This window comes from Bos javanicus, chromosome 22, assembly GCF_032452875.1.
Source record: "Bos javanicus breed banteng chromosome 22, ARS-OSU_banteng_1.0, whole genome shotgun sequence".
NCBI lineage: Eukaryota > Metazoa > Chordata > Mammalia > Artiodactyla > Bovidae > Bos > Bos javanicus.
Genome location: NC_083889.1, coordinates 14984314 through 15044337, shown reverse-complemented (window position 1 = coordinate 15044337; position 60024 = coordinate 14984314). Strand labels below are relative to the sequence as shown.

Below are 60024 nucleotides of genomic sequence, written 5' to 3'. Positions count from 1 at the left end.
AGGTTCTCTCACCAAAGTGAAATTAAATTGGAAACCAATGACGGAAACATACTGGGAAAATTCCCCAATTTTTGAAAACTAAATAACACATTTATAATTAATTCATGGATCAAAAAGTAAATTAGAAAATGTGAATGAATGAAAACAATAACCCAACATTCTAAATTTCTGAGATGCCACTAACAGTAAAGAGCAATTTATAGCACTAAAGGCCTAGGCGTTTTAAAAAAAGTTTTCAGATTGATGACTTCAGTGTCTACCTTGAAAAACTTAAAGAAAAAAAAAAGTACAAATTAAACCAAGAGTAAGCAGATTAGAAGGAAATTATAGATCAGAAGAGCAGCAGAAATAGGAATAGAAAACAGAAAAACAAGAGAGAAAAACCAGTGAAAATATGAATAAAATTGATAAGCCTTCAGCAAAACTGAGCAGTATAAAAACAAAAATGAAAAGATTACCAATACTATGAGAGAGGTGACATCATACAGATTTCACAAATATTAAAAGACTGTTAAGCAAAAGTTGGGACTTCCTGGCAGTGCAGCGGCTAAGACTCCACACCCCCAGCACAGGAGGCCTGGGTGCAATCTCCGGTCAGGGAATTAGACCCCACATGCCACAACTAACGATCCCACGTGGCACAGCTGAAAATTTCTCGCTGGCCACAGTGAGCTAAGACCAGGCACAACCAAATAAATATAGTCTTAAAATAAGGGAGAGTTATGAATAACTTAATGTCAATAAGTTAAAAACCATAAAAACTTGAAAGATAAAAAAGTATCAAAATTCTAGAAGAACAACTTGGAAAACCCTATAAAATATGAGAGAAATATTAATAATTGGACCTAATCAAAACAAAAAAACTTTTACTCTTCAAAAGTCACTGTTAAGAACATGAAAAAGCAAGCCACAGATTGAGAGAAAATATTTGAAAACATACATTTGACAATGGACTTGTATTTAGAATATATGTATGCATGCTCAGTTGCTTAGTCATGTCCAACTCTTTGTGACCCCATGGACTGAAGTTCCTCAGGCTTCTCTGTCCATGGGATTCTCCAGGCAAGAATACTGGAGTAGATGGGCATTTCCTCCTCCAGGGGATGTTCCCGACCCAGGGATTGAACGCACATCTCCATCTCCTGCATTGGCAAGAGGATTCTTTACCGCTGTGCTACCTGGGAAGCCTTTTTAAACATAAAACATGATACCATAAAACTCCTAAAGAGACCATTGGCAAAATATTCTCTGACATAAACCATACCAATGTTTTCTTAAGTCAGTCTCCCAGGCCAATAGAAATAAAAATAAACAAATGCAACCTAATCAAACTTATAAGTTTTTGTACACCAAAGAAAACCATAAAAAAAATGAAAAACCTATGAACCGGGAGAAAATATTTGCAAATGATGCAACTGACAATGGCTTAGTTTCCAAATATATACCAATAGCTAATATACCTCAACAATAACAAAAATAACCCAATCAAGAAATGGCAGAAGACCTTAAAGAACTTTTCTCCAAAGAAAACATATAGATGGCCAAGAGGCAAATTAAAAGATGCTCAACATTACTAATTATTAAAGAAAGAAATGCAAATCAAATAAATCTACAGTGATATATCACCCACACCAGTCAGAACAGCCATCATTAAAAAGTCTACAAATAACATGCTGGAGAGGGTGGGGAGAAACGGTAAACCTCCTACACTTGTTGGTGGGAATGTAAATTGGAACAGCCACTATGGAAAACAGCACGGGGCTTCAAAAACTAAAAAGAGTTGCCATATGATCCAGCAATCCCACTCCAGGGATTCAGATAAAACTATAATCTCAAAAGATACATGCACCCTAGTGTTCATAGAAGCATGATTACAATAGGCAAGAGATGGAAAAAATCTAAGTGCCTATCATTAGGTGATTGGTTTAAGAAGATGTGATAAATAAATGCAATGGAATATTATTCAGACATAAAAAAAGAATGAAATATTTCCATTTGCAGCTACAAATGGACCTAGACAATATTATACTTAGTGAAGTAAGCCAGAGAAGGAAAGATAAATATTATTTCCCTTATATGTGGAATCTAAAAAATAATACACAAAAGAATCTACATACAAAACAGAAACAGATATCGTAAACATAGCAGACACAGTAAATAAACTTACAGATATAGTAAACAAACTTACGGTTACCAAAGGGGAAAGGAGATGGGGAGGGATAAACTTGGGATTAACAGATACAAACCTTTATACATAAAACATGTAAACAACAAGGATTTACTGTATAACACAGGGAATAATATTCAGTATCTTATAATAACCTATAATGGGAAAGAAGCTGAAGAAAAAAATACATATAACTGAATGACTTTGTTGTATACCTGAAATCAACACAATATTGAAGGGTAGTAAATCAACTACCCTTCAGTAAAAAATAAAAATTAAAAATAGCTTTCCCTATCAGATGAATAAAAACAATAATTCTGAGAATATCAAGTGATGATGAGGTGTAATGAAACAATTAGTCCCCTACCCTCTAGTTAGGAATGTAGACTGTCACCACCATTTTGAAAGGAATTTGGCAGTTGCTCTGAAAATAAAGAATGCCCATTAGCCCATTTCTGCTAACCACTCATGGAAATATAGACGGCAGAAATACCTGCACATCATGCAAAGATGTTCGTGGCAGCATTGTCCAGAATTGGTGAAAAGTTAGAGCCATCTAAATGTTCGCCATGATGAGAACAGCTAAATGAAATATAACATGCCCCTGCATGGGAGTTCCTTGAGGTCATAAGAACGAACCGGGTCAACTAGACCACAAGTGCAGAACATAGGGTTCGGCTGCAAGTTCGTTAAGGAAGTGCCAAAGTAACGTCCCTCCGGACGCTCTCACTTTTTATCTTGTACGCTTCTATTATTTATGAATTTATTTTTAGTGAGCATGTATTACTTTTGCAATTCTTAAAACATAAATGAACAAAAATTGAACAGCTATAAGGCTATAGAGACAAAAGGCTCAGGGTTCCATTTCTAGGAGCTGAGTTCACCTTCAGCCAGAGCGGTTCTGGGCAGGTCCACATACCAGGCATACATACCCACACACCTACCCACACACACACACACACACACACACACACACAGAGTTGTCCAGCTCTGCGTGTGCACGTGCAGTGCATGACTTTACAGTATCTGGAGCAGTTCAATAGAACATTCTTGTGTATTTATTGGTGCAAGAGAATAAGCAGCCAGCTGAGCTGGCAGCAAGGAACGTGATGAGATTGAAAACCCAACACCCACGACCTCCTCCACCAGCCCAAGCATGCGACACATCCCACGGCGTCCATGGTGCCTTCCTGGTTTCTGACTTTTCCCTTTTGTCTTCGAGACATTTTCAACACAAGAAATTGTGGCCATGAGGATGGGCGCTTATCCCCTCAGGTCGTGTAGTGAGTGACTCGCCTGCAGTGAGGCGAGAGTCCCGCTAGGACGGGGAGGGGGGGTGGGCGGGGCTTACGAGTCCCTCCAGGGCGTGGGGTGGGGCCCGAAAGGCCGCGGGTTGGATGGGCGGGGCTTAGGGGCCTTCATCCGGGAAGACTGTCAGGTTGTGCGTCCGGATGTGGTGCAGCAGGACCTGTGCTCGCTGCTCCAGGGTCTGGAGGACTTGCTGCAGGCCCTGTCGCCCACCTTGGCTCTCCCAGAATACTGGGTCCATCTGTAGCGACTTGAGCAGCATATTCTGTAGACACCCTGATTCCAGAACCTTCATGACTGGCTCAGGAAACCTGGAGGAAGGTCCCCCAGCCCCGGAAAGAAAAGAAGGGCAAAAGCCAGCTTAGAGAGTTTCCATGAACTTGCACAGCTGAGGACCCACAAAGTCCCGGGGACCACCTGCTGACTAGTTGTCCGGGGACCCTTCCACCCACTCTGCTGTAACAGCAGACACGGGATGAAGCTTTCGATGGGTCCCAGCCCCCCAAGAGGGCGAATCCACTCTGCTGGCCTGAGTAAAGTGAGGAGGAGCCCTGGGAAGGCCGAGGTGCGGCAGGACTGAGCAGGGAAGGTGGCTACCCGGCCAGCTCCCTGCCAGGCAAGGGAGCCTACCCACTCCCCAGCAGGGCAACTTGTGCTGTGCTCTGGATACCGGGGAGCGGGCAGCCCATCCGGGACTTCAGGGGCCCACTGACTGTTAGCTTTCCCAGGAGTCCCCACATCCTCCTGAGGCTCATCAAACAGCTTCCATCTGTTGGACAGTGGACTTCTTGGGAGCCATGGTTCAAGGCCGCCGGGTCTATGACAGGGCCCCTCAGCTCATCCCTGAACCTCTGCCCAGGCCCTTCGATGCTCACCCATTGATGCCCTCGAGGAGCCGGAAGTTCAGCTTGTGCTCCGGATGCTGAAGGTGGCCAGCATTATCGATGTAGACCAGACGAGTGGGGTCACTGCTCCGGACCTCGGGGAAGAAGATGGACAGGGACAGAAGATGGACGTGGTGCCCCAGGGCTCTGTCAGGGTGCAGCGGCTCAGGGGCCCCTAAGCTGTCAGTCACACAATGCACCCTGCTCCTCACCCAGTCTGTTCCCCCACCACACAGAGCAGTGAACTCTTTCCACTTGGTGCTGTTTGAGGGCGGCCGGGCACCATCTCTGGTGAACCCGCCCAGCAACCCTGGGGCAAACAGCCACCGATACCAGCCCCATTTTACAGAAACAGAGGCAAAAAAAGTTAGGTAATTTGCACAAGGTCACACAGCTGGTAAATAGCTGGTTGACTCAAACCTGGACGCGTAGCCCTAGGTGGCAGCACCATCGGTGAAACCACAAAGTGGAGGCATTGATTCCTGTTCTGGCGACTGAAGGGGTGAGGAGCCTGAGGCCGGGCGGCCTGATGCTCGGTCCCGGGCACCATCTCCTGGGATGGCTATGCTCCATGGCCAAGGGGAGGCGGCGAGGACACCAGCCTCACTGGGGGAGACAGAGCAGCCCTTCCCCAAAGGGGAAGTACCAAAGGGTGGTACTTTGCCCCTCCTGCAGTAGCAGTGGCTCTTCTGCCCCACCAGCCCCTCGCTGATGGTCTCAGCACACGGCTTCCCACCCTGGGTTCTAGTTTTCACTGGAAGCATTGTTTCCCAACAGCCCCAGCCTGTGAGCCGATAGGGTCCACGACAGATCCCTGTGACTGCTACTAACCAGACATGCAGCCTTGGAAGGCTCCTCCCCCGCTCCAGGTCACAATTTCCACGTTTATTGGCACAATGAGGATGCCCTACTAGATACACACATACCACACTCAGCTGCCAGGACCCGAGGGTGTCCCTGGAGTCTTTAGGAGACAGAGGGGTTGGTGACACTGGCTCTAGCCCATCCCCTCCTCAACTACATACGCCAAGCTTCATTTTTGTCCCTTCTATATATTAAGGCTTCCTGGAAACATTCAAAGGGTTCTGCTGCCGAAAAGAACGGGATTGTGACACCCAGAGTCACGTGACCTCTGACCCTCGCCACCAGCGTCTGCTGATGGACAGACAGGAAGACCCGAGTCTGGGGTGACCCAGGGACTTACCAGAATGTGGACCAGCCGCAGCTCCCCGGGGTTCCGGCATTTCTCTCGGAGTCTCTCTTCCACACAGGGGTCCGAGGGCTCGGGCTCGAAGCCGCAGCAGTAGCGATCCAGGCGGTCATGCACCTGTGGGGGCACCATCCTCTGAGGGGGAGTCTACCATGTCCAGCACTCGGGCCTCTTGAGCCCTGGGGCCACCCTCAGGGATCTCGGCCCTGGTTAACTCAGCTGCTGGCCCCCAGCTGTGATGGGCTTCTGCTTGCTCCTCTGGCCAGCTCACCCTGCACCGGGATGGCTTACTCACACTGCATGGATTTCCACCCAACATGTGGCAGGTGGGATCTTAGTTCCCTGACTAGGGATCGAACCCAGGCCCCCTGGAGTGGAAGTCCTGCTGCTGTTTAACCTATACTACTGGCCCTGAGTTCCAGCCTGGGGCCTCCCAGTGCAGACTATCTGTCTACCTGGGGAGACTCACACATGACCACTTTTTCTTGAAGCAGCAAATGCTACCGTAGGGATTCCTCCTTTTTAGGGGATAAAAAGATTTTAATGACCGTCCAGGCAGCTCCTGACTCTCAAACAGCACTTCCACCCTGCAGGAGGCCTGGATCAGAGTCAGGAAGAAGAGCATTCCTTTTCCTGACTCATCTTACACTGGATGCCTAAAGTGGGAACAATGACACAGAGCCTTTCCCTCAGAGATGGTCGTGAGAGATGGTCTCTGTCCCTGGTTCTTGGCACAGAGCTCATAAAACCCCTGCCGTTGGCTCTGTGATATGAGTACGTTTTGATATTCATAATAAACCCTCCAACCACATCAGAGTTTAATAAGATGATTCATGGGGCCCTGAGATAACTTCAGGCTGATTGTTAGATGGACAAAGAATATAGAGAGTGGGAGCTTTCCACCTGACCCTCCAACCTCAGGGAAGAGGAGGGGAGCTGGAAACTGGGTTATAGAAACTTTTGAACTATATTCTAGGGAGAACACATCCACACATCAGGAGGGTGATGCACCCCAATTCCACATACAGGGTCATGGACTTGGGACCTTTTCAGACTTCACCGCACATACCTCTTCTCCTGGCTATTCACTGACATCCTTTATAATAAACCAGGCCACTGAAGCAGTGTTTTCCTGAGTCCTGTGAGCCATTGTAGCAAATTATTGAACCCGGGGGATGGGACAGTCATGAGAACCCCAGATTTTTAGCCAGTCGGCCAGAAGTATGGGGGGCTCAGGACTCGTGACTGGCATCTGAATCAGGAGTCCTGTGGAGCTGAGCCCTTAGCTTGTGGAATCTGACATTGACTCCAGGGGGATAGAGTCACCCAGTTGGGGTTGGAGAGTTGGTGGGCTCAGAAGGCATCACTCAGAGGACCAGCAACATCACTGCATCTCTGTCTCATCCAATTCTCACTGCAGCCTTGCAAGGGAGACATTATTGCCCCAATAACACATGGGGACATGGACCCCAGACCTCCCCAAGGTCATACACGAGGAAGTAGTCCAGCTGGGGTTTGAACCCAGGTCTGCCTGGCTGGAGCCCAGCGCTCTCTGATGTCCTCCACTGCCTCCCTGAAGGTCAGGGAGAGGGAGCCACTTAGAGGTCAAGTGAGGTCCCCATCATTACACTCATTGAGGCTGGAGAGGAGTTTTCAAAACAGTGAAGGAAATAAAAAAGGAACCGGAAGTCTCAGAGCCCACAGTCCTCCTGAGGGGGCAGCAGGCAGGCACCGGAGCTGTTTGGATGGTCCTTATTCATCTGCGGTTGCCTCTCAGCCAACCCAAGCTGCAGCCCTGGTCCAGCTTCAGCCGGTACCACCGTCCTGTCTCCCTCTGCCAACCTCTCTCCACACGTGGCAGAGGGGCGGGGGCAGGGAACACACAGACGACAGCCCCCAGGATGCGGCATGCATCAAAGCCAGGCCAGCCACCTCGCAGTCCACTTAGCTCAGCGCCAGCCAATGAAAGGTCTCACTCCATTTCCATATCCCTGTGGAGGTAACTCTTGTGTGTTCTGAAGAAATACAAAATTGATTTCCTTCTATACAAGCCAGAAAATAACTATAGCTCTATTCACCAATCAACCTCATGAAACCAGACGTCCAGAAATGAGACAGTGTTGAACAGTCCCAGCTACTGTCCCCAAACATTATTTTCCCTGTTTCACAACAATTCAGTGTGGAGAAGACCCACCACGGGCCTAGACCATTGCCCCGACAGGCTGAGGGCCTTTCTGTAAGGCCGCATTATGGAGTGTTCCCAGGGGCAGTGTACCAAGCACATCACTGACACCGCTGAAAAGGCATGTTTAGCCTGGAGGACCGGCCTGGCCTGGCCATGATACAAACAGCCAGAGCCCTGTCCGTGCAACGAGCCCGTTAAACAAGCCCCTGAGGTGGACAGTCACTGCTTTAGCCTCCTGGACTTTGAATAACAACAGCCACAAGTAACATAAAATTCTGGTTGGAAGTGACTTTAACTACAGGGGAAATTAAGATCTGCAGCAGGAAACCTCAAGAGCCTTGCAATAGGACAGGCTTGGGGGGCACCTTTAAGCAGCTCCTATTGTCATGATAAGGACTCAGGTTTCTTTCTGCTCTTCAGTTTACCCCACAATGTTAAGGACATCCCTGTGTTGTCTCAGAAAACCTGTGGGTATGTTTTTCCTTGTGAATGTGATAAGTCGCTTCAGTTGTGTCCGACTCTTTGCAGCCCCATGGACTGTAGTAGTCCGCCAGGCTTCTCTGTCCATGGGATTCTCCAGGCGAGAATACTGGAGTGGGTTGCCATGCCCCCTCCGGGGGATCGTCCCGGCCCAGGGATTGAACCCGTGTCTCTTATGCCTCCTGCACTGGCAGGCAGGTACTTTACCACTAGCGCCACCCGGGAAGTCCCCATGTTTTTCCCTGTTCATGTCCATAATGAAGGAGACAGAGAGAGAAAGAGAGACAGGAATGAGGGGAGGGGGGAGAGAGAAGCCCTCCCCCAACAACCATGGAATAGCAGTCCTTCCTTTCAGTCTGATTGGACCAAATCTGGACACAGGCTCATCCCTTGTCCAGAGGCCACCACGGGAAGATGCTGATGTCTTGACCTCTGAGCCCAGGAATGGGGAGAAAGGGAATCACACCAGGGCCCTGTGCAGAAGAAACAAGAGCGCTCCACTGGGTCCACCAGAGCCCCCGCGTCTTCACTGGCTCCTACAAGCGTTGGCAGGACGGGGCTGAGGACAGAACCCTGTGGCACGCCCCCAGAGACCTCCCGACCTTCCCCCAGTTTTTACGTCCACCCGAAGATAGTAACACGCCCCTATATTTCTCCATGTTGTCCTCGCACTTGGCAAGGGTGGGGTCCTCACACGTTCCTATGCAGGCCTGTCCTCGGCAGGAGCCCTCCAAGGCTGCCCGCACAGAGGTTTAGAGCAGAGATCAGCAAGCTATTCCCACAAAGGGCCAGATAGTAACTACTTTAGGCTTTGCAGCCCATACAGTCTCTGTCACAACTACCCGACTCTGCCTGTGTTGTGCATATTGTACGTATTCTAGATAATATGAAAACAAATGGCCATGGCCATGTTCCCCCCCCCAAAAAACTGTATTAACATACACTGAAATCTGAATTTCATAGAATTTTTAGATGTAATGAAATATCTTTTGATCTTTTCAACCATTTGAAAATGCTAAAACCATTCTTAGCTCATGGACTGTACAGAAAAAAAAAGAGAGAGGGGAATTTGGCCTGCAATCTGGGCCATGTCTATGACCCTGGTTTGGAGCCCAAAGGATCTAGGGGTGAATCGTGGCTCCACTATGTCCTAACTCTATGACCCGAGGAAGTTATTTAACCTGATAGTCCCTCAGGGCCTCTCTGGGGACCACACGAGGTGAGGGGGGTGGTTGTCATGGAGAGACCTGGAAGGCACAGGCCTAAAGGCCTGGAGGAATCTCAGGGATTCCTCCCTCTGAAAGCCCTGGCCATAGCCCTGTGAAGCAGTCTAAAATAAAGCCGTGTCATGACGGTCTAGCCCCTCTCCTCTACGTGTGTGCAAGGCCTGGTTTCTGGAGCCCAGACAGATCTGTGAGACGGATACCACCTGCCGAGTCATCTCTGGTTGGGAGAGTAAATGCCAGGATGGTTCTAGCAGGACTGAAATCCAGCGACTGCTCCAATCTCATGTCATGTCTGATGGCACAGCCAGCCAAACCCCCTTCCTCAGGCCAAACGCTCCCTGACCCTGTTGGCAGGCCATTCTATGCGGATTTTAACCGGATGCGGTGCTTGTTTCCAGAAGAAGCTACAAGGACTGTCGGGCCATGTGACAGGGGCGGCGCTGGTGCCCCCAGAGGTACACCCATTTGAATGTTGAACAGGGAGGGGCTGGCCGGGCCCAGGTGCCAGTGTGAGTAATCTGCCATGCTGTCTGGGAACTTTTTTCCACTGAAGAGCAATTCAGTTCAAAGAGTTGAAACAGCAGCAGCCAAACAGGACCAGGCTTAGGTTTCATTCCCACATCCTAAGGCATCAGGATTTCTTCTTCCCCCTTTCTGACAAAATGAGCAGTTACCAAGAAAAAAACGATAATCTTTTGCAGTTTGGGCCTTCTAGCAGTGTGTGTGCTCAAGAAGTTTGTGTTTAATTTAATTTAACAGTTGTGAAGCCCTTACTCTGTGCTGGATCAGGCTCTGAGTGCTTTGCCTATCATAGCTCATTTAACCCTCCCAGCAGACAGGAGGCAGGTACAGTCCTTATCTCCATTTCAAAGATGAGGTAACTGAGTGACAGAGGCTGGAAAACATGCCTAGGGTCCCACAGAGGGAAAGCGGCGATGCCTAGACTCAGACCCGGGCAGTCTGGCTCTGACCACTGAGTTGGACTGGGTGGCAGGCACATACATCGTGACACTAGAGGTCACAAGTGCCTTGATACCAAGAAGATGTGGTCCAACCGGATCCCCAGCTCCTAGCACTTTTCAGTACAACAGGACTCGGTTGAGGTTTTCGGAGTACAAGAATGAATGAATGAAGCGTATGGCTGGCTGACACTCGGAAGGATGGTGGGGAGGCCTTCACACGAGGACTGACCACTGAAAGCCTGCCCCTCACATGAGCCTGATAGGGGGAGGCCCGCCTCTGGGGCCCCCAAACAGAACATCTAGTGGGACAAGACACTGCAGTCTGCCAAGAGGGACACCAGGCTGAGCTGTGAGGTGAGGACGTCTGGGAGGCGCCCAGCACAGGGCACGAGGGGTGACCCAAGTCCTCTCACCCACCCACCAGGCTCCTGGGCCAAGACTTCAGCCAGTGCCAGATCCGAGTCTGGTGGATTCCAGAAGAACTGTCTGCTGCCCCTGCTGGCCCGGGCCCCCTGTGCAGGACCCTCCCCCACCTGGGGACAGTCACGAGCCCAGGGTCTTCTGGATTGAAAGGGTGGCTCTTCGCTGGGTCAGCTTGCTGCCAGACAGCCCCAAGGGCAGCAGCATCTCTGTCCAAAGAGGGCAGCAGGCTGGCCCTGCACTGAACAGTTGTCTGTTAGAGAATTCGTGAGGCTTTGGGGAGGTGAGGGTGTGAGGAGGAGTGGGTTACTTCACACTGACTCTTACCATCCTCTGATGACTCTCTCTGCAGTGCTTCCCTTGTGTCCTGACAGAGGGTAACCTCCCCGGAGGCCCTGGGCAGGGGGACCTCTGGATGCCTCATCTGCCCCAATCCAGAGGCCAGAGGTCACAGCACCGGCTCTGGATGTGGGTGAATATACCAGCTGGTGAGCTTTGAGGAGATGGTCTGAGAATTATTATTTAAAAAGACAGGCGTGAGTGCTAAGTTGCTTCAGTCGTGCCTGACTCTTTGTGACCCCTATTGACTGCAGCCCACCAGGCTCCTCCGTCCATGGGATGCTCCAGGTGAGAATACTGGAGTGGGTGGCCATTCCCTCCTCCAGGGGATCTTCCCAACCGAGGGATCGAACCCACGTCTCTTACATCTACTTGCATTGACAGGTGGGTTCTTTACCACGAGTGCCACCTGGGAAGCCCCGCTAAAAGGACTAAATCACTCTAAATTTTAAACATCAACACAAAATCCAGCACCTGGGAAATGATGTATCCACCACAGCAAAGTACAGTTCCAACCAAGAAAGCTACAATGAGTCACCATGGGAATACCTTTCTCAGAAATCAGTCCCCACATCAATACATTAGACGGAGGATGTGTGTAATCTGTGACCTCCTCCACTGATACTCAAGAGGCATCTGATGTAATTTTTACATCCATTCCTGACAAGAAAAACTCTTAATAAGGCAAGAATCGCAAATAGTTCTTCAACCAAAAATCAGCATGATATTTAATGGTGAAACACTAGAAACTGTCCCAAATCTGTAGAGACAAGTCATGTCCAGCATCCTATTACTATTTACCATTGCTCTGGAGGCACCATGGTTGTAGTGAGGTTAAGAAAAATGAAAAACGAGGCAATGAGAACACAAAATGCATTCGTTACAGAAGAAATGACCATATACTTGGAAAACCCAGGGCAACTGTGAGAAGCATTATGAAGTGAATGAGTAACCAGTAATCAAAATATGATACGAAAACAATATCCTTCACACAGACCAGGAGCTACGGGCCAGAATGTGTTGAGACAGGCTGAGACCTGGGACCCTTTTCCAGAGAGCTTGCGCTTGCACCTGGACAAATGCCTCCCCAAAGAACGGAATCCAAAGAAACTATAAGGGACTCAGGGACTCCCAGGTGACCCAGGGGCTAAGACTCCATGCTCCCAATGCAGGGGGTCCAGTTTCAATCCCTCGTCAGGGAACTAGATTCCACATGCCACAACTAAGACCTGGCTCAGCCAAATAAATAATTTTTTTTAAAGGAACTACAAAGCATTAAAACTAACTGCTCACAGGCCCAATGGGGCAAATTATGAACAACGAGACACAAAAAGGTCACAAACCAACGGCCACTTCTGGGGAGCTGGGAGCAAAAGCAGGGTTACTGCTGTGACCCCTGCTCACAGCACCATGGAGGGGATGGGCAGGGCAGATAAGCTACATCTTCACCCTCACTCCCTTTAAGGCACCGGCTCGCCCTGCCTTGGGAAGAGAGCCAGGGCAACAATTTCTTGTTTTCACTCCTGTGTGCTACAGCTCGAGCCCCAGTAAAGCCGTGCCTGAACTTCTCAGCCGACTTCTTATCAATTTCTGTTGATCAAAGAGTCCAGAAACCTCGGTTAGTAACAATATAATAGAAGGAAAAGAGGCCCCTTTCAATGGTCACAAGATGAAATATCAGTATCATCCCAACCTGAACGTGAAGATCCAGCTCAGGAAAACATAAAGATGCTTCTGAGGAACAGAAATAAAAGGAAAGACACAGCCTGTTCTTGGCCTAGAATGACCCTGTATCTTAGGATGTAAATTCTCTCTATATTAGTCCACACAGATTTCATTTGATTCCAATGAAGTCCCGAGAGGACTTGGGAAGGCAAAGGAAGTAACAAGCTGACTGAGAAGAGTATTCAGGAGTATTGGGAAAAATCTTTAAAAAGAGCAAGGAGACCAAGCACTCCCAGTTATTAACATAAAATATAAAGTGTGATAATTAAAACAGTGTGATTCTGGCACATAAATAGACAGACCCTTTACTGGAACAGAAGAGTCCACAAATAGACTTGCGTACATATGGAAATTGGCTATATGGAAAAGACAGCATTTCAAATTGGGGGAAAGAAGGATTATTCAACAAATGGTGCTGGGACATTTGGGTTGCCATCTGAAAAAAAATCATTATTTTGCACCTGATCTCTTACTCCAAAATAACTTCCAGATGGATCAAAAATATATAAAAACACATGAGAGGATTTTTTAAAAATAACCCTGAAATGAGGATGGTCCTTAAAAACATAATACACTATCCTAGAAGTCATGAAAAATAGCTTGATAAGTTTAACAGCATAGAACAATTTTTTTTAAATTTCTGCACGGCAGAAAGACTAGAAACAAAGCTGGATGACATTTGAGCCTGAGAGAAATACCAGAACACAATGAAAACAAAAGACTGATTTTCTTAATCTATAAAAAAGCTCTTAAAGTCCTTAAGAAAAAGACCAACAATCCAACAGAAAATGGGGCAAAGAATATGAACAGTTAAAAAAAAACAGATTTTTAAGAAATCTAAGCAGAGACTAAGGCAGGAGGAGAAGGGGACCACAGAGGACGAAATGGTTGGATGGCATCACCGACTCAATGGACGTGAGTTTGAGCAAGCTCCGGGAGATGGTGAAGGACAGGGAAGCCTGGCATGCTGAAGTCCAAGGGGTCGCAAAGAGTCGGACACAAGTGAGCGACTGAACAACAAAAAAGCAAAGGCAGGACGAGGGCGAGGCAGAAAAGTGCTGTCGGCTGTCAGGATGTGCAGAGCAGGCTCACCTGCGATGTGCACTCCTGAAGGCGTTTGCACTGGAGGCCCCTCCCTTGCCACATGAACTCATCTTCTATGGCCGCATAACAAATGACCACCAGCTTAGTGGCTTAACATAACACACTTATTAACTCACAGTTCCTGTGGGTCGGGAGTCCATCCCTTTTTGCCGGGTACTCTACCCAGGGTCTCAGGCTGAACTCAAGGTGCTTCATCTCTTTCGTCACTCAGGCTCCTCTCCTGTGCTTAGTCAGGCTGCTGGCAGAAACCATTCCTTGTGGTTTTAAGGAGATCTCAGGGTCCTTCCAGAGGCCTCCCTGACCCACAGCAGCTCACAGCCTGGCTGTTTACTCCTCGAGGCCAGCAAGAAAATCCTCTGATGCTTCATCTTTGAAAGACTCTCCTGGCTGGTTCAGGCCAAAGGGAGAGTCTTCCTTCTAATTAACTCCAGATTAACTGATGAGTACCTCAATGATATTGTAATAACTTTGTATGGTGACAGACTGAAACTAGACTTATCTTGGTGATCATTTCATAACATATAGAAATACCGAGTCATTAGGTTGTGCGCCTGGAACTAACAGAGCACTGTAGGTTGATCATGCTTGCTTGCACGCGTGCTCAGTTGTGTCTGACTCTTTTTGACCACGTGGACTGGAGCCCGCCAGGCTGCTCTGTCCACGGGATTTTCCAAGCAAGAATACTGGAGCGGGTTGCCATCTCCTACTCCAGGGGATATTTCAATCAAAAAACAAATAAACAAAAATACCCAAAGATAACTGATTGGTAACTTAATCACTGAAATAAGATTCCATCATATTTACAGGTCTCATTCATTCTCAAGGGCAGGCGTTTACACTAAGGGGGTGGGTATCTTGTGGACCATCTCTGAATTCTGCCGATCATACTCGTCCTAATCGAGGCCCTGCTCTTAAGTATATGTAACGATGCTTCATGTCACCCTTAAACACCCCTGTCCGGGTGGGCTGCTTCACCCTCCGTGGCTGGCCGCACCGTCTGTGCAAGAGGAAGGAGCTCTGCACCCGTCTCTTGGGTCTGCTGTGGGACTTGAAGGAGCTCATGCACAGGCACCCCATAAAGGTGCCACGATTATATTTCAGGTCTCCGGCTGGAAGCTTGAGAGGTCGACAGTGGTCATGGATCTGGGCTCCTCTCTAACAACACCCGATGTTCAGGAAGGCCAAGCCAGAGAAGAATGACGTGAACTACAGATTTGCACTCAAAACAAGGAACAAACACAGGATCACAAATGACTGAACCCGGCCCCCCGGGAAGGAAATGGGCCAGCCTCATCCAGAAGAGACCCGGAAGAAATGTCTTTTCCAGAGTCAGCTGAGTCAGCAAAGAGGGCAAAAGCCTGTGGCCAAACCGCGGCGGATCTGATCCCAGCTCCAACGCTTAAGGCCACAGGTTACTGTGGGCCAGTTCCTAAGCCCTTCTAAACCTCAGTTTCCTCATCTGTGGAATGGAGTTAAAAAATACTGTCCCTCCCAGGGCTGTCACGCATCAACACATGTGAAGTGCTGGCACAGTGCCTGATGCGGAGGACGACAGGCGACGCTATATGCCATCATCTGCTCTGGAAGCACGAGTTAATCACGTGCCCGTTCACGGGCTGGACGAACGATTGTCACATAGTTTTCCACCTCTATATCTCTGGGACCTGAAAAGAAAAGGAGAAGCCTTTGGGATTCTTTTCAGTCTAGAGGAAGGCGTGGTATTTGAGCAAGCAGAACACAGCAGCACCTAAATAGGAACTCATACAGAGAGCCTGGATTCCTTCATTCACTTGCTCATCCTTTCAGCCACTCGTTCAAAAGGTGCTTCTCCAGGATCTAACCAAGAGCTTGGCCCTGTGCTAGGCGCTGCCGATGTGAACAAAACAGAGAGACAGAAGTGAACAAATAAAATAGAACTTACTGTGTTGGGGAGTCAGAAAGAATATAGACAGGATAGCATGAAATAGAAAGAGGATAACAACAGAATGTGGAGGTCGGGAGAGTGGAGGCCTAGGGAGGAGGATGAGAGGCTTGTCTGAGGCCCTGCACCTGAAGAAACTAACCAAGACCACATGCCAAGAGGCGGGGCTGAAGACAGCAGACACGGATGGATCTGTGGGTCCCTGAAGCTCCTGATATCGAGGGCATTGAGATGCTTTGCCTTATTGTAATGGAGAAGGGACACAGTCTGACTTATTGTGCTCTCTGCCTGAGCAGTTGCATGTGAACTTCTGAGGTCTCCCTCTAACTTCCAGCTGCTATAGGCTCTGCCCGGGGGCTTTCTCCAAATGCCACGGAATTAACACCTCCAGGAGCAGCCCTCAACCAAAGACCAAGGGGAGATGTGGCTATCAATACCTCGTGTCCCTCACCTCTTGGTGGGCTACCATTGCTCAGAGTTTTCCTGTGGCTCAAGCCCCAGTCACCCATGGCAGTGACCTGTTTGAGGACATGCCCTCTGCTGGCCGCCTCCTAGCCGTCTCACTTTCATCTTCCCTACGAGTGTTTCCTGGGGTCCCCTCCCAGAGGAACTACCGCACTGGACCCTGGTCTCAGGGTCTGCCTGGGGGAACGGAAACCAAGACATCATTCCAGCTTCTGTAAGGAGACCTGGTTGGAGGGGACAAAAATGGAGACATTAGGGAGACGTTAGGGAAGAAGAGTCCAGGTAAGAAAAGATGGTGGCCCGCACCAGGATGGCGGCACCTGAGGCTTTCTGGGGTCTGAATTTTCCGGCACGTGAAGGCCCCGCATCAGCGGAAGCAGCAGGATGACTTCCACGAGCAAACACCACCCTCTCACTGTCTTGAGTTCTCTACAGCTGCTCACCCCGTGCAGCCAAGCACATGCCCTCCAAGATGAAACAGGGTGTGAGAAAAAAGAAGCCTCTCTAGAAGGAAAAGATACAGATGTGCGCATTCCTGTCCCCACCCCCCCCAACACACGTCCTTCCCACCCTCTGGCCTCTGGGCAGATGGCCCTCTTGAGTCCAGGCACGACTGCCCTCAGGTTGTTCCTGGCTTCTGCTCAGTAGGGACCTGGGTTCCTGGGCTGGGAAACCCACAGCCCCTCCTCACTCCAGCCTGCCCATGGTTTCTAGGAAGGCAGCACCCGCCAGCCAGGGGTGTTTGACTTGCCTGGTGTTCGGCAAACCCAGGAAGAGGTGGCACGAGGCCAGCTGAGTGGCGTCTGACCACACGCCCACCTGTGTGTGCTCTGGCAGCTGAACTGTCCACCGCCATGGCTGGGCTTGGCAGCTGAGGAAGGGCTTCACACCACAACCTCCAAAGACAGACAGAGGGGCTCTGTGTGGGCAGAAAGTGGCTGCGTGCACATCAGCTGGGTGGGGGTCACAAGGAGGGGCCTCAGGGCTCAAAGTCCCAGATGTCCCGACAAGCACCCCCTTTTCCTGCCCTCACCCATGGCCGGCTGAAGAGGACTATGTGAGAAGGAGGGTGAGCTCTGGAGCTAGACCATCCAGGCTGTGTCTCAGCTCCACCGGCCATGAACTTAGCCAAGTCGCTTAACCTCTTGAGACCTCAACTGTCCAACTTCAAAACAGGGAGAAGCCCAGTATCTCTCTAGCAAGGCTACCATGAGGACTGGAGGAGTTAATTCCTGTAAAGTGTTGGGGGCAGTGCTTCTGTATTACTGAGCTTGGGCCATCGCCAGGCACTGTATTAAGTATATTACGTGAATGATCCTGCATGCAGAAACCACACAGGGTCAGTGGTGTCATCTGATGGAGGCCAGGCTCCCCCAGAGACAGACCTCAGCCAAGAACTCAGAGCGAAAGCAGTTGATCCGTGAGCTAATTCAAAAACACAAGCAAGGATCGGGGAAGGCAGACAGGGAGGGCCGGCAACGAACTCTGTGGGTAACCGTGGCTCAATCCTGGTAGGGGACTCTGAGAGACACGTGGAACATGCCCCACAGAGCCACCCCGGCCAGGGAACCGGGGCTTTTACAGACTGCCTCCCATCAGTCATAGGACGGCTGTTCCTGGAGGGAGCGTGGCCGGCTCTTCCAGTTTGCCCAAGACTGTAGTCTGTGGTCTGGGAAATGCCTCCCTCCCAGGCTAGAGGACAGGTCACGCTGTCTGGAGAGCACTAATCCCTAGCCTTCAGCCTGTCACACACAGGCAGAGCAGGCTCGGGGCCCAGAGCAAGCCTGCATACAGGAGCTGGTGATTAAGAGCTACCATGCGCTCAAGGGCAGAAGGCAGGGACATCCGGTCCCATTTAGAGAGAAGTGAAGTTCAAAGACGCCGGCTAGTCTGCTCAGGGTCACACAGTGGGACATGGCCAGTGGGCAGGGGGTTCAAAACCAGATCTGTCTGGTGCCAAAGCCCGTGCTAACCACTAGGCCCCATGCTCCTCCCTCCACAAAGCAGGCACGAGACACAGACTCGAGGAGCTGGAAGTATTGCTGGAGGCCAGCTGGTCCCGTGACAGGAGACAAATACCCACAAGCAGACAGGTAACATCCAAGGGTTTGGGGGTGGGTGTGGTTCAGTGGTAAAGAATCTGCCTGCAATGCAGGAGACACAGCATAGAAACCTGGGTTCTAGAACATGGGTTCAATCCCTGGGTCTGGAAGATGCCCTGGAGGAGGAAATGACAACCCACTCCAGTATTCTTGCCTGGGAAATCCCATGGACAGAGTCTGGCAGTCTACAACAGACCGTGGGCTCAAAAAGTCAGACACGACTTAGTGACTGAGAATGCACACAATCACATCAGACAACAGGAGGTGTGGTCTTTGGCAGAAAGGGGAGCATGGCAACCTTTAAAGGGGCAGCAGCTACTCAGCTCAGGCTCATTTCTGCTGCATGGAAACAGAGGCCCCATGTTATTAAACCATTCAGTGTTTCAAAGGAAGTGGGATTTTCATGAGAAATCTCAAAGTATTAAATGTGGTCTGAGAATCTTCTAAAATACATTTCCAACCAAACTTGTATGAACAACACAGGGAGCATCAGTCCCTGGCTACCAGTTATGACGTTGAACTTGACCCATGGCTCATCCAGTCACCCCAGCAGGTAAATTAAGGGCTAGTATTGATCCCTTCCCTCAACAGAGGTCCCTACAGATGGGGCTGCCTTTGTATGCATACATATCCACCCACTGTGTCCTTGAATCGTTTTTTGTCTTTCTTTCTTTCTGGCCGCATTCCCCCACTTGTGTCTCCACAGTTGACATCCAGCTCATAGGTCCTGGAGCAGCCACATCAGTTGTTAACAGGCCACTTAGTAAATATCTGATGTCTGCAGTCCCCCTGGTAAGCCCTGTACCCTAACTGCCCAACCCCTTCCCTGCTGCTGCTACTAAGTCGCTTCAGTCGTGTCCGACTCTGTGCGACCCCATAGACGGCAGCCCACCAGGCTCCCCGTCCCTGGGATTCTCTAGGCAAGAACACTGGAGTGGGTTGCCATTTCCTTCTCCAATGCATGAAAGTGAAAAGTGAAAGTGAAGTCACGCAGTCGTGTACGACTCTTCGAGACAGCCTACCAGGCTCCTCCGTCCATGGGATTTTCCAGGCAAGAGTACTGGAGTGGGGTGCCATTGCCTTCTCCGAACCCCTTCCCTAGGATACCCAAAAACTCCAGGGTTAATTTCTGGCACAGCAGGGACCTCAGCTGGCCCTGTGGTTTCCTTCTCTCTCCAGGGTCCAAGCGGGACCAGCATCATCCCTTTATTTCTCCCCTCTCTCATTCTCTCTCTCCTCCACCTCAACTCTCTTTTTTGAATTATGCAACCAACTTGAAGCCTTCTTGATTCAAGGATAAATGTTTAACTACCAGCTCTCCGGGAATAAGGAGGAGTCCTGATTTGTAGAATTCCCTGATTCCCAAGGTATAAATACTCCTGCCTGCATGCGTGCTATGTCGCTTCAGTCGTGTCTGACTCTATGAGACCCTATGGACTACAGCCAGCCAGGCTCCTCTGTCCATGGGATTCTCCAGGAGAGAATAGTGGAATGGGTTGCCGGCCTTCCTCCAGGGATCTTCCCAGCTCAGGGACTGACCTTGTGTCTCTTATGACTCCTGCATGGGCAAGTAGGTTCTTTACCAACAGCACCCCCTGGGAAGCCACATAAATATTCCTACCCTGGCCTGTTTCAAGCTAGCAACAGGCACGAATGTGGAGTCAGCAAGAGACATGACATGCATGCAGTAGCTCAGCACTATACACTATTTACTAGGTAGATGCAAAAAACCTCAAGACCTCAGATAACAGTAAAATGTAAAATAATTGTGAAGTAATGAGATCAGAGTATTGATTACCTTTGTTTCTAATATAACTTATTATATGGTTAGTTTACATAATTTCAATTTTAATAATGCCTGTGTTTCACAACTGGCTCATAAAATTCCTGAAATTCAAGAATGAGCCCAAACGAACTGGTTTTCAGCACACCAATGGATGAATGAACACAAGGCAGAAAAATAACAAAAAAAGGGTGCTGGGTGATCAAAAGACAAGGACTAAAATAAAAAGTTAATTGTTAAAGAATGGTAAAAAAGCAAACAAACAAACGAAAGCAAAAGACAAGGGTTAGGGGGAGTCACCATCCACCCTCAAGCAGGCCATTCCAATGTCTCAGTTCACCTAGAGTCCTCGCCCCCGCGGTGCCCCGCCCCGCCCCGCCCCGCCAGGCCCCGCCTACCTGCAGCAGGAAGTCAAAGAGGGCCAGGCGTGCCCACTCGGCGTGGTGGATGCCCAGGCATGGGGCATGGCTGGGTCGGCCACAGCCACGTGCCAGCAGGGCCTGGTACTGCAGCCAGCCCAAAGCCAGAGAGTTCTGGTCGTCCTCCGGGTCACCCAGGTGCTGCACGTCGGGTGCCCACCAAATGACGGGCCGGGCGCCGCCGTCCGTGTAGCGGTAGGGCAGCAGCGGACTGTGGAAGCGCCTGGCCACCGCGGGCAGGCTCCGGCGCAGCCCCAGCACGCGGTCTACGTGGAAGGACAGGACCTCGGACAGGTCCCCGGGCCTCTTGATCAAGCCACAGAGGCCCTGGGAGCAGAGCTGACTGAGCCCAGGAGCTGCATCCTGAAGGGCCCCCTCGCTGGAGAAACCGACTAGCAGCACCTGCCCGTGGCCGGGCACCCGGGCTTTGCCTGCCACCTCCCCCTGGGCCAGAAGCTGGAGGGCCTGCACATCCTGCTCTGTGAGCCATGGGGGGACCTGCTCGCTGGTCCTGAAGCCACTCGACAGCCCAGGGGTCTCAGTGTCACACCAGACAGACCCTTGCAGCTCCCTAACAGAACCAGGCCACCAGTGAGCCCCTTTGGTGGGGGCAGGACCCCCCACTTGTTGGCCACCAGTCCAGGCTCTGTTCCCCACTCCTGGCAGGCCCCCGCCTTCTGGAGGAGGCTGGAGGGTCAGTCCAGCAGTAGCTCTCCGAGTCTGTAAGGCTGACATGTCATGCCCTGCGAGGGGGCCACCTGGGGTGCTTGTCTCACTGAGTGCCTCCGGGAGGGCACCACGGTGCCAGGGTGGGTCCAGGTCTTTGGCTCCTGGACCCCTGATCGCCTCCCCCTGCAGGAGCACAAGACGCCGGGTACTGAGTCTCAGGTCTTCTGGAGGTGCCAAAGTAATGTCGTTCCCGATCCTCCCTGCATGGCTGCTCTCCTTCCCTGGGGACCGTCTGCCGCTGTCCATGTGCCCTCTGTGGCCTTGCTCCTCAGCACACACCAGGATGGAGCTCCTGGGCAAGGCCCAGCTTCTCCTCAACCTTCTTGCCCGCTGCCTCCAGCTGGAGCTCAGAGCCTGCCGACTCTGGGGGACAGGGACATCAGCAACCCCCTGGGGCTCCATGGGGCCAGGGTCTGGGCCAGCAGCTGGGTGCTGTGTGGGCAAGCGAGTGACAGTCACCACAGACAGAGTCGTTAAAAGGCAGAATGCCATCGCCAACCGCCTCTTGCCACGCAGCTTTCTCCAGAGCCAAGATGCCTGGGGGATGGGGGTAGGAAAAAAAAAGCTTAGAACCTTGAAAACATCAGCCCTGACCCACAAAATAACGGGACAGTGAATGAATGAACATCTTGGGTGAACAAGGAGGGAAAAGAATGAAGCCTGGGTGGGGGGTGGGGGTGGGGGGTGGGCATGACACCCAGCGGCTCCTCAAGAGAGGAGCCTGCAGCCATGCTCCTGCTTCAGCACTCAGCCTGCTGTCGCCCAGGACAGGCCTGCAGGGACACCAGGCTTTTCCCCTCTGAGTAAACTGCTGTTATGACTCAGATCTCCAAACATGCTAAGAGCCTTTCGCCATCTGTTCCCCACACTGAGTGCTGGCCCCTTCTTCTCGTCTCCCCATTATCCCCCTCTGTGGACCTGCAGTGTCTCCCACAAACATGCCCTTCCCTTTCCGGGGCACACAGCCACCCGGCCACAGATGGCCTTGCCTGGCCTCCCTGGCAGCCAAGTGTGACCCTGGGACTAAGTCCTTGCCCAGGGCCTGAAGCAGTCACTTTTATTAGCCCCATCTGTTCAAAAGGAGGTTGGCTGCCTCGGCTCGCCTCTCTGGGCCCACGTGTGGCCGAGTCAGCTCCGGATGGTTGGCAAAGGACATATCCTGGGGCAGTAGTTTTTCAACACGTGGTCTCGGGACCAGCAGCATCAGTACCACCTGGAAACTTGTTTTCCAGGTGATTCCGATTCGTGGGCACCAAGGGGCCACGAGAAGGAAGGAGCTTGGGAGCTTGCATGAGCCCATGGGCGCAGAACTGGCAAGGGTTGTTCAAGCCACTGTGCTTTGGGGCCCCTGCAACTGTGAGCCTGGAGCACCACCTCCATCCACACACATTCCAGCAGTCCAGGCACCCTGACCCTGGACCAGAGCTGGTGGGGCCACCCAGGACCCTGACCTACACGAGGCCAAATAGCCCCTCGGCCCCTACCCTTCCCCCGGGAACCAGAGCCTGTGACAGGTCAGCGAGGTTGGCTTTTTTCTGCTCATGAACTTGACGTCAGGGGCACATGGCAGACCAGCTACCGATGACAGCAGTGACCATAGTCTACTGAGAATGAGTCTGCGGGGAGAGAGAACAAACAGCCCCAAACCAGACACCAGATGGGAGGGAGCCCCTGCCCAGTGACCAGAAGTTTCTGGTTCCGGTTCCAAGCCTGGCCCAGCTCTGTGTTCTTCTCTCACTGGGTGGATTTAGCCCAGTTCCAGTACTTGAGATGCCGTACATGTTTAGTCTTTGTTCTGCCATGGTATTTCATGGTATGTTTTCTGTATTTATAATTTTTGAAGTCTTTCACTATGCTTTCAGTTACCTTTACTTTTTTCATGGTGCATATTTCTTATCACATTTAGGAAATTTTTATTTGAATTCTAATAATTGGACCCTTCATGACTATATACCCTTAAATGTCCAGTTCTTTAAACACCAGCTCTTAAATCCTAGTAAGAACAATCATAAAATTAGCATATTTCCTCTTCCCCATCCCCTACCATTCGATCGTTATTCAATTTTAATCATTGTGCTGTGTGCTCAGTCACTCAGTCATGCCTGATTCTTTGCGACCCCATGGACTGTAGCCCGCCAGGCTCCTCTGTGCATGGGATTCTCCAGGCAAGAATACTGGAGTGCATTACCATGCCCTCCTCCAGGGGATCTTCCCAATGCAGGGATTGAACCCAGGTCTCCAGCATTGCAGGCAGATTTTTTACTGTCTGAGCCACCAGGGAAACCCCTTAATCATTGGTATTATCTTTTTAAATGTTTACCTTTGTATAATTAAAAATGCTTACATTTCTACTATATTTTGTCAGCTTTAAATGACAGTCTTTGGCCCCCAGTTATTACTCATGAATAGCATGTTTATTCTTTCTCCCACCTTTTCCTTCATTCACCTTCCAAAGTTTTATATTTGTGTCATTTCTGTATTGTTAGGATATAAATCATGCCCCTTCTACTCTATTACTCCAATATTCATATTTGTTTGGTCTTAGTTCTTCAGTTAGGTATATTCTTTGCTTACTCCTGTCCCCTTTGCCCTAGTTTTTCATTATTTCTTGGTTGATTGAAGTTTAAAAACTCCATAATTTTCTCAAGAAGTACTCATGGGAACAACAGTTTCTGGGTTCTTGCATGTTCAAAACTATTTTTCTATTGTATTCGTACCTGAAAGAAAGTTTGGCGAGATATAAAATACTGCTCACAATTACCTTCTTGGAATAGCTTATAGGTCCTGCTCTACAGTTTTCTAACTTCAGATGATGCTGTGGAGAAATTTCAGATTAGACTGGCTCCCTGCCTAGGAGCCCTAAGAATTCTTTCTTGTTCTTCCTTTTCCCCCCATTGTTTCCCCATCTTTACCGAGGTATAACTGACAAAACCACAACAACTGTTTTTATATTTAAATTATTGACCATGACGATTTGATACATGCATAGCCTGTGACATGTTCACCATAGTTGTTAGTTAACACATCCATTCCTTCACACAGACCTTTTCCTGTGTGTAGTAAGAACGCTTAAGATCTACTGTTTTTGCAAATTTCAAGTAAACGATACCATATTACTAAGTACAGTCACCATGCTGTACATTAGATCCTCAGAACTTATTTTACAGCTGAAAGTCTTTTTTTTTTTTTTTTTAAGATTCTACATACAAGTGATACTACACAGGATTTGTCTTTCTCTGTCTGGACTATCTCACTTAGCTTAATGTCCTCCAGGTTTATCCATGTTTGTTGCAAATGGCAGGATTTCCTTCTTTCTTTAGTGGCTGAATAATATTGCGTCGTATGCACGTGTGCGTTTTCTGGATCCATTCACCCACTAAGAGAGAGATACAAATGTTATTTCCACGTCTTGGCGATTGTGAATAATGCTGCAGTGAACACGGCGGTGCTGGTGTCTCTTCCAGACATGATTTCTTTTCCTTCAGATATATCCTCAGTAGGCCTCCTCCAATTCTGGAGATCTCCCCTATTTGGGGCTCCAGGGGCCTCCTCTCTGTGGAAGATGCTTTTGTGCCCTATGTTATGTTCCCCTGGACCCCTGGCTGACGCCAGCTGCCCTCACAGTGGACAGTCCCCCTGCACATTGCCAGCTTCCCACCTCAAGCCCCAGAATCATTCCCTGCTTTCTTGCCCACTATCAGGGAGGCACAGAAGAAATTAACACCTTTAGGGACAACCCTCAACCAACAGGAGACAAAAGTCAGGGGGTAGGGCTTCCCTGGTGGCTCAGTGATAAAGAATCCACCTGCCACTGCAGGAGACTGGTTCAGTCCCTGGTCCAGGAACATCCCACATGCCGTGGAGCAGCTAAGCCCACGTACCACAGCTATTAAGCCTGGGCTCTAGAGCCAGAGAACCACAATTACTGAAGCCCGTGTACCCTAGAGCCTGTGCTCCTCAACGAGAGAAGCCACCACAACGAGAAGCCCACGCACCGCAGCTAGAGAAAGCCCGTGCAGCAACAAAGAGCCAGCACAGCCAAAGATAAATAGAGTTTTTAATGCTGTAAAAAAAAGTCAGTGGATAAACGCCCAGCCTCCATCCTCCAGAGGGACAATTGTGAGTGGCATTCTGTACGTTGCCACAGGATATGTCCCGAGGGACTGAGCCTCTATTCTGTAAAACAGATGGTCCTTGTCTCCCTCCAAGATGCCTTTCTTTAGCGGATGATCCTTTTGAAGTGAGAGTCTAAACTGTTGTCTTTATTTATTATATATGTTTTAATATGGCTTTTATTACTACTTAACACACATATGTGTGACACACTTCCCAGGTGGCCCAGTGGTAAAGAATCCACCTGCCAATGCAGGAGCTGCAGGAGAGGTGGATTAGATCCCTGGGTTGGGAAGATTCCCTGGAGGAGGAAATGGCAACCCAACTCCAGTATTCTGGCCTGGAAATTTCCATGGACAGCAGAGCCTGGGGGTCGCAAAAGATTTGGACACGACTGAAGCGACTGAACACACACATGTAATACATGCATAGAGAAGCACTGTGAAAAACTCAAATAATGCAGCTGGTCCTCCATAACCATGGGCTCCCCAGATTCAACCAACTGCAGGTACCATTACTGATGTTAACTTTTCAGTTGAATATGAGTTATTCTCTCCTCTAATCCTTAAAACAACATAGGGAAATGGGAATGACTCAGTTCCTATTTTACGAAGGAGAAAACTGGAAAGTCCAGAGTGCTCACTTGCCCAGAATCACAGGCCGGCCAGAACAACAGCATTTTTAATTAAAAGTAGGGGTGGCCATGGACAAAGAAGTCTGTTTGGGTTTCCTTTTCTCCCTTCTGAAAAGAAAAAAATAGGTTTTCAAGTTGGATTCATAGCCTAGATTCTCAAAGTTCTGGATGCCACTAGGGAAACGTCTTTTAAAAATGTTTCAAGAAGACAGGCTGTTTTGATCCTTCTCTCGGCCTCACTTGGCCTTGGACAACCTGGGGAAAGCTGGCAATTGTGCAGATGTGCAGAGAGAAAGGTTCAAAATGACCGTGAGCAGATGTCCCTGAAGGGCCACCCAAGTAAAGCTTTGGGGAAAAAAAAATACCTGCTTTGATCGAACTGTAAAAACATCCTCTGAGGAGAAATATTCAGCTGAATAAGAGCACATCAGAGAAAGGAGTAAAGGGAATGATGCCTCATGTCCTAGAAAGTTAGCTGCTGGATCCTAACCGCCCCCACTGCTGCATGCGTGCCAGTGGAACCTGCCCCCCCACCATCTAATACATGATGGGAGACGCGCTCACGACGCTGGCGGCAGGAGGGAAAGAAGATGGTTCTACAGTTGCTCTGCGTCTCCTCCCTGCTCAAATCCCACCTCCCACCCTTTCATCAAGACTCCCCCTTGATTCCTCAGAGAAGATGCCCTCTTCCCCAGCAGCCCCACCCACTCACAGCTGCAGAGGAAGAGGGGTGGAGAAAGAGGGGAGCCAGAAAAGCTTTGGGGAAGACACACGCGAGTTCTAGATCAGCTTGTGGCCCTTCTGGGCTGTGTTACAATGGGTAAGATACACAACCGCTCTGCCCTATTTCCTCCGTTATAAAATGGGGGAGAATGAGATAATCCCTCCTTACAAAGATTGACGTGAGGAAAATAAATGAGTCAAAATATAGAAAGGACCCAATACATGGTTTGGTACATTTACATGGTGGGATCGGGGTTTCTGTCCCTGCTTTCTGAACTCCCTCTGTTTTTCAGGGATCTGAAAAATACCCAGCACCACTCCTTCCTGGAGTTTGGCATATTGTAATGGGGACATTTGGGGGCACAGCTCAAGGTAGAGACAGAAAGAGAAACTCTTTCATCATAAAGCCACAAGTGTAAGCTAGGAGAAGGCCACCTGGGCAGTAAGAAAGGTCTCGCCCTGCAGAGGCTCCATCCGGAGATAACCCAGGGTGGGACAGGAAGGAATCACTTGGCTTTAAAGCGTGTGGGGAGCTGAGGAGAGAAAGGGTGGGAGCTAGGAAGGACACGTGCATGAAGGCTAAAAGCAAACAACAGAGATTTGGGGTTCCCTTACAACTGTAAGGGGGCTCCTCATCCTGCCACGGCTTCTCTGAAGGTGGGACATGCCTCCCCACTGTCTGACCCTGGTCGTGTGACTTGCTTCTGCCAAAGGAATGCAAGTGAACAAAACACAGGCTGCGTCCTGCCGGTGGCTTTACCAGTGCTTGTGTGGCACTAGCCACCTTGCAGACTCGTGCGCCGTGACAGGAGCGTGTCCCAGGCGAGGCACCGAGTAGACCTGAACCCAGTGCCCAGCCTGGCCCCTGCCCAGCCACATTCACCGGGCCCAGTGAACCCACAGCCCTGGAACCAAGATAAGGCTGTACGCTGTTGGGAACCATCGCGACTGTGGGCTGTTTGCTATGCAGCATGATCACAGCAAACCCTAACTCATTCAGATCCTTGGGTGACTTCTTTGGGGCTCAGTGTGTGCCCTTGGTCAGAAAGCAGCAAAGTGGTTTAGTAACCAAGCACGGCGCCCTCCCCTTGACTAGTAAGGGCACAGCGGTGTCACTACAGAGGCATGGCTGACTCTGACGACTTGACGGTGCAGCCTGGTCACAGACACGTCCCATGACCAGTCTCCCCCCATGACATGGCCTGGAGGACCCCTTCAGTCAAATGAAAACAGGAGAGGCCTTTTGGGAAGAACTTTTGGGGAAAATTCCAACATATGCTGGTAGCCTTTGCACAGACACAGTGTGAGAAACCAGAAACATTTGGGGAAAAGGACTCGATTACAGTTTGTACTGAAACCACCAGCGGGAGACTCTTTCTCATTTCTAAAGAGCCACAGGGAAAGAAATGCCCTTCTACTTTGGGAAAACTCATCAGGACTTGGCCTCACTTTGGGGCCCTACTTATCCCGTCCCCAGACCACCTCCCAGAATGTCCTGCTGTGAACCCTGACAGCCCAGGGCTGTCATAGGAACTGGCTGGCAGGGATGGAGGCAGAGCCATCTTTTCTCAACTCCCAGAGGTCAAAAAAAGATGACACTCTCCGACATAAATCACAGCAGGATCTTCTATGACCCACCTCCCAGAATATTGGAAAGAAAAGCAAAAATAAACAAATGGGATCTAATTAAAATTAAAAGCTTCTGCACAAAAGAAACTATAAGCAAGGTGAAAAGACAGCCTTCAGAATGGGAGAAAATAATAGCAAATGAAGCAACTGACAAACAACTAATCTCAAAAATATACAAGCAACTCCTACAGCTCAACTCCAGAAAAATAAACGATACAATAAAAAAATTGGCCAAAAAACTAAACAGACATTTCTCCAAAGAAGACATACAGATTGCTACCAAACACGTGAGAAGATGTTCAACATCACTCATTATCAGAGAAATGCGAATCCAAACCACAACGAGGTACCATCTCACGCAGGTCAGAATGGCTGCGATCCAAAAGTCTACAAGCAATAAATGCTGGAGAGGGTGTGGAGAAAAGGGAACCCTCTTAACACTGTTGGTGGGAATGCAAACTAGTACAGCCATTATGGAGAACAGTGTGGAGATTCCTTAAAAAACTGGAAATAGAACTGCCATACGACCCAGCAATCCCACTGTTGGGCATACACACTGAGGAAACCAGAATTGAAAGAGACACGTGTACCCCAGTGTTCATCACAGCACTGTTTACAATAGCCAGGACATGGAAGCAACCTAGATGTTCATCAGCAGACGAATGGATAAGAAAGCTGTGGTGCATATACACAATGGAGTATTACTCAGCTATTAAAAAGAATACATTTGAATCAGTTCTAATGAGGTGGATGAAACTGGAGCCGATTATACAGAGTGAAGTAAGCAGGAAAGAAAAACACCAATACAGTATACTAAAGCATATATATGGAATTTAGAAAGATGGTAATGACAACCCTGTATGCGAGACAGCAAAAGAGACACAGATGTATAGACAGTCTTTTGGACTCTGTAGGAGAGGGAGGAGGGGGATGATTTGGGAGAATGACATTGAAACGTATAATACCGTATAAGAAACGAATTGCCAGTCCAGTATCGATGCAGGATACAGGATGCTTGGGGCTGGTGCACTGGGATGACCCAGAGAGATGGTATGGGGAGGGAAGTGGGAGGGGGGTTCAGGATGGGGAACACGTGTACACCTGTGGCAGATTCATGTTGATGTATGGCAAAACCAATACAACATTGTAAAGTAAAAAAAAAAAATAGAAGATGACAAAAACCCGACCTACGCTGAACAGCCGTGGCGGATGGCATAACATGCAGGGCAGAGGCAGTGGAGAGAATATAGAGACCGCGTGGTCCTCTCTCCCTCACAGCAGACAGAATCTCAAAGCACTTGTACAGTGCTTCTCGGTGGAGGTGTCCTGGTGGGAGAAGGGGTGGAGAGAAGCCATATGATGTACGTGTATGCGGGGAGGGGACGGATAAAAATCAAAGTTGGCTCTGGTTTAGTCTCCACCAAAGGAGTGACAGCCCCCTCTGTCGTGTCCGCCGACTTCTCCCCTCTACTACACAACCCCCCTGGCTGATCGCTGGTTCACCACGACTCAGACTCTGGCTGAGACTGGCAGAGATTTTGCAATGTGGAATTTCTGTTTCATTTTTTTAAAGATCAGCCAAATGATTTTCATAACAAAACCATGGCCAGGGTGAGAGGGAATACATAAGCATATTTTCAGAGGGCTGGATTAAAACCACATGTTGATGCTGTGAGTATCACTGCAGCCTGGACCTGCTCAAATTCTGCTTCCCTTGGCTGAACTCAGAATCTAACCCCAGGAAGGGAGAGCTGGGCGGGCACAAGACTCTGGGGGCAAAGGCGACAGGCAGGGCTCACTGGACCCTCCAGGCACACAGTGCCCCTCTCCCAGGGGATCCCTGGGCCGTGAAGGCTGGAAGCATTTGTTCCACTGTGGGCAGAACCCCAGGCTGCCTAGCTCCTAAGCCACCACCCTGCCAGGCCCCTGGCTCAGCTCCTTTGCAAGCTGTGATTTTCCTCCACATCAGCAACTTTAAGATAAGAAAGGACTTCTGCCCCTGTAATTTCTGGCCCGGCCAATCTCCAGGAGGGGGAAAACCCAAAGGAATGATAACTAACATTTATTCAGTGTTCACTATGAGCCTGGGACTATTTGGAGAACTTGACTTCTATTAACTCATTTAATCTGTATGCCAGTCTTATGAGGTAGGTATGAGGATTACTATCCCATTTTACAGTGAGGAAAACAAGGCACAGAGAATAGAGGGGACCCAGCGCTCACAGACAGCAGCACCATGAGTGAACCCAGACTGACTGGCTCCAGAGCCAGTGACCTAGCAGCCGGCTCACCCTGGAAGGGAGCTGCCATCCACAGCCCCTGCCCCAGCCCTGATTCCAGAGGACCGCACAGGGCCCCAGGGGCAGGCCCTGCTCTCAAAGGCTTAGCTCTTTGGGACTGGTCAGCTCAAGTGTAAAACGAGGCGTGAGTGAGGTCAATGCTAGGTGGCAGCCTTTTTGCACTGGTTAAATTGAGGGAAAATCAAGTGCTTTCAGGCTATATTTATTTTTCTTTCAAAACGAAAATAACTTTGTTGTGTCTCATGTGCTACTTTAATAAACAGAAGAATATCAGTTAGAAAATGCCAGCATTTGACCCACTCCAATCTGGGCGTATTTGAGAGGTAATATCAGAAGCAGGTTTCTAATAATCTGTTATCCTCAAATTAGGTCTAGGGCTTGATCTCAGAACCACACAGGTGGTTCCCCTGCTCCTTCCAAAAGAAGATGGTGCCAGAGTGGCTTTTAGCTCAAGCATTCTGAAAACTGTAGCCAGAAATTGAACATATCTGACTTGAGAAGTGAATAAACAACAGCCACTTACCAAGCATAGACCACGTACCAGGCACACTCAGAATCTCACAAAGTATGTCCTAACAGGATGAATTTGAAACTACAGAAATTAAGATTTACAGACTTCCTGACTTCAGACTACACTACAAAGCTACAGTAATCAAAACAGTATGATACCAGCACAAAAACAGAAATACAGATCTATGGAACCAGATAAAAATCCCAGAAATAAACCCACACATCTGTGGTCAATTAATCTATGACAAAGGAGGCAAGAATATGTAATGGAGAAAAGACAGTTTCTTCAATAAGTGGTGCTGGGAAAATGGGACAGTTACATGTAAAAGAATGAAATTAGAACATTCTCTAACACCATATGCAAAAATAAACTCAAAATCGATTAAAGACCTAAACATAAGACCAGACACTATAAAACTCTTAGAGGAAAACACAGACTGGACACTCTTTGACACAAATTGTAGCAATATCTTTTTTGAGTCCATCTCCTAGACTAATGGAAACAAAAACAAAAATAAACAAACGGGACCTAATTAAGCTTAAAAGCTTTGCATAGCAAAGGAAACCATAAATAAAATGAAAAGATAACCTACAGAATGGGAGAAAAAAATTCACATATGACACAACTGATAAGGGATTAATCTTCAAAATATACAAAGGTCTCCTACAGCTCAATACCAAAAAAAAAAAAAAAAAAAAACTGAGCACAACATCTAAACAGACATTTCTCCAAAGAAGACATGTGCTGTGCTAAGCCACTTCAGTTGTGTCCGACTCTAAGTTATGCTATGGACTGTAGCCTTCCAGGCTCCTGTGTCCATGGAATCCTCCAGGCAAGAATACTGGAGTGGGTTGCTGTGCTCTCCTCCAGGAAAGAAGATATACAGATGGCTAAAAAGTACATGAAAAGATGCTCAACACTGCTTATTAGTATTAGAGAAATGCAAATCAAAACTGTAATGAGGTTCACCTCACACTGATCAGAATGGCCAGTTACCTACAGCTGCCTGCCTGGAAACCAACACGATATTAGAGCACCGTGAAGCAGAGGATGCAGGGAGAGCCAGGTGCTGTCAGGCTCTTCTGAGACCCTCAGGGCACCAGTGTTGGGCATCAAGGCACCTAGGGCACGAGGCAGGCAACCTCCTCCAAAGTCACTATGTAGGACTGAGGTATGGAAAAGTGCTGTTCCCTAGACAAAATCTGCTACATCACAATCTTAGCCTTTTACTCTGACCACCCCTATAGGCCAGGCACTGGACCAGGAAACAGGGATGTGAACGTGAGGAAGGCTTGGCTCTGTCCTTAAGCAACTCACTGTCTCACTGTGCAAATAATACAATTATTTGCCCTGAACGAGTTGTGGCCACCCCAAATTCTTCCACTGAACCGGCCTTGCCTAAGTCTGGGGCATCTATCTCCCTAAGCTTGAAGGGGTGCATCAGAGTACAGAAAGCCAAGGAGCAGCTGGCTGTCACTCCCCAAGGACTCCACCACATCACTCATCTCACATTTGTTTAGTGCTTTTCTCTACATGGCGAGAAGGATGCTGTTTCCAGACATTCTCACAACCCTGGAAAGGAAGGAGGAATTCTCACCATGCCCATTTTACAGATGAAGAAATTGAGGTTCAGAAAGACTTAGTCATTTGCACCAGATGGCACACCAACTCATAAAAGAGTTGGGATTCCAACCCTTTCGGAATCCCAAGCGCTTTCCCAGCACACAGGAGCCAGGCCTGGGAATATGGGAACACAGGACGGAAGGATCAGCTAAGGCCCTCGGTGCTTATCCAAAAGCATTCCTGATGCTCCCAGATGACATGGGGAAGCCAGTTCCAGGAAAAGGCTTTAGAAGACCAGAGGAATTTCTGGATCTGTCTCTTCGTTACATGAGCTGGGAATCTGATCCCAGGTGAGACACAGGAGATGATGGGCTTCCTTCTCCCTCAGTGCTGCTGCTACTGCTGCTAAGTCACTTCAGTCGTGTCTGACTCTGTGCGACCCCATAGACAGCAGCCCACCAGGCTCCCCCGTCCCTTGGATTCTCCATTCAATAACACTGGAGTGGGTTGCCATTTCCTTCTCCAATGCATGAAAGTGAAAAGTGAAAGTGAAGTCGCTCAGTCGTATCCGACCCTCAGCAACCCCGTGCACTGCAGCCTTCCAGGTTCCTCCATCCATGGGATTTTCCAGGCAAGAGTACTGGAGTGGGGTGCCATTGCCTTCTCCACTCCCTCGGTGACTATTAGCAAAGAAAGGCAGAGTCCTGAAGGACTGGAGGAGCTGGGCTCTCTTGGTCCAAACACCGGCTCCACCACTAATGAGTGTGTTACATAAAGTCAGTTTCCTCACCTGAAAAATGGGTATGACAATGGTATTGACCCCAAAGAGCTGTGGTGAATTTTAATAAAGTGCTAAAAACACGGCATTGCATGTATTTTGATAGCAATTACTCAGCACTATTATTAACCCCAGGATTATTAAATCCCCGCAGCACTTTGCGTCTCCAGCACCTTCTTTAGGTTACTATCCTTTACCTCACTTGCTCCGTCTGTGCACAGCGGTAATGGTTGGGTCATAGCACTCTGAAGACTGGTAACTCACAGCTGGTTGAGAGGAAGGAGCGTGACGAGGTCTCGGGAACTGATGCCTCCTTGGAGCCACCACTTGCTTAAGTGGCCAAAGAGCAGTCTCCGGCTCCAGTTCTGCGGGCCCAGTGTGACTTCTGCACATCGGCCGTGGAGCCCTGGAGACAGTTAAACACTACTGGAGAGATGCTTGCCATGAGGAGAGGAGGGCTCAGCCATAAAATGTCTTGAAGACTAGTCCTCGGGAGGCCTACAACAAAGCTGCCCTTGGAATCAGGCTTCTCAGCTAAAGAATCTGCTTGTAATTCAAGAGACACGGGTTTGACTCTGGGTCAGGAAGATCCCCTGGAGGAGGGCATGGCAACCCACTCCAGTATTCTTGCCTGGGAAATCCCATGGACAGAGGAGCCTCGTGAGCTACAGCTCCATGGGGTCATAAAAGAGTCATACATGCCTTAGCAACTAAACAACAATAAACCCTTGGCCTCTGAAATAGAAAAATTCAATCTTTAATTTTGCCTTTAGCAAGTTTATCAGATGGGTAGTCTGTGGGTTGAATAAAAAATAAAGGGACCTTGCCATGGTGGGTGGAATGGGGGTGTCATGGGACATTTCCCGATGACCACGGGGCAGAGAGTCCATCCCAGCAGGTGGCCTGGGGCTCAAGAGGATGAGGGAGGAGCTGGGCAGCCAAGCCTGCAGCAGGGATGGAACCGTCTTGGAGGCACAGAGGCCTTCCCTCCAGGAAGCTCCCTGACGTCATCTGTAGCCAACATGATGGAGCACCTCCTGTGCCGGGTCCATGCCAGCTGTTGACCATGACAGCTCGTTTACTCCCAGCAACCTCCCTGTAGGGAAGGCATCACTGTTCATGCCAGGCATCGAGGAAACTGAGCCCCAGGGAGTTCGGGTCACGTCCTCACAGCTTCATAGCTAAGTGGCAGAGGTGGGATTCAAACCTGGGTCCAGCTGACCACATCAGCAGGACAGACTTCTGTCCCTGCTACTATAGAAGCCTCAGAGAACAAGAGTTGTTTCCATCTTCACAACCATTCTCCAAGCAAGAAAGTAAACCTGGAAAGTTGGCCTCTTCCTGCCCAAGAGAGAATAAAAAGCCTCTGCTTTCAAAAGCCAAGGCTTTCAGAGGTAGGTTAAGCTGGGCTTTCTGTCTGATGTTGGGTAACTGAGGTGGGGGCTGGCTTGGAGTCAAACAATTCAATTTGGAAAAGTAAAGCTGTTGTTCATCTAAACCTGGTGGATGAAACACCAGCCATTCCTCTCCACCCTTCTGAAACTTCACAAAAAACAACAGTAAAAAGCTCTTATCTTCAAGGGACAAACTGATAAGGATAAAGAGAACTGGACAGGAGGCACTGATTAGGTAAAATTCAGGAAGTTAGAGAACAGGTGAGTGAGTGGCAAAGGCCTTACCCAAGTAGCCAAGAAAGTGGCTGAAAGCAGGACTCCTACTGTGGTGAACTCAATTGTTTGCAATTCCCTCCCCGCCCAGACACAGACACTCATTTGCATTTGGATGGCTGCAGACATTAAAAGCCGGAGAAGGCGATGGCACCCCACTCCAATACTCTTGCCTGGAAAATCCCATGGATGGAGGAGCCTGGTGGGCTGCAGTCCATGGGGTCACTCAGAGTCCGACAGGACTGAGCGACTTCACTTCCACTTTTCACCTTCATGCACTGGAGAAGGAAATGGCAACCCACTCCAGTATTCCTGCCTGGAGAATCCCAGGGACAGGAGAGCCTGGTGGGCTGCCGTCTACGGGGTCGCACAGAGTCCAACACGACTGAAGTGACTTAGCAGCAGCAGCAGCAGACATTAAAAGCGGAAGCTTCCACAGCAGGGGTTACTTGAGGCTCTCTAAGCCCAATAGGTACATCCTGACAGCCTAACCTCAGATGCTCTGTCGCTCACGGGCCCCTCCCCCAGGCCCCATGACTAGCAGGTGTGTGGTACCCAGGAGTACACAGCCTGGAAATACAGGGCAAACTCAGGTTGAGTGGAGCCAATTTTGATCGCTGGGAGACTGAATCCAGTGCATAAATTCAAGCGATCCTGAATTCAGTCGTGCAGCATCTTGGTAGGTCTATAAGATCCTGCATCAGCTGCACTTAGCAGCACTTGGGCTTCCCTAGTGGCTCAAACGGTAGAGTCTGCCTGCAATGCAGGAGACCTGGGCTGAATCCTTGGGTCGGAAAGATCCCCTGGAGAAGGAAATGGCAACCCACTCCAGTACTCTGGCTTGGAGAAGTCCGTGGACAGAGGAGCCTGGTGATAACAGTCCATGGGCTTGCAAAGAATCGGACACAACTGAGCAACTTTCACTTCACTAGCAGCAGCCAGCTTAATCAGTAATGGATCCTCATAACATTCCTCCCTGCTTTGCTTCGTGTTCACTGAGACGGCGCTCGTCCCCAGTGAAACAGCAGCACAAAAGCCTTCTGCCTCAGGCTCAACTACTGGGAAACCGGGAGAAGACAAACCAAGACACATCCTTGTGAAATTTCAGAACACTGGGGGAAACACCCTACAAGTTCTCAGAGCAAAAGGAAAAAACCAAAACAGGTTTTCTACAAGTAATCAAAAGTAATCAACAAATCCAAATGGCTCTGGTCTCAGTACTGCAGTATTGGAACACAATTGAGCAAATCCTTCAAAATCTGACAGAAAATTGTTTCTGGCTTAGAAATTTATATTATGGTTTAGAATTTTATACCCAGTCATACTCATTGGAAAAGATCCTGATGCTGGGAACAGTTGAAGGCCAAAGGAGAAGAGGGTGGCAGAGGATAAGATGTTTGGATAGCATCACCAACTTAGTGGACAGGAACTTGGGCAAACTCCCGGAGATCATGAGGGACAGGGAGGCCTTGAGTGCTGCAGTCCATGGGGTTGCAAAGAGTCTGACACAACTGAGCGACTGAACAACAACAACCACACAGTCACATTATCCATCAATTGCGAGGGTGAAATAAAAGCAGTTTTAGGCATGCAGTGTTCCATAATGGTTTACTCCTCAGCAACTGTTCACTTGGATCAACGTGGCTGTCAACACAGACAAAGTCACGCATAAAAACCAAAGTGCAATGGGGGTCTGACTGACGAGGGAGTTAGATTCTGATGGAGCAAATTAGGCAAAAATGAAGTCTACATCAACATTTCCTTTGAAAATTCCTTAAGAAAGAAATTTACACACATCCATTTTTCTCCACCCTTAGAACAGAGGCTGAGTCTTTAGTCTCCAGCAAATAAAACCAAAAAGTTGGGAAATTCCCATAGCACACTCAGCCTCTGAGACCATTGGTCTTGAGAATCACCTGGACCATCTCACAAGGGATTCTGGGAGAAGACAGTCTGAGCACAGACCCACCTAGCTCCATTCGCATTTGGAAGAACTAGCGATAATTAACCTGCAGAAGGCAATGGCACCCTACTGCAGTACTCTTGCCTGGAAAACCCCATGGACGGAGGAGCCTGGTGGGCTGCAGTCCATGGGGGTCGCTAAGAGTCGGACACGACTGAGTGACTTCACTTTCACTTTTTACTTTCATGCATTGGAGAAGGAAATGACAATCCACTGCAGTGTTCTTGCCTGGAGAATCCCATGGACAGAGGAGCCTGGTGGGCTGTAGTCCATGGGGTCGCACAGAGTTGCGCACGACTGAAGTGACTTAGCAGCAGCAGCAGCAGCAGCGATAATTAACCAGATTTCTAATCAGCAGAGTTTCCACCTCGTGTGTGTGTCCATGCACTCAGGCGTGTCCGACTCTGTGCGACCCCCTGGACTGCAGCCCGCCAGGCTCCTCTGTCCATGGGATTCTCCAGGCAAGAACACTGCTAATGGGTTGCCATTTCCTCCTCCAGGGGATCTTCCTGACCTAGGGATTGAACCTGCGTCTCTTACATCTCCTGCATTGGCAGTTGGGTTCTTTACCACTAGCGCCACCTGGGAAGCCCAGTTTCTGGTAATCAGAAGAATCCAAAAAGGAGAGGAGGGTGTGATGTGTGACCTTGAAAAAGGTCAGGGAGCTGCCTCAAGGGCAGCTGGGGGCCTTGAGGGGACATAGCCTCAGGTGGGAGAAGGGTGTCTGAGGAGAGGAGGCAGCCTGCAGGACAAGACAAGGAAGTCAGCTGACAGTCTAGCTGGCGGGAGGCCTCCCTAGCCCGCAGATTCCGTCTCCAAAGCAAGCGTGGCTGCCCTCTCACTGGTCACGTAAATTTTAAAGAGTAACATCGCCCCAGACACCCCCAGTGCCAGCCCTCTCGTTACAACCCCAGGGCCCCACCTGTCCCCACCTTTACGGTTACCTATGTCACCTCCCTAACTCCTCACTGAAACTCCTGGCAAAATCAGGTGTTTCTGGAAGTCAGGAGCCATGGCCCCCGACCCCACATTGAATCCCAGCTCTCCTCTTTGGAAGGGATAAAGTCAACTGGTGCCTCCCCCATCCGTAGCTTCGTGTTCATGAACAAAGAAGCAAACACCGCAGCCCCTTCCGCACACTTGCTAACAGCTGTGTGAGCTGCTCAGCACAGACTCCTGTTTCCTAACATCCGTCTCCTCTTCCTCGGCTCTGACTGGCCAAGCCCTTTTCAGGCTGGATGTGACCACCTGCTGTTTGCATTGAGCGCCACCCAAAATGGTCCCTTATTCTGGACCACAGATCACCAGGTTCCACCAAGAGAAGCAGCCAGAAGGGCTACGTGCCTCTCTGCATCCTGACGTGGAACTTCAGACGGTGCCTGCGCCAGGCAGGCAGGCTTTCTGGGCGAGCCCCCAGTGCCAGAGCCCTGTTAGAGTTCTGCTGCGGCAAAGATGTGGTGCTGGGTGTTCCCAACACTGGGGCACCTGGGAAGTGTATCTGATGGACATACCGGGCGAGGGGCAGGGGTGGGGAATGGGGAATGGGAAGAGGAGCCAAGGAGAGGGCGTTCCTAGGCAGGGAAGTGTGGATCAACTCCATCTCTCTCACGGGACCGGCGTCCGCTGGGTCTCTCACCAATGTATGATGGCACCTCGGGGTCTGAAAGAATGTGATTTCCCCCGTGTGCAAGGAGGCATAAATTTTAGTTAGGGAGCTATGTCCAGGGCAAGACTTTAAAAAGCAAAACCAGCAAGGAGGAGGAACTAGTCTTCGACGGACTTGTGCCCCCATTCTACCTCCGATACATCTAAAATGAGATTGTCTGTAACCTCAGCCATTTGTTGGATGGTTATACAGTTCATCTCTTGGAACCAGCACTCTCAAATAAGGAATGTAGGAAGGATAGTGCTTCAGTTCAGTTCAGTTGCTCAGTCGTGTCCGACTCTTTGCAAGCCCATGAATCACAGCACGCCAGGCCTCCCTGTCCATCACCAACTCCCGGAGTTCACTCAGACTCACATCCATCGAGTCAGTGATGCCATCCAGCCATCTCATCCTCTGTCGTTCCCTTCTCCTCCTGCCCCCAATCCCTCCCAGCATCAGAGTCTTTTCCAATGAATCAACTCTTTGCATGAGGCGGCCAAAGTACTGGAGTTTCAGCTTTAGCATCATTCCTTCCAAAGAACACCCAGGGCTGATCTCCTTCAGAATGGACTGGTTGGATCTCCTTGCAGTCCAAGGGACTCTCAAGAGTCTTCTCCAACACCACAGTTCAAAAGCATCAATTCTTTGGCGCTCAGCTTTCTTCACAGTCCAACTCTCACATCCATACATGACCACAGGAAAGACCATAGCCTTGACTACATGAACCTTTGTTGGCCAAGTAATGTCTCTGCTTTTGAATATGCTATCTAGGTTGGTCATAACTTTCCTTCCAAGGAGCAAGCGTCTTTTAATTTCATGGCTGCAGTCACCGTCTACAGTGATTTTGGAGCCCAGAAAAATAAAGTCTGCCACTGTTTCCACTGTTTCCCCATCTATTTCCCATGAAGTGATGGGACCAGATGCCATGATCTTCGTTTTCTGAATGTTGAGTTTTAAGCCAACCTTTTCACTCTCCTCTTTCACCTTCATCAAGAGGCTTTTTAGTTCCTCTTCACTTTCTGCCATAAGGGTGGTGTCATCTGCATATCTGAGGTTATTGATATTTCTCCGGGCAATCTTGATTCCAGCTTGTGCTTCTTCCAGCCCAGCGTTTCTCATGATGTACTCTGCATAGTGTTTACAAAGTTAATTCTTGCTTGCATTCCACTCTCTCCCCGCCCCTCCCGCTCCCCACTGCAAGACCCTGAACTGTACTCTTATTCCTCTATCTGAGAATGATACAGAAGAATGTTACCAAAAAATGTCACAAAAGGATGCAAAAAGTTAAACCTTCCAACTTCTGACATGTGAAACAGAATGGAAATACAGGAACTTGTAGATGAGGCTACTGTCTCTGGGCCCAGAGCAAGGCAGCAGCTCACCAGGTTCACCCACCACCAGCCCCTGGGTGACACACAGCTTCAGAGCCAGGCTGCAAGGATGTTGATCCCAGCTCCACTGCATCCTGGCTGTGTGAACTCAGGCCTCCACTTCCACATCTGTCCCATGGCTATGAATGGCACCCCTCTCAGAGGGTGGACCATTCATTACGGCACTGGGCAGATATTCCTGAGCCAAGCCCTGCTCCAGGCAGGAGTGAAACATGAAGAGCAATGGTGACGTTCTGGTGGGAAAAGAATGTGACTTATTTAAAAAAATAACATCACTCCTAAGTACTCCTAAGGACTGTGAGAGTTGTATGAGCTATTGTGTGAAAGCATGCAAAATAGAAGCTGAAATATAATTACGTTTACTCATAACTGATCATGGGGCTTCTCAGGTGGCCCTGGTGGTAAAGAACCTGCCTGCTAATGCAGGAGACATAAGAGACGTGGTTTCGATCCCTGGGTCGGGACGATCCCCTGGACAAGGGCATGGCAGTTCGCTTCAGCATTCTTGCCTGGAGAATCCCACGGATCCTGACAGGCTCCTCTGTCCATGGGGTCGCAAAGAGTCAGACACGACTGGAGCACTGGCACACACGCATAACTGATGATGCTTTCCAGCGGGACCCACGGGGTTACCTCCACGGCAGGGTTCCTAGCACCTGCGTTAAGAACACATGCCTGCCTGACCTGCTCCCAAGGGGCTAAACGACATGTCCTTTATCCCTCCCTCCCTGCTGCTGGTTGCTCTGCTCCAATCTCTACGTTGATTGTATGTTGGGGCTTTTCCAGCCCCACCGGCCGCCCCAGGAGCCTTCTCCACACCCATGACTGAATTACCATTTTGTTCCAGCTCACAAGAGCACTAGTGTGGAAACACCGCAGACCAGATGGAATTTTCGAGACCCTATCATTTGTCGGAAATTTTCTCTGGCTGCCTTGGTATTAATGGCCATACAGTTTTGCTCTCAGGCCTGGCAGTGGGAATTGAGGCTGAAAAAACGAAAGCAAGTTTCTCCCTGGGCCATTCTGTTCCAGCCTTCCAGAGATTTCTGCTCTCTGGCTGCTCAGAGGCCAGGGACACGGCCCCAGAGAAGAGAGGGAGAGGGGGGCAGGCCTGTGTCCTACATACACACTTCCCCCCAATTCCAACCAAGCTCGTGGCAACAGGGGGCCTGAGCCAACTAGGGCCACTGAGGGGAAAATCAACCTGACTCTGCCTTAAATCCATCCCAGTCACAGCAGGTCGTATGGACTTCTCCAGAATCAGGCCTGAAGGAGAGTTCGTAAACCGGGATCCTTGGGCTGAATCTGGCCTGCAGATGTGTTTAGTTTGGCCTAAGAGGTTTTAAATAAATTTGAGCCAATGTTTAAAAAACCAGGATATTTCCTATAAAAATCTAGATTTCCAGCCTCCTACGAAAAGGGAGAAGTTTGAGCCACAACCTGGGCCCACGTTCTCATATGGCTGGAGCGGAGGATGGCTCCCTCTCTCAGTGACATGCTCTCTGCCGTCCACCGCAGGCTCCACCATGCCCTGACTTGTCTCCCACGAGAAGGAAAAACAGTTGCCTTTGGAGTCTCACTTGCTTTGCTGTTTTTCCAAGAATACAAACACCTTCCTGAGTACAACCAGAGAAAACAAAACATAGATGGGCACTGTCTTCGTTACGCCCAGCCCACTTCTTTCACTTAAGCCACCAGCTGGGTGCCATCGGCACTTCCGTTTATACTCCCTGGGCCAGATCGGCACTGTCCAATACGAGAGCCATGAACCACCGGTGGCTATTTACATTTAAACGCATTCAAATTTAACATTTCCATTCCTGGGTTGCACTCACCCCATTTCAAGTACTCAGCAGTCGCCTGGGAGTGGTGGCCACCGAGGTGGACAGCGCAGAGTAGGACATGTCCATCTTCTCAGAAAGTCCTATTGGACTCGGCTCTGGGGACACTTGCTGAGTTCTATGCCTGGGCCGCCCTGGGCGCTCTGGGGAGCTGCCGCCTTGCAGAGCTTCACTACCGAAACAGGGAGAAAGCCATCACCCGGGACGAGAGATGAGGGGAAGCACCCCTCAGTGTCACGGGGACCCTCTCAGAGCTAGAGAAGAGGAGCAGGTCTGTTTTCATGATAAAAGAGAACGCTCTGCTAGCCCTCATGTTTCTAGTCCTAGGCAGTCTCCTCAGAAGCTTCCAGAAAGGGGGACTCCTTCAGCCCCTCATGGAGATGCTGCTCTGATGTCTGCTGCAAGCTCTGGAGGTGTCCCAAGCAAAGCACAGAGTCAAGATGGGCCTCCGAGCTGGCGCTCCCTGGCAGGACTTCTCCCCCCAGCACTGGCCTTCCCCACCCCCAGCCCCAGCTCCGACACAGCCTGCCGCCTGTATGTCCTGTCCCCATTGCCTCACAGCCGTCTTCACCCTCTCTCTGAATCCATTCTCGCCCATGTCCAGGGCTCCCACCCTCCCCACCCGACCCGAGTCTAAACAAGACACTCATGGGACCCACACCCTCAGGTGACACGCTAGACAAGAAACTCATTTCCAAGAATATTTACTTATAACAGAAAATTTCCACAGATGCTACCAAAATAAAACAGCTATGTACCAAGTGTGAGAATTTTCAGGTTGATCAAATGGAAAGAGACTCAGATTTGTGGTTGTAGTTGTTGTTCAGTTGCTAAGTCATGTCTGACTCTTTGCAACCCCATGGACTACAGCACGCCAGGCTTCCCTGTCCTTCAGTATCTCCCAGAGTTTGCTCAAACTTAAAGTCCATTGTAGGACCCACCTTAAAGTCCTTCATACATTTGAACTGTGTGTCCTGGCAATTAGAGCATTGCTGATCTCTAAGTTACTCTATTTGCTGCTAAGTCACTTCAGTCGTGTTCGACTCTGTGCGACCCCATAGACGACAGCACACCAGGCTCCCCCGTCCCTGGGATTCTCCAGGCAAGAACACTGAAGTGGGGTGCCATTGCCTTCTCCGAAGTTACTCTATTTACTACTCTCTAAACTGGATCCAATGAGAGCAGCCTTAACACTTGAAGGATTGAAGATTCAACATGATAATGGGTAAGAGAGCTACAAAGCCCAACACAAACATTTGCTGTTATCAGTTCTAAGGTGAATGATCTCACAGCCAGCACAGAGGCCAGCACTCACTACAAGTTTGCTGAAGTTGTTTTTTAATGACCTTGGAGTAGAAGCTGAGGAAATACATTTTTTAGACAAAGGGGCTTCTTGGCATATTTGAAGATCAGATCACACAGACAACCATCTATACAGAAGCAGAGTTTCCAAATCCTTTTAGCACCAAAGATTAGTGCTACTTCAGCCACCTGGTGAAGCCATGGCTTTCTCAGGATGCTTTTTTTTAATGTACAAATAAAAAGCAGAGAGTTACAAAGGCAATCAATTATACGAAATATGGTCATCAAAGTATTCCAAAAAACAAATCTGTGATATAATAATACATGTGCTTCTTTATTAACGTGTTAAATGATGAGATCTATCAACTCATCTAATAACAAATGCAGTTTCAAAGTAGTGAAGAGTGAAGACTATATTTCAAAGAATCTGCTTCCAACTCATGATGTAAAATCTCTGTGATTCCTCTTGGTGACTAAGTCACAGGTCTTGTTAACGCTACGGTGGTTAGCGCCTACATTCATTCTTGAAGAAATGCTGATTTTCAGTTAGATACCAGTGAAAATAAAGACAGAACTTTTCATTATCCGAGTTTAGAGCTCTTTTGAATCCTAGGCATGGACACGTCAAGACTCCTTCAACTGGTACCACTGGATTCTGCCTTTCTCCAGTTCACCATCACAGGGAGAGACCCACGTGGCTGATACAAAGGCAGGCCCTTTATAGTACCTGTTCCCTGGCGGGAACTAGGGAACAGGGATACCCCCCAACACCCGCTCCCTGGATGCACTGAAGGCTCCTGCTAACAGTCCTAGTGGCCCAGGCCTTCAAGCATCTCCAGCCTATCTGTTGTCCAGGGACAAGGTAATAATCACAGCTCCCACTAACTGAGCACTTACTCTGTGCTGATGACTATTGTATGAGGTGATGTGTGCTCATGATAGCATTAACACACAATCCCACAAGGAGATGGTGTTCTCTTAGGGGAAACTGAGGCTTGAGAGGTTAAAGGATCACTGACTTGCCCCAGGTGGTAAGCAGGCTTTGAATTCAGTTGTTCCAGTTAGAACTCCCCTCTGAACCCTTCATGCTTTCGTACCAGGCACTGGTACAGGCCCTGTGACAATGACAGCCTAAGTCCAGGGGATGGATGAGTGTGAACAAGGAATGCGTGAGTGTGAGCAGGAGCCTTTCCTGACACCCAGAGAAGCGACGGAACAGGGTGGCATTGCCCGGACGTCCCTACCCCCTCCCCAAAGGGAAATGAGGGGATTTTAACTAGAGTTTCAGGAGACTGTTCTGAAAGGAAGGAATACAATAACATCTTTGTAGCTGCAGGAAGATCTCTGGGGCAGCAGGGACCGTGGGGAGAGCAGGGGGCGGGGGTGAGACAGAGCTGGACGAGCTGGCTTGTGCAGGGACTGCAGACTGTGGCCGGGTGTGCTGCCCAGGAGGCCACCACTGCCAGCGGCCAGCCCCCCAGCCGGGATCCGGGTCCCCCCACAGGTACACACTGAGCTTCTGTGTGAACAGACAACAGAGCCGCTCTGTCCTGGAGAAAGAGGCCTGTGTGTCCCGCCCACCGTCCTCCCTGCACGGGGATGGACATCCGAATGGCCCATTCACGGGCCATCCCAGCCTCCCGCCCTCAAACGGGCTGCAGCCTCCACCTCCATGGGGCCCAGACATCCCGGGAAGTGCGACGCACAGCGCTCAGCCCACCTTGGACAGCGCGAGTCCATCACTCCCTCCCACCCACCTCCTTTCCACCTGGCTGGAAACCCATCATCACATGGCCCCCAGGGCTGAGGTCCCTCCATTTTCTTTGGAGGAAAGCATGAAGGGGGTTGTGAGTCCTGTAACTTCTGAAATTTTGACCCTCTAGGGTTACAGGTTTGACTGCAGGTGGGTCTTCCCTTTCCACCTCAGATAAGAGGCCCCAAGCATCTAAAAGTTCTCAAGCTATGTTTTAAATCGTGGCCAGAACAAAGAAGGAAGGCACGGCCTCTGCCTTTAGTCTACAGTCCAGACGGGAACATGACCACAGACAACGTTCCCCACTAAGTAACTAGCTGGGCTGTATTAATAGATGTTTCTGCGGGAGGTGTAAGTCGCCGGCACGTGTACATGAAGGAACCTTGGCATGGAGGAGTGCACGCGTATGGATCCTCTCCTTTCAGGACACATGGAGACTGAGACAGAAGAGACGGAGTGTCTTGAGAATTCTGCTAGTACACTGGAAGGCCCCTAAAAGCACTGCTACAAAACCAGTCTGGACAGAAGCAAGGCAGCTGCTGGACAAGCCAAGCTTGTTCTGCTGATAAAGTTCCCCCGGCAGGAGCACCGGGCAGACGTGGGACACGGGAAGCGCAGAGAGGCGGCGGCGTCAGCCCTCGGCTGCCAGGCCAGGGGGAAGGGTCACCGCTCTGCCGCAGGGCAGCACGCTGCTGAAACCCAGCTTGGAGCACCGTGCCCAGCACAGCCCGGCCCCGTGTCCCCCGGCTGGCATGCTCAGACTTTGAGGGGCATCTGTGGGCTCCTGCGGGTCCGCAGGGGTGAAAGAGCCTCCCTGGGGCCGTCCCTTTTGTCTTTGAACCCCAGTCTCCTCATGTGGCATCCATAAACCTCCTTAACGGCTCTTAACGCTGATCTTTTTTTCTCTCCTTTTGTCCTAACCTCTTAGCTGTCTTTGGCCAGTTCTTTGACTGATGGCATTTCTGGAAAAATCCCTCCATTGGCTCCTGAACATGGAACCATGAACCTGCTGCCCAAGCCAAGATGGAAGGATGTGATTTTTCCACATGGTTCTGGAAGAGGTTGTTTGCTCACTGCAAGCAAACGCCCTTGAAAGCCAAACAAAAACTGCCCGCGAGTAAACAGCATGGGACTCGGCCCCTTCCTGCGGCCACTTAGCAGAAACCCAAGCCCGAGCCCGAGCCTGTGGCAGGCGGGGCAGCTGGGCCAGGAGCGATGGAGTAGCCGCCGCCCTGCCCACCCCCCAGCAGGATCTGGGGGCCACAAGGAGGGGGACCCCGGTGGCTGTGCTAGCCAAGAGGGCGACAGGGTGTTGCAGGCAAGGTGGCTGGCGTGGCATGAGTAACACTGTACTCGTTTTTATTGAAATTATCTCTCCTAGTTTTATGATTATAACGGCAAAGCCAATTCAGAGGATTAAGGGAGAAATGTCAAACACTTCACCGTGACTCTAAGAATATACCATAGTGATCTATTTTATAGAACTGAAACCATTAGAATCATTTTTAAGTAAGTTACTTCTATATCATGTTGCTCCTAAGGGTGGCAAGTTATAGGACCCAGTGTTCTTTTGTCTTAATGTGTCTGTTCACTTGGCTGCAGAGCCATGTAGGACCTAGTTCCCTGACCAGGACTTAAACCCAGGCCCCTCGCATTGGGAGCTCGGAGTCTTAGCCCCTGGGCCACCAGGGAAGTCCCAGGACCCCATTGTTGTCAATCAGTCGCTAAGTCGTGTCCAGCTCTTTTTGTGACCCCGTGGAATGCAGTACGCCAGGCTTCCCTGTCCTCCACTCTCTCTCAGAGTACGCTCAAATTCACGTCCATTGAGTCAGTGATGCTACCTCATCACCTCATCCTCTGCCGCCCCCCTCTCCTCTCCTTTTGCCTTCGATCTTTCCCAGCATCAGGGTCTTTTCCAATGAGTCAGCTCTTCATATCAGGTGGCCAAAAGACCCCATAAGATAAGGGGTCTTATCTTTATGATGAAGAAAGAGGAGCAAGGCACAGAAGCCTCTGTACGCAGATGCCCAAGCAAGAAACGGAAGTCACTCTTTACTTGCCCTCAGGTTGCCAAGGGCTGGAGGTTCTCCTGCCCAAATATCCCCCACACTTGCTCCCTCCAGCCATGCCTCCCTCTGGTCCACCAGGGTCAGGGGTCACGACTGTTCCCAGACACTGCCCCTCCACCCGCCCCCTGCAGCCTCCCCTCCCTGGGAAAGTGCTCTCTAAAATGCAAATACAATCCCACCTCTCCAAGCTCAAAAGCCTTCCCGTTGCCCCCTCTCTTCTCAGGATGATAGCACAAATCCCACCTCTGGCTGGGGGGACCACTCGTGCCCCCTTTCCAGGCTCTGCCTCCAGCCCCATTTCCAGAAGGTTCCCCCCAACATCCTCCCGGCCAGCTTGGACAGCTCACTTTTGCCTTTCAGTTCAGTTCAGTCGCTCAGTCGTGTCCGACTCTTTGCAACCCCATGAACCGCAGCACGCCAGGCCTCCCTGTCCATCACCAACTCCCGGAGTTCACTCAAACTCACGTCCTTCGAGTCAGTGATGCCATCCAGCCATCTCATCCTCTGTCGTCCCCTTCTCCTCTTGCCCCAAATCCCTCCCAGCATCAGGGTCTTTTCCAATGAGTCAACTCTTCACAAGAGGTGGCCAAAGTATTGGAGTTTCAGCTTTAGCTCAGTCCTTCCAGTGAACACCCAGGACTGATCTCCTTCAGAATGGACTGGTTGGATCTCCCTGCAGTCCAAGGGACTCTCACTTTTGCCTTTAGGGCTTTGCGTATGCTGTTCCTTCTGCTAGACTGCTTTTTCCTTTTCTTGTTGTTATATTAACTTTTTAACTATTTTTAAAATTATTTTTTCAGTAAAATTAAAACTTCTGTATCCAGTTCTATGAGTCTTAGTGTGTGGATAGGACCACCACCCACCACAATCAGGACACAACAGTTCCATCACTGCAAAATCCTCCCTCGAGAATCCCACAGCCACGGGGAGTGACAGTCAGGCCCTGGCCCTGGAGACCCGAGTTCTTTCAGAACCACTCAAGGCCTGGAGGCCAGCGGAGGCCCCTGCTGCTTCCCCATCCTCTGCATCCTCCCCTCCTGGCCTCTCACTCCGACCTGCCTTCACCCCGCAGTTCACCAGCTGCCACCTTACAGCCCCTTCTGGTGCCTCCCAGCAAGCACTTGTGGAGCCCCCAGGCCACTTCCAAGGCTATGCGCACATGGTGTGTGGGGTGTACAGGGAGGCAGCCTGGGGGTCACCCACAGACCTGGCTCCATCCTCACCTTGGGCCAGGCGGCCCATCAGACACGAGCCCGTGTAGGAGGCACATCCAGACGACACAGGGATTGCACCCCGAGCGCCCCAGGTGGAAACACTTTAGCAGTCATATCAGAAAACGAAACCAAGCAAAGACAGCCCCGGTGGCTCAGGCACCCAGGCCTCAAGGAAACGGAATGCACTCTGCTTCGACATCAGCACCTTGGGAGGGAGGGAGGGCTAGCCCCCCAGGCCTCTTCTAGGGTACCGTCAGCATCTTTGGGGAGGAACTGGGGCACATTTCTCCCCCTCCCCCTGACACTAAGAAGGACGTCATTTCTCGTGAGGCCTACCCCACCTCTACGCTATCCCTTCCAACCCACTGCTTTTGGACCAACTCCTGTTTGGTCTGGTTGGGGCCAGAGGATTGTTTAAAGCCTCTGTTTCCCGGGCCAGGCCTGCAGAGCCTGGCTTCTGTATGTAGCAGAAGCTGCTCTGTGAGCTGCGTGCCCACAGGAGAGGGTATCGAATTCCCCGCAGGCTCCAAGGGCTGGAAGTCCTGATTCCAAGTTCTGATTCCAAAACTGGTTTAACTGCTTCTCCAGCTGAGCCTGAGAACCTGAAGGCTTCACCCAGACCTCCTGCAGGGTCATCTGCCAGGGCGCCCAGACCTCAGACCTCGGGGGCTGCAGCTGAAGGGGGCTGCCTGCTCACCCAGCCAACACCCAGCAAGGAGGCCCAGGGCACACAGACAGGGCAGGCATCTCCCAGGGACTGGGTATTGGTGAGAAGAGAGATCTAAAAGGAGCAAGAAAACTGTCGCAGGTCAGACTCTGTCTCCACTTGTCCCATACTTAGAGTCCCGAGAGCACCTCCTATCCAATAGTTGGCATTAGATAAAATACATCAATGACTTCCTTACTGTTTTAGGCCCTGACAAAAAGAAAATCTATTTCTGTGGGCTCCTTATACCCATTCTTATAGCACCTTTGGGGTACCACGGGGTTTCACCTCTGAGAGTCCTTTGGTCCTCATAGCAGCCCCTAGGTATAAGCCCATTTTATAGATGAGGGAGGTTCAAAGCATCGGAGTACTTACTCAAAGCCACACAGTAGCCTACTCTGGCACAAACCTCATTCTGATTTCAAACCACGCGCCTCCCACCCCCACCCCCACCCCCACCCCGCCACTCCAAGCTGCACCAGAGGCCCCAAGGATATGACGAACGAGGAGACCTGGAGACCTGGAGAAGGTCACACCCCTTCTCCAGCCTTAGCCCCTTCACCTACAGATTCCCTTCCAGGTCTTAACCTCTAGGGACAGGAGCTCTTGGTTCTTCCAAGGAGAACTGAGCCATGTGTGGGCTCCCCTGGGATGCCCTTCTCCCCATGGCTGCCTGATGATATGCTCATAGTAGAGGAAAGACAGACAAGAGGAAAGTCCTCCCACACCCACACTCCAGGTCCTCAAGGGCGGCTGCAGTAAAATCCTTGATGAAGAGTCTGAATCAATTTGATCTTGTGCGACTGCTTGATTCCCATTTCCATGGATGATCAGAAGCGAGCCCCAGGCCATCGAAAACAACCCCAAAGTGGAAATGACCTGAAGTCCGCAAGCAAGGAGATGATTATCAGAACTATGATATTGAGAATTCCCTGGCGGTCTAGTGGTTAAGAACCTACCTTGCAATGCAGAGGGCACAGGTTGTATCCCTGGTCGAGGAACTATGATCCCACGTGTCACAGAGCAATTTGGCCCATGTGCTGTGCTTAGTCCCTCAGTCATGTCCGACTCTTTGCGCCCCATGGACTGTAACCCACCAGGCTCCTCTGTCCATGGGGATTCTTCAGGCAAGAATACTGGAGTGGGTGGCCGTGCCCTCCTCCAGGGGATCTTCCAGACCTAGGGATTGAACCCAGGTTTCCTGCATTGCAGGCAGATTCTTTACCATCTGAGCCACCAGGGAAGCCCAAGAATACTGGAGTGGGTAGCATATCCCTTCTCCAGGGGAACTTCCTGACACAGGGATCGAACTCAAGTCTCCCTCACTGCAGGTGGATTCTCAGACGTTAGTCTGAGCCCATACACCGCAACTACTGAGCTCATGCACCCTGGAGCCCACTCACTGCAACAAAAGATCCCACATGTTGCAACTAAGACTTGACACAGCCAAATAAAGAAATAAATATTACAAAAATAATAACCACGGCACTGAGCATTGAAAGTAGGGTGATGAAGACCTTTTTAGAGATGTACACATCGCAAAAACACATTTTTTGGATAGAAACTGGGGTAAGACAGATTGCAGAACTGCATGTTCTGTATACAAGTCTTAAAATAATACTCAAAAAGAATAGAGGATACACCAAAATGAGAACCATAGTTACCTGTAGAAGTTGGCGGTGACTGTTATACAGAATGTATTGTATTTCACATATGTTGTTATCATATATATTTTTTATCCCCAAGGATCAAAAAGAAAAAAAAATTTTAAGTTTGCAGTAATTACCTCCTATCAATATTTTTCATCCAAGCTCAAAGTCTTCAGCATACATCAAGTCTGCCACCATCACTGTAAGGAAAGTGCCAAGGTGGCGAGTATCACACTCTTAGCTTTAGAAATAGACACACAGAGCCCTGGCTGAGACTCATAGCCCCTTCATGATGATCAAAAACGCCCTCACAGGCCCCACAGTTCAGTGTTCACTTCTGAAAAAAGGACATTCAAGGATTCCAGACATTTAGTTTATATTTCTAACACAGCCTTCCTATTTTATGTACCTTGGGCAGTCAGTAATAGGATAGTGCTCAAAAATTACTGAATATACAAACAAGTTGGGGAAATTCACATTTCAGCTTTAATGAATTAAAAGAAGTTTCTCTGTGGGAGGATCCTCCAAGAGGGGCATATAACATATATTGTTTTCTAGCTGAAGTTCACTGAAGCCTTCTGTTTTAGGACTGTCTCTAGGAGTAGCACTTCCCTGGTGGCTCAGGTGGTAAAGAATCTGCCTGTAATGCGGGAAACCCAGGTTCGATTCCTGGGTCAGGAAGATCCCCTGGAGGAAGGCATGGCCACTCACTCCAGTATTCTTGCCTGGAGAATCCCATGGACAGAGGAGCCTGGAGGGCTATAGTCCATGGGGTCCCAAAAGAGTCGGACACGACTGAAGCGAGTTAGCATGTACGAGCAGCAGTTCTACAGATGCAGGAACATCTAGGTAAGCGAAGTTCCTCTTCCCTTCAGTCCTCCAGCCCTGTGGTTCTCAGTTGTGGGTGCACAGTGGGACCATCCAGGGAGGCTTCATTTTATTTTATTTTATTTTTTTCAGGTTATCTGCCTCCAAAATCTTTTTTTTATTATTTTATTTAATTTTTAAACTTTACATATTTGTATTAGTTTTGCCAAGTATCAAAATGAATCCACCACAGGTATACATGTGTTCCCCATCCTGAACCCTCCTCCCTCCTCCCTCCCCATACCATCCCTCTGGGTCGTCCCAGTGCACTAGCCCCAAGCGTCCAGTATCGTGCATCGAACCTGGACTGGCATCTCGTTTCATACATGATATTTTACAAGTTTCAATGCCATTCTCCCAAATCTTCCCACCCTCTCCCTCTCCCACAGAGTCCATAAGACTGTTCTATACATCACTGTCTCTTTTGCTGTCTCGTTCACAGGGTTATTGTTACCATCTTTCTAAATTCCATATATATGCGTTAGTATACTGTATTGGTGTTTTTCCTTCTGGCTTACTTCACTCTGTATAATAGGCTCCAGTTTCATCCACCTCATTAGAACTGATTCAAATGTATTCTTTTTAATGGCTGAGTAATACTCCATTGTGTATATGTACCACCGCTTTCTTATCCATTCATCTGCTGATGGGCATCTAGGTTGCTTCCATGTCCTGGCTATTATAAACAGTGCTGCGATGAACATTGGGGTACACGTGTCTCTTTCCCTTCTGGTTTCCTCAGTGTGTATGCCTAGCAGTGGGATTGCTGGATCATAAGGCAGTTCTATTTCCAGTTTTTTAAGGAATCTCCACACTGTTCTCCATAATGGCTGTACTAGTTTGCATTCCCACCAACAGTGTAAGAGGGTTCCCTTTTCTCCACACCCTCTCCAGCATTTATTATTTGTAGACTTTTGTATCGCAGCCATTCTGACTGGTGTGAAATGGTACCTCATAGTGGTTTTGATTTGCATTTCTCTGATAATGAGTGATGTTGAGCATCTTTTCATGTGTTTGTTATCCATCTGTATGTCTTCTTTGGAGAAATGTCTATTTAGTTCTTTGGCCCATTTTTTGATTGGGTCATTTATTTTTCTGGAGTTGAGCTGTAGGAGTTGCTTGTATATTTTTGAGATTAGTTGTTTGTCAGTTGCTTCATTTGCTATTATTTTCTCCCATTCTGAAGGCTGTCTTTTCACCTTGCTTATAGTTTCTTTTTTGTGCAGAAGCTTTTAATTTTAATTAGATCCCATTTGTTTATTTTTGCTTTTCTTTCCAATATTCTGGGAGGTGGATCATAGAGGATCCTGCTGTGATGTATGTCAGAGAGTGTTTTGCCTATGTTCTCCTCTAGGAGTTTTATAGTTTCTGGTCTTACGTTTAGATCTTTAATCCATTTTGAGTTTATTTTTGTGTATGGTGTTAGAAAGTGTTCTAGTTTCATTCTTTTACAAGTGGTTGACCAGATTTCCCAGCACCACTTGTTAAAGAGATTGTCTTTAATCCATTGTATATTCTTGCCTCCTTTGTCAAAGATAAGGTGTCCATATGTGCGTGGACTCTTCCAGAAAATTGCAGAGGAAGGTAAACTTCCAAACTCATTCTATGAGGCCACCATCACCCTAATACCAAAACCTGACAAAGATCCCACAAAAAAAGAAAACTACAGGCCAATATCACTAATGAACATAGATGCAAAAATCCTTAACAAAATTCTAGCAATCAGAATCCAACAACACATTAAAAAGATCATACACCATGACCAAGTGGGCTTATCCCAGGGATGCAAGGATTCTTCAATATCCGCAAATCAATCAATGTAATACACCACATTAACAAATTGAAAAATAAAAACCATATGATTATCTCAATAGATGCAGAGAAAGCCTTTGACAAAATTCAACACCCATTTATGATAAAAACTCTTCAGAAAGCAGGAATAGAAGGAACATACCTCAACATAATAAAAGCTATATATGACAAACCCACAGCAAACATTATCCTCAATGGTGAAAAATTGAAAGCATTTCCTCTAAAGTCAGGAACAAGACAGGGTTGCCCACTTTCACCATTACTATTCAACATAGTTTTGGAAGTTTTGGCCACAGCAATCAGAGCAGAAAAAGAAATAAAGGGAATCCAAATTGGAAAAAAGAAGTAAAACTCTCACTATTTGCAGATGACATGATCCTCTACATAGAAAACCCTAAAGACTCCACCAGAAAATTACTAGAACTAATCAATGACTATAGTAAAGTTGCAGGATATAAAATCAACACACAGAAATCCCTTGCATTCCTATACACTAATAATGAGAAAACAGAAAGAGAAATTAAGGAAACAATTCCATTCAGCATTGCAACGGAAAGAATAAAATACTTAGGAATATATCTACCTAAAGAAACTAAAGACCTATATATAGAAAACTATAAAACACTGGTGAAAGAAATCAAAGAGGACACTAATAGATGGAGAAATATACCATGTTCATGGATTGGAAGAATCAATATAGTGAAAATGAGTATACTACCCAAAGCAATTTATAGATTCAATGCAATCCCTATCAAGCTACCAACAGTATTCTTCACAGAGCTAGAACAAATAATTTCACAATTTGTATGGAAATACAAAAAACCTCGAATAGCCAAAGCAATCCTGAGAAAGAAGAATGGAACTGGAGGAATCAACCTACCTGACTTCAGGCTCTACTACAAAGCCACAGTTATCAAGACAGTATGGTACTGGCACAAAGACAGAAATATAGATCAATGGAACAAAACAGAAAGCCCAGAGATAAATCCATGCACATATAGGAGGCTTCATTTTAAAACATCCTTTGGTCTGTGCCCCACCTTGGATTTGGTCTTGTAGGGTTAGGGCTGAGTCAGGAGTACATGAAGGTCAGGGCTGAGAACCACGTCTCCCCCACACCTTTAAGCCACCCATGCTAACAGGAGGTCCACACCAGGGCTGGGGTCCAGCCTCAGAATTATTCAGGCATCAACCATTTTGGAAGCTAAATGGCACCTCAAAGGGCATCCAGTTCAATCTCTCACTTTACAGAGGAGGAAACTGAAGCCCCCAAAGGACTCAAGCCCTGCCCCCTCCTTTACTGACTCCTGCCAATGCCAGGTTGCTCTCAAGGCCCCCCCAGGCCTCTGGACCACAGGACCCTTCAGTTGGAGGGAGAAGCAAAGGAAACCTTCAGATTTCCAAGGCCATTCTGTTACCACAGGCTGACCATTAGGCTCCTCTCTGGCAAGTGGACCCCAATACAGACAAATCCCAATTCAAGTTCTGGTCCCAACATGCCCCAGAACTGAGGGTGAGAAACCAGGAGCCCGCTGGCTCACAGGAACAGGAAGCCTACCCTGGCTGTGGAGCAATCATACCATCGGGGTGCCCAGAGGCTGCCGGAGCAGAAGCCAAGTATCTTCTCCCTCCTCACAGCCTCCACCGCAGGAAGCCCCAGAGGCTCTGCCATGGACAGAAGACTGCTGTCCACAGCAGTACCAGCCCTGAGTGGGTGGCCTTGGCCCCTGCTCTCTTCTGTAAACACTCTGGCCCCTGAACATGGAATTCTGTGGTAAAAAAAAAAAAAAAAAGAAATCTCCACACTTTTCACATCCTGTACCTCTGATCACTCACTCCCCTTTTCCAACCTTAAGACACCATTATTAATTTCTCTTTTAGAGTTTTGAGGGGGGGTGGAAATCTCTGAGGATTGGGGAGAAGGTGTTATGCAAGGTAAAGTGAAATACACAGACACACTCACACACCGCCTCCCAGGCCTGTTCCCTGAGCTCCCAGCTCATGGTGACCAGCCCTCTACCCTTGGTCCTGTCACTGCCAGGACACTGGGGCCCACGGGGAGCTATTCTCCCAGAGACCATCCATCCTGAAGAGGAGTCTCTAAGGGCCTTCTAACTCCAGGCCCACAGCTAAGCTCCTTGAGAAGTATCTCCACTGAGCTCCAAACTGCCCTCTGTGAGTATACCGTGGGAAAGCTGTGCGTGGAAGCAGACAGGAGAGCCCCTCCGGGTTCCCTCGGAGTTCAAACTCATCCTCGTAGCTGACACCCCCAGGGAAGGACAGCGAACTGAAGGAGGGGTGGGGTGGGGCTGCAGGTGGCTTCTGTGTGTGTGTTCAGTCTCTTTAGTCGTGTCCCACTCTTTGCGACCTCATGGACTGTAGCCTGCCAGGTTCCTCTGTCCATGGGATTTCCCAGGCAAGAATACTGGAGAGGGTTACTATGCCTTCCTCCAGGGGATCTTCCCAAGCCAAGGATCGAACCCACGTCTCCTTCATCTCCTGCATTGCAGGCAGATTCTTTATCGCTGAGCCACCGAAGAGAACCTGCAGGTAGCTTCTAACGTGGAAGCAGAGCTGAGCAGCCAGTGCTGAGGGAAGCCCCTTTTCTGGGGCTGCACCTGTGCTTTAGCTAAGCTGCCTGAATCATATTCTTTAGGGTCTTGTTAATGTCTGTGAGCTTTATCAATGTAAGGGCTGCTGTTCATGAGGTCCTTGACTTCATGAATGATGCCCTCCAGGGCACCCACATCTGTTCTATGGTCCTGGGAGGTGGAGCTGGGTGGGGCTCTAGGAGACAAGCATCAGAACTCTACCAGGGCCAATTTAATCGTATGATAGTAAGTGCAAGGCACTACTTCTTAAAACATGACTCACACAGTAAGAAGCTAACAGAAAATTCACATGCATCTTTAAGAGGAGTAAAGTGATTTCAAAGGCGTCTCACCCCTCAGAGGCTGCCTCGGGTGCCCCAGGGAATCCTCTCCCCGCGCTGCCCTGGGGACTGGATGGAGAGAGCGCGCCTCTGCCAGAAGCTTACGGTGCAGCCAGGATGTGCAGGTCCAAAAGGAAAGCCGCCCGATCACCGTCTTCCCCGCCAAGGGAAGCAGAAAAGCCGATCGCCCCTTCCTAAGTCCCCGCCCTCCTGCAACTTTCAGGGAACAATTCAGGCCCCAGGAAGCCGCGCCGGCTCCGTGAGCCAGGAGAGGGTGCAATGCCCGCGGCCACCTGTCTGGGTGCCCACCTTCCCACCCGCCCGGCCGCGCGTCCACGCCCGCGATTCCTACCATGTCCCCCGCGGTGGCTGGAGCGGCTCCGGGGCGCACTCAGCCCGCTCGTCAGCTCATCCCACCGGCCCGGCCCGCCCCTGGCCCCGTGGATCTCGGGGCTGCTCTGGACGCGGGTTCGGGACCGAGGGGCCACAGCTCGCTAGCGGCCAAATCTGGGGCGGGCGTGCGCGGCGGGATGCTCTGCGGTTAGGCTTGGTACAGGAGGTCTGGGCCAATGCACACGCGGGATCTGCGATTCTGCGGGACCCTTCCTGCAGCCTCGAGCCCTCCCGGATCGGCTACGGACGTCCGCAGAGTTTGCGAAGTCGGTGCCTCGCTGTCCGGCCCAGCCTCCCCACTTCCCCGAAAGCGCGGGAGGCGGGGCGCCTTTCACAATAAAAGCCCTGCCTGGGGCTCGGGCCGCCGCTGCCGCCTGGAGCGGGAGCCCAGGTGCTAGAAAGGACCCGGCCGCGGCCGGCCGCCGGTGATGGGAGAGGGGCGAGGGGCCCTGCGCCAGGCCAGGCTCAGGGCATCGCCTCGATCTCGCCTCCAAGGGGTGCGGTGCCCAGTGAGCCCAAGGCAACCTGGTGGGGGGCTGGGGGGGTTCCTGCGCAGGGTCGCCCAAACTATCGCCCCAGCAAAGCCTCAGAAAGACAACTTTAACTGGCATCTCTTAGCCATGTTTGGGCCCGGTCCCCATGGCTGATTTGGAAGGAAACATTCCTTGAGTACCTCAGGTCATTAAGGAACAGTTTTTCTCCTCCAGAACTAACCATTGCTTAAGTCGCTGCAGCAAGCCACTGACACCCACCTCTCCGCGAGAGGTGTACACCGTGCCTTGTGTCCCTTGAACCATCCATGGCAGGCTGCGGCGCAGCCCAGTGCTCCCAACTGGGGAGACTGGGCCTGGAACCCTCAGCCCTGGAGTTGGGGGCTGGCCCCTCTGTTCACGGCTGAGTGACCTTCTACCTGTGTCTGGACCTCTTTGAGTCCAGTGTTCCTAAGCAACCCAACGCTTGTATCTCAGGATTCTTCGCAGCCTGCGGGCACGAAGGTGGCAGGTGGGGAAGGAGTCAGCAGTAGGACTCAGAGAATCTGGGAACCAGGCTAAAATATTACTCTCCAAGACAAACTGGTAAGAGTCATCATTAGATTGACAGAAACTGGGGTCTCCCCAGGAGTTCCCCGCTACACAACGCTTTGAGGTTGTCACTGACGACACTGCTTCTTAAGAGGGTCTCCTTAAATTGGGGGTGTGTGGTGGGGATACGACAGATGGAAAGGAATGTATTTCTTTCAGTCCTTATGTTCCAGATGTTTTCCAGAGGTTATTTTATTTCACCATCACAAGCAATCCTAACAGAGAGAATTTATTACCACCTTTTTTGAAATAAGGAAACTGAGGATTAAGCAGTTGAAGTCACTTTCCTGAGGCCAGACAGTCAGTTAGCAGTTTAGCAAACCAAAGCCTATTTGCAAGAGCTCTTGAGAAAGATGAAGAAATGGATAAGCCTACTGGATGCTGGATGCGGGGCTGAAAACCACAGTCTGTGTCTAGGGAGGATGGGGAGAACTGACAATCTGAGTGCTGGCTGAGGAATGTGGGGGAAGAGGGAGTGGGGCAGACAGTATAAATTTTCTTGTGTTTTGTCCAGATGTTTGAGGGGATGATGTGGTCTTCTGAGTCTCCTTTCCTAAGTGTAACCCATGTGAGATGTACATTCTTTGTCCTGACTTTTTACACAAACATATATGTAACTAAATGTAACTAAATAAATGTAACTAAAACAAAATTGTATAAATCATTATTACATGTGGTGCACGCCAATATTTTCTATTCTATTCCACCTTAATTATTTTTAAGGGTGGTCTCTCATTACTAAACGGTTTCCCAGGTACCTCCGTGGCGAAGAATCCACCTGCCAGTGTACAAGACACAGGTTCGAAGCCTGGGTCAGGAAGATCCCCTGGAGGAGGAAGTGGCAACCCACTTCAGAATTCTTGCTGGGAAAATCTCATGAACAGAGGAGCCTGGTGGGCTATAGTCCATGGGGGTCGCAAAGAGTTGGACACAACTGACCATACACACACACACAGTGATCACTATATATCCCCAATGTCCACTAATGAGTACAGTTTGAAAAGCACTGTACTTGGGAGTAGAACAGACACTTCTTTAATGCTGTCAAAGAGTTTGGTGGTTCTTTTACAGAGTGTATCTATAACATCAGATCAGATCAGTCACTCAGTCGTGTCTGACTCTTTGCGACCCCATGAATCGCAGCACGCCAGCCTCCCTGTCCATCACCAACTCCTGGAGTTCAATCAGACTCACGTCCATTGAGTCAGTGATGCCATCCAGCCATCTCATCCTCTGTCGTCCCCTTCTCCTCTTGCCCCCAATCCCTCCAGCATCAGAGTCTTTTCCAATGAGTCAACTCTTCACATGAGGTGGCCAAAGTACTGGAGTTTCAGCTTTAGCATCATTCCTTCCAAAGAAATCCCAGGGCTGATCTCCTTCAGAATGGACTGGTTGGATCTCCTTGCAGTCCAAGGGACTCTCAAGAGTCTTCCCCAACACCACAGTTCCAAAGCATCAATTCTTCAGTGCTCAGCTTTTTTCACAGTCCAACTCTCACATCCATACATGACCACAGGAAAAACCATAGCCTTGACTAGACGAACCTTTGTTGGCAAAATAATGTCTCTGCTTTTGAATATGCTATCTAGGTTGGTCATAACTTTCCTTCCAAGGAGTAAGCGTCTTTTAATTTCATGGCTGCAGTCACCATCTGCAGTGATTTTGGAGCCCAGAAAAATAAAGTCTGACACTGCTTCCACTGTTTCCCCATCTATTTCCCATGAAGTGATGGGACCAGATGCCATGATCTTCGTTTTCTGAATGTTGAGCTTTAAGCCAACTTTTTCACTCTCCACTTTCACTTTCATCAAGAGGCTTTTTAGTTCCTCTTCACTTTCTGCCATAAGGGTGGTGTCATCTGCATATCTGAGGTTATTGATATTTCTCCCGGCAATCTTGATTCCACCTTGTGTTTCTTCCAATAATATATATATTATTATATCTATAATATAGAAAAGGAATTTTAGAGGCTCACACTGGTCGGAATGGCCATCATTAAAAAGTCTACAAATCACAAATGCTGGAGAGAGTGTGGAGACAAGGGAACCTTCCTACATG

General features: G+C 49.4%; 1 protein-coding gene across 1 annotated transcript; it reads right to left on the bottom strand.

Moving 5' to 3' along the window:
* Positions 1-3206: 3206 nt before the first annotated feature.
* Positions 3207-57185, bottom strand: GASK1A (golgi associated kinase 1A). The gene is made up of 5 exons (XM_061396126.1): positions 56844-57185; positions 20680-21966; positions 5564-5686; positions 4351-4454; positions 3207-3786 (listed from the first exon to the last, which is right to left on the bottom strand). The coding sequence occupies exons 1-5, from the start codon at positions 56844-56846 to the stop codon at positions 3576-3578; spliced, it is 1728 nt and encodes a 575-aa protein (XP_061252110.1). The 5' UTR covers positions 56847-57185; the 3' UTR covers positions 3207-3575.
* Between the last annotated feature and the right edge of the window lie 2839 nt (positions 57186-60024).

What these genes read in the sequence shown, in the direction of transcription:
- GASK1A (XM_061396126.1), bottom strand. An exon ending in TGCGGCTGGTCCACATTCTG is followed by an intron (nt 4,455 to 5,563) that starts GTAAGTCCCTGG and finishes TTCTTCCCCGAG; the next exon opens with GTCCGGAGCAGTGACCCCAC. An exon ending in CTCCTCGAGGGCATCAATGG is followed by an intron (nt 3,787 to 4,350) that starts GTGAGCATCGAA and finishes ACCTTCCTCCAG; the next exon opens with GTTTCCTGAGCCAGTCATGA.